General features: G+C 32.4%; 2 protein-coding genes across 2 annotated transcripts; one reads left to right on the top strand and one right to left on the bottom strand.

Moving 5' to 3' along the window:
* Positions 1-13,174: 13,174 nt before the first annotated feature.
* On the bottom strand, positions 13,175-18,477 carry LOC132602845 (protein SUPPRESSOR OF MAX2 1-like). Its single transcript, XM_060315637.1, has 4 exons — positions 17,865-18,477; positions 16,058-17,009; positions 15,211-15,502; positions 13,175-15,077 (listed from the first exon to the last, which is right to left on the bottom strand). Exons 1-4 carry the CDS (start codon positions 18,136-18,138, stop codon positions 13,506-13,508), a joined length of 3,090 nt encoding a protein of 1,029 aa, XP_060171620.1. The 5' UTR covers positions 18,139-18,477; the 3' UTR covers positions 13,175-13,505.
* Positions 18,478-59,635: 41,158 nt separating this feature from the next.
* On the top strand, positions 59,636-62,040 carry LOC132602841 (uncharacterized). Its single transcript, XM_060315627.1, has 3 exons — positions 59,636-59,961; positions 60,346-61,010; positions 61,798-62,040. Exons 1-3 carry the CDS (start codon positions 59,704-59,706, stop codon positions 61,922-61,924), a joined length of 1,050 nt encoding a protein of 349 aa, XP_060171610.1. The 5' UTR covers positions 59,636-59,703; the 3' UTR covers positions 61,925-62,040.
* The last annotated feature ends 4,265 nt before the right edge of the window (positions 62,041-66,305 follow it).

Raw genomic sequence — 66,305 nt, 5'->3', positions numbered from 1 at the left:
CACCTTTTCTTCTTCTTCTAGAAAATTATTATTTGTCTTTTTAGTTCAAACTTTCCATTTAATTTGACTTTCTAAAGTTTTTATAAAACGCGTTTTTATATACTTTTACCAAAAAGTCATGTTTTGTTATCAATCACTATTATGTGCATGAATGAGATAAGATAAGAATGCGTCCAACTGTTTTGCTTTCTTTTGTTTTAAGTAAATATAATTAGGTGCACTAAGCTTCCGTTATCTTTGAATTCAAAAAAGGGTCGGGTCACATTGAATCTATTTAAAAAAAATCGCCGGTCATCCCTTTTGGAGATAATTGTTTAGTAATGATTATATTTTTTTTTTCTTGCAAAAGAGATTTTTTTAATCAAATTGAAAAGATATGAGAAAACATTAGATTACGGTCTAAAGTTTTGTAAGTTATTGCAACCGTGAGATGAAAATGTAATGTTTCGTCTATAAGGTTGAATAGTATATGAGCATACATTTAACCCGAGCCTAATGTAGAAGGGTAATTTTCCAAAGCTATACTTGTACAACTTTTAAAAATAGGAACAAAATTTAAATGGTGATCCAAAAAATATCTGTAAAAATCAACCGAATGTATTGTACATAGTCTTACCTTACATTTTACGAGAGATCGTTATCGCAGTAGATTCTGATAACACAACGATATCTTATTTTTGCATCAAAACTCTCTTCATTTGTACTTCTATACTTTAAGTATGGTGATTAAATAAATTATTGATGTGAAATTTTGGACTGTGTTTATTCCTAATTTTGATAGTGAATTAGGTTAGGGAAGTTGGATTTTTTTCGGATAGACTAATATTTATAAAATATGAACATGACAATGTGGGGCAGTTTCATAGTTGTTGCAATAAGATAGAGGATCTAATTTGGGATCAATCATTTTGACAGGATGACTGTATAAATGAATTAGTGTTCGTACAGAGGCAGGTTAGAATTTTAAATTTATGAATTTTATATTTTAAAAAAGATAAATTATTGAGTTCTAAACAAATTATTTACACATATTTAAGTGAATTTTTTAAACATAAATATAGATCTTGATCAAAGCTATTGAATTATGTTGAACTCATAAGCAAACTGTAGCTCCGCCCCTAATTCATAGATATCAATTAGTTCTAGCAGTCGTTCAATCTTTATGTTGATCAGCTATCGATCAAAGCAGAGCTAGAATTTTTTCACTAAAGGAAGTCAAAATATAAAAGAATATACATACATATATATATATATATATATATTGACAGTTTGGTTCCATATATAAAGTCGTAAATTACTATTACTTAAAGATAATTATAAGTAATTATTTTAATGATATGGTTGATAACTAAAATAAAAATTGATAGATAATTTGTTATAATATGTTAAATTGTACTGATGATATAATTTTTTTTTTTTTACAATATCAATATATACACCTTAAATTCTTTTAAATAATGTTAAATCAAACCTGAAGAATATAATCCACAAAACTGCTTGAAGTAATGAAACAACTAAGAAAATACAAATGGCATTCTTCCAACCACTAGCAAGAAATCTAACAACAATATTTATTTATTAAGCTAAAAAATAAGAATTTCAGAGCTGATAAACACAGATGAAATAGTGGGGTTGGTAATTAGGTAAAAGAGTGAAAAAGTATATATTAAAGAAAGTAGAGTGGTTGAGAGAGTAGTTTGTCTTTATATTAAAAAGGTTGATTTGACACAAGCAATAGGACAAATAATATTGTAATAGCTTTAGCTTTTTACAAGTAGTTGCAGCATATATAAAGTTGTAATGTAAAGGCAATATTTAAACTCCTTTTTCTGATCCAAAATAAAATATTCTTCTTTCAGACAAACATGGGAGCTTTCTTGCCAAAGAATATCCTGAAGATATACATGTATTTGTTGATAAATTATTTGACATAATTTACAGTAGCCCCTTAAAGTATATACAAATTTCAATTCCTCTCTTTTAGCCTGAATAATGCTACAATCACCCTTTTTTGAGTTTCTTGAACTTTGTGATGCTTCAGCTTGACGTTGTGGAAGTCATCAATTCGAGCTTAATTATCCCTAAATTCAATCTAATTTTTTCTAGTTTGATTTGCTCCTCGCTAATGAATAAGAGGCTCGTGGGTAGAATAGGCCAAGATGACTATTTATGGGAGCGAACTCTTGTCTTCTAATAAAGGAAATAAGAATTAATTTTTTTGTACTCCTTCTGAGTCCAAAACAAATGTTGTTTAAGCTTTTGACACATTCTTTAAGAAAATCATTAGCAATAATCATAAGAATTATACAACCAAGTTATACTTTATATCTCTTTAAATTATTCATTATCTCTCCTCAATTTTTTTTAAAATATTTTGATAATTGGAGGAAGAGTAGATATGGTAAATAATAATTTATAACTTCTTAATTTTCTAAAATGATATTTATCTGGATCAAATTAATTTGGAGAACAACACTCACTTTCTACCAGAGAATGTTTGTTTTTTTGTCTCTTTTAAACTTTTTCTCTGTGGAGGACTACGAAGTAGGGAAGAAAATATAGTGGCCATACTAAAGGCTACTTGCATGGAGTGGGTGGAGAAAGGCTAGTGGATCCAACAAGTTCATTTTGGGCCTATTGCTTAAGGGTTGTTCAATTTAAAAACGAATTATGCAAGTATTAATAATGTATAATTTTTTATTGAATATTTAGTTTAATACATTACAAATTAGCATATAATATCATTAAAAATATGTGTTTACTTTTTAAAGCAAAAGAAAAGTTTATTTACTAGTATAAGGATTAATTTTGTCATTGAATATTTTCAATTCATGTATAATATTCACATATAATACATTACAAATTAGCATATAATATCATTAAAACTGTGTGTTTACTTTTTAAAGTAAAATAAAAGTGTATTTACTATTATGAGGATTAATTTTGTCATTGAATATTTTCAATTCATGTATAATATTCACATATTCTTATGCTATATCATATCCCACATAAAAATTATGTGTTCTCTCTAGAAGTATTCACAATCTATAAATTGATTTCATATATAGGTACCCCTCCATCACTTTCAAAAGTTGCTTTCAAGAACCAAATTAAATGCGCATGTATATTTAATAGAAGAAGCTACCCTATTGAATTAAAGAAAAACTATATATATGCAGACTAGCAATTAATTGGCAGAAAACTAAAATTTCCATTTGACAATGTATGCTTTCTGCATTTTGCATAGTGGTTTTTTCAGCAAAACACCAAAACTACAAGTAGCTATCTTTTTGACTTCTTTGGAACATTCCATTAATTTTTTGTACATAATTACTTCACAATTTTTGTGCACTCTATATGAGCCTTTGACTAAGTGAAAAAACCAAGTCTTATCCTTTCCCCCATGCAATGAATCAATTTAAAGTCTTAGCAAAAAGAAAATCAATAATTGAAGTCGTTCAACAAAATATCACCATCATGCATGAACACAAACTTACATAGCCTACACAGTCATTATTGCTAAGTAATTAAGAATGACCTAACTAATTGTCATATTTGTAGCTCACAATGAACGCTGAATGAAATAGATAGTCTTTATTACCGAGGAATATGGTGGATGAATATGATTGGAAGAATATAACACATACGAAACATTAACTTTGGTGACTTTATGAGGTCTAACCTTCAACACGCCATTAATTAATGTATACGCGTTTAGCTCCTCATGCTTACTGCATGCTTTCTATAGAGAGTAAGGAGGGGAGGCGCCCCGGGGGGTGGTGGGTGGAGAGGCATGGAAGAATATTAGCCCACAACATAAAATTGAGTTTTATTCCCTCTTTGGCCCTTCCCCATGTGGTCGGCCTTCTTATCAATCTTTCGCAAGGTTCGTTCACGGAAAGTGAGTCTGGCCTACGATGCCGGAAGGAGTGGTATGGGCAACAAGTGAATAATTTTTGTATTACGTTTTAACCAGAGTCCCGATTCGAGCGCCTATAATTTGAAATGGAGAAAATTCATGGCAAGGAGTGCTAGCTTCCTTTTTTAACGAGCCTAACACGGCACAAATTTGAATTAATCGAGTCAATGAATGCCGGATACCGAATGTCAAACCAAAAAGAAAGAAATATGTAGTTCAGTTTTTCATCTTTCTCTTATTTTTCAATAATCACTTTAGATGAGTCTGAATATAACTTTTTTCCCTTCGAGAAGGTTCTTTCTACTTTAAGATGATAGACTTAATGGCAATTGGACTTTTGCTAAACAAAATACTGCATGGTTTTTAATGCTATTGGCCAATATTGCCTTGGTGGTGTTGTGGTAGGGACAAACGTGAAACCACTTAGTTAATTTAAAGGTGAAAAAAAGGAAGCAATCAATAAATGAGAACACTTGCATGGTCTTATAGTCAATCCTCAGTAGGCCGACTAATAAAGAAGGAAATTATTAGTATGTCTATGTCAAGTCTTTCACCACATTCTTCACGAATAAACCAAATACACGTTACACTAAAAACAAATAGTGGGAATCAGCTGCGAAATCCATCAATACTATATCGCTAAGTAGTACGTAATTAACATAATTTTATATATATATATATATATATATATATATATATATATAATTTGTCCTTAGATAAAATTAGTGATAAAGTTTTTTTTCATTTCTCACCCTGTGTCTAGCACCGCGCATGGGGTCCCAACTAAATCTGAATTAGCTTCGAAAAGTTCCACATAGGGAATAAAACGCTCCCTAACAAAGATAACTCTATATTCAGGACCCGAACTCGAGACCTCTAGTTAAGGATGAAAGAATATTCACTACTAATCCACCATAACTCTTATTGATTAGCGATGAAGTTTTCCTGTTTAGTGACATAAGTTTTCCGGCGATGATTCTCTTTTTAGTGATTGTCATTACCGTTAAAGTGACCTTCATCTTTCTTAATAAAGAACGTATAAATAAGTTATTTATTCTTACGAAATTTAACAACATTCAAACTAACTTGTATGACAGAATATTGATTTTGGTTTGAAGCAAAAGGTCCATCTAACTAATTAAAAGTATGCTAAATGTAGGCTAGCTGGTGAAGTTCTGGATTACAAGACCGAGAATCTATTGTATCCACATTCTTAAGCACATGCATGTAACTAAAACTAATAATTGAGTTCTTGCTTTAGCCAACCTTAACTAAAACTTATCTATTTCTTCTCTTTACTCTTTAGGTAGCTAATTAATTATTGATCTTGTGGGAGACTGTCTATTTGTTACGGTCCAAATTCATAATAGGTATTTGTCACTTGAGCTATAAGCACTATTCCTTTGAAAGATTTGTCAATTTAGAAGCTTGTCAGACATTCTTATTTATCTGATATCATCAACATGCTGCACTAAGTCAGTCCATACGTGATGTGATATTATCCGTTTTGAGTCAAGACTATTTCCAGAAGATCTCACACCATTAAAAGTATTACTACATCTTATATGTAGTTTCTTATCCTTTTCTGCTACTAATGTATATGACTTTGTACACACACTCGACCACACCTTCAATAATGAGCGTCGAAATGATAGGATTTTAACATTCTTTTCTTTTGTTATTTTAGTACTATTATCTGATATTCAAAATTGACTAACCCAATATATTCAAATGCGCATCACATCAGATTTACTAAAGAAGAAAGCGCTTTGTACCAGTAATTTTTTCATTCCAACGCGTTTTCTTTTCAATTACACAAACTACACAAAATGGAGAGGGGCAATATATAGCAACACTTTTGTCATCTTACTTATTTGTTTTTCTTTTTTCATTTTCTCATTGGTCTTTATTAAAGGTGTGTCGTGTGTGGATGAGAGTACAAAGAGGTGAGTCCTTAATGTCTACATTCAAAGAAAAAAGGTCCTTTGTGGAGTGCAATTTTGCTATTAATTCGGCGTAGGATAGTGGGGTTATGGATATGGGAGAGATTCATTACACTTATACATTAATTGGAGTACTCTAATTAATGTATAGTGATAGTTTTGTTTTGTTGTTTTTTGAGCCAAACAATTGTGGTCTCCAAATTGAAGCTTCTAGTAATGCATTAAAGAGGTTGGTTGTCTGTTTCTTGCAATGGTGGATCCCTTTTATATTTATACTCTTTTTTTCTTCACAAATTGTTTATGTGGATTCTATTCTTCTAGAGTACAACATTTCCTAGAGAGAAAAAATTAGTTATTTTTGGTTCCTAATTCAATGTTCGACATCCGCTTTGGGCTCTCGGCTAATTCGAATTCACTCTGTGTAAGGTCATTAAAGGCGAAATGCTTTCCATTAGAATTTTTTTCATTCCCAAAGATCGAACCTGAGACCTATGATTAAAGATTAAGGAATCCGATCCATCCAACATAATCCCTGATGGTCAATTTACATGAATATAATAGGTCAACATAGGGGCCAATGTAGTGTAGAATTTATAGGTTCATCCGAATCAAGTAGTTTTAGCTTAGACTTTGTATATATGTTAAAAGTTAAACAAAAGATTTTGAATCCAGTAAATGAAATCAATTATGATAGAATTTCGCACTTAAATTAATCAAGTTCAATTCCTGGATTACCTCCGGATAATACTGTTCCCCAATTTTCAATTTTCAGAATTAGCCCTAGCTAGGGGGAGATAGGCCCGAAGGTGTTCATCTGAATCTCCTTCATCGAAAATTTACACAGCATTATATAATGTCAATATTATTTTTATGTATATAGAGTAGATGTTGAATTTCTTTTGTCTTCTTTTGTCTACTTTTTAATATTTTAAATCCTTCAATTGAAAATTCTAATGCCTCCATTATCGTCTAACATATTAAAAATATGTTTTTTTTTTTAATCTTTTGCCCCTCTCAATTTTTAGTGGATGCCTCTCTAAGTTAACTCTGTGAGGACACTTCCTTATTTGACATGAGAAGTACGAGTTTCAAATATTGGATGGAAAAAAAAAAAAAAAAAGTCAATCACCTAAAGAGTACAAAGAAAAAGGAGAGAAAAAAAAAATGAGATAGCAGCTTTTTTCAAGAAAGTTGCTCGACTCCCTGTCCATATTTTAAATGTACTTTTAAGGTTAAAAAGGATTTTGAATATGAATTTTTGTATATGGATTTTTACAAACAAACAAAAAAGGAAGGAAAAAGGAATGCTAGGTGTCTCCATAAACATTTTCTCAACTACAACTAAACCATATTAACCCAAAGCCTAATTTTATAGTGTAAACGAAAACCAAATCAAATTAAACACAAAAGAGGTGTAATCAAATCAAATGCAATGACAACACCTCGATCTAAAATAAATATTTAGGATCAATCATATATATAAATCATCATTAACCATATCGTTCATATAAACTTATCGTAAACTTATACAAAGTAAAAAATTAAAAATACAAAAAGCAATTTTTCATACTTTCTGAATAGTATATAAATCTCTCACATGACTAAAATAATTCATAAGTAAGTAACATAGGATGTTAAGTAAATATCGTACGAACAAAACTATTAGTACCAAAATATTGTAACCGGTGATGGTTGTAAAGTTTTTGCCAAGAAAGTTATATATATATATATATATATATATATATATATATATATATATATATATATATATATATATATATATATATATATATATATAGATTGATAGATAGATGGATATATAAGGATAAAGGGTCAATTGGTCCCTGCATTATGCGAAATGGAATTGATTTGTCCTTCGTTAATAGTTGCGGTCAAATATGTCCTCACCGCTAGTAGTTGGGGTCAAATTTACCTCTGAACTATGTGAAATGGAGCAAATTTACTCTTATTTTTGAACGGCAGAAGTTTAGCATTCACGTGTCACGCAATTAAGGATTAATTTTTTTAGACGGAAGGTAAATCTGAACCTTTCGCATATTTGAGAAGCAAATAACAGTATAATTTTTTTTTTCAATATAATTTGCGGACAAATTAAAGGAGGTTCGGATAAATCTCAGATTATAACTCTTTCAGAACAAATTCTCTAGCAACTTTATCAAAGGTCACTATGAAAAAACTAAATTCTATTGCTACAGAAAGTTCTTTGTAGTTTCCTTTGAAATTGTTAGAATGTCAACAATAATCAATTCAAGTTTCTAGCAATTCCTATCACTTTCTTCATGAATTTAAGACTCAGCCGGCCAAAGTACGTAAAAAATAAATGGTCCATAACACAGCTGTGAGCTGACTAAGAAAAGTCTTTACTATATTAATTACTTATAACACACATTAAAACCTACCTTCTTAAATTTGGCATATACTTGTCTTATGTCACTGTGCCAAAAAGTGACAATTAATTGGCTGGTATGTGTAATCAAGAAGTTATGTTTTGCCAACTCACAAGCAGATTCATAATTTAAAATTTGTAAGTTCTGAATTATAGAACAACGATTTCAAGTACTAGTAGTAATTGATTCTAAATTTAACTTGAAGCCTACCTTCTCTATACATTGATAGACATGATAGTACGAGTATGAAGTCGTTTTTGTTAGAGAATGCTAGCTATAATATTTAGTAGGAGACTTTTCAGCGTGTATTTAAATTTAATTGGCCCGATAAGTGTACTGAACACCGGGTGAACCAAAAAAAAAAATATTAATAGTGTAGAAATTCTTAACACCGTTTATATAACTTAAATCCATATATTATAGATGTGTGTTTGTGTATTTTAAACCTTATATTTATTTAATTTAAAGCCTATGACTATTAAAGCCATAAGTTGCATCATTCGTGACGAATGTATAACCCCCATTCCTCGGTGGTCAAAACAATATAAGATTAAAAGAAGTAACAATAATGAGAGACGGCCAATCTTTCTAGTTTAATTAAAAAACAAAATAAAGTTGTTCATCATCATAATCATCATGTATATTGTATAACGACTTATCTTTAAAAAACTCGACAGTAAAAGGCAGGCTTTGTTGCTTTGCGAGATAATCTCTGTATTCTAAGAACTAATACTCCCTCCGTTACATATTACTTGTTCACTTTTTAAAAAAAAGTTAAACTATATAAATTTTGATCAACATTTTGAGATATATTTTTTTATCATATTATATGAGAAGAATTGCAACTTGTAATACTTTTCGTGTATTTTTAATATCTAAATTATAATTTTTAAATATTAAATTGATTTAATTTAATTTAGAAAATTAATCAATTTGACTCTTGAAAAACGAAACAGGACAACTCATACGAACAGAGGGAGTAGTTACCACCCAATGTTCTTTTTAAAAAAATTCTAAGACACCATCACTTTATATACTTGGTGTGCGTAGTAAAAATGCTTTATAAAAGAGATTATACAGGTAGATACAGTCATATTTTATACCATTTGATATTTGGAACTTCCACATGTCCTATTGATTTTGATTCGCATCGCGCCGCACAAGGTCCATTTAAAAAGAAATTGTTTCGCGCTCCCTGTTAGAATTTTTTTAATTCACTAAGGTCAAATCTGAAATTTCTGATTAAGGATAGAGGAATTTCAACAATCACACCATATTCTTTGGCGGTAAAGTTATACTCTTTGAGGAAATGTGAACCAAAAACTAATGAGAACTTATTCTTGTATATTGACCAACCAAAGTACATGTCTGAAAAATATGCAAAATATCCCGGCCTTAATTATTACTTTTTTTTTCTTTTGTTTAATCAGGGACGGAGCTACAATTATGCTTATATGTTCGTTAAAATTTAGTAATTTCTTATCAAATCCTATATTTATGATATGTATAAACAATTTATTCAAAACCGATAACTCATTAAATTACGTCTAAAATTCAAAATCTTAGTTTCGCCTCTGGCTCTAACCCTTTCTTCAAAACCATCTTCTCCTTGAATGTTCACATCATAAATGATGATATTATCAAAGATTTGCCATTTGTTGTATCCCAAGGGACAACTGATCTCAAGAGAGTATCATTTTGAATGTTGCAAAAGGCACTTTTCTAATTTTTAGGTTTTTGCTATTTATAGAACTAAATAAAAAAGGAGAAGAATAGAAGAATACGCTTTATATGTATGTACCAAAGAACTAAAATAGCGTATAATTATTTGCTAACACATAAAGTGTGTGTATACATACAAATATATGTGTTCTTAGAGCTTGTGAATTTTGCTAACTATGAGAAATAAAGCAAAAAAATAACCTTAATAATTGTTATATACAGTGGCGGAGCCAAGAATTTGACGAAGGGTGTGGAAAATTAGATATATATATATACTCATAATAGATAACATTTAATCTATGTACACCGGGTAATTTTCCGGCGAAAGGTGTGCACCTGACCACCCTTCGCCTAAGGTGGCTCCGCCCATGGTTATATAGCTGGTCAATTAGATATGTGATATAATTATTCGATTAATTCAAACTGATGCTATATTAAGAAAAAAACACTTCTTATCAAGATTTTTTCATTCTAAAGCTACAGGAGGGAACCTTTATTTTAGGACTAATTTTGATATTCTCGTCAAAAAGAAGAAGAAAAGAAAGTATATATGGTGATTGTTACACTGAGTAGAATCTTTGAAAAAGCAGTTGTGTTCACACAATAGATATTTTTGGTAATGAAAAAAGTTCTTAATAACTTATATACATTTGCAATACAATCAATAATACATGAAGTATCCTGCGTTCACTTGAGGTTCAGAGTGGTATCGCACATCAGAGAGATGTAAAATCATGAGTATAATTACGTTTTCATGAGACCTAATAACTTTTGCCCGAACAATATATTAAAATCAATCACTTATATATTAAATCACTAAGTATCTATAAACATTATTATAATATGTTAACCTGAGGTTGTTGTACGAACTTATAAACTTCAAATTATAGATCGTTCTCTGAATGTTGGCAATCTAACATATACATTAACGGTTGATTCCACGTGTCGAATCATGATCTATAAATCATAAAATAAAAAAATTGGCATTTGATCCAATAATGTCCCGTTAGATAGGAACAAATTTGATTAACTCTCGAATAAAATATTAAAACGGAGAAATCCATTAGATAATGAATTGGTGGTACAGTTGCTCCAAATCTCTCTTTCCACTAAATACTAATAATCGTCTATTCCATAATAAATTAAAATCTGATAATGTAAGATATGTTTTAACTATATATGTCGACAAGAGAAAGATAGAAAAAGAAAAATATGTCGACACACGTTTTTTTTTTTTTTTTTTAAACCCAAAAAAAAACATAGTCACTTTTTTTTTTCCAACAAACATAGTCATTATTGAAGTAGAGTTAAAGTATGATATATTTGCATGGTCCACAATCATTTATTCACTGGTTTGGTCCTTAGTCCTTACTTACAAATTACAATAACAGCTTTTTAGAGGGGTGACGACACGTAACACATGCATGAACGTGTCTTGTGTACCAATTGCAGGCTCTTTCATTAATAATTAGGAGTAATTAATAGCCCATCGGCCCAATTTATGCTTTACTATTTAATCAGGCAAGGAATTTAAGAAAACAAATTGAAATTTATAATAAAAATATAAAATTAAATCGTTTCAAAATATAAAAAAATTAATATTTTTTTTGGGTCAGACTAAAAAAAAATGTGTTACATAAATGAAGACGGAGAGAACAATTAAAAATAATACATTTTGCCCCTCACATTAGTTGTTTTTTTTTTTTTTCTTTTCAACCTCAGAGACCATCAAACCAAAAAGTTCATTAATGACCGTCTGATCTCTGCTACACATATAACTTTGACCTGTCTTTCAGAATTTTGCTTTTACTCCCTCTACAAAGTTTTTGTTTTTATTTTTATTTTTTATTTTTTATTTTTGTGACTATGAGTGGAAATGAAGATACTAACTCCGGTCAATCTGTTTAGCCATTTGCACACCATTAAAAAATATTAAATTTTAGATAAAAATAGATAATTTAATTAAAATATCTGTAATTTAAATAGATATTAAAATTTGATCACTTAACACTTAATAAGAATAAATATAAAAGATAAATTAATTCTTTTTTTATTTGATATTTTGGACAATAAAATGAAGTAGCAGTCCTTAGGAATACCCACAGGAGAGATTAATTTTCTTATTTTCACAGCCTATGTAGGAGCTTTCTCTTTAAGGAACTCTAGTCAGCATATTATCATAAAAAAGCATTTATTTTTTTCTAACTCTTATTAATAGTGAATTTTTATAAGTAGAGTTTAGTAGGAGGATTTCATTACTCTTTATGGTTGGATCCAATCAATGGCGGAATCAGAATTTTCGCTATCCCCCTATTTGGATGGTGGTTTCCCGTGGTTCATTAATGTATGATTTTCTATGAAATCATATTTATTTCCATTGTTCTTAAAATTATGTAGTATGGTGTTTTAAACCCGTGATTCATCCCATGGTTGTATAACCATAAAAAGTCCCAATTTTTATAACCACAAATTTGGTGGTTTTTTCATGATTACGTATTTCATTTCTCCATTATACCTCACTCTCCACCATCCACCCCACCCCACCCCACCCCCACGCTATCACTCACTTGCACCCCCATCCTGCCACTCACCCCCCCCCCCACCCACCCCAAATACCCCACTCCTTTACTACCTACCCCCACAACCCCAACCACCACCCACTACCCCTCACCACCGCCCAACCCCACCCAACAACAACTCAGCCTCACCCTCACCCTCACCCTACCACCTACTACCCCCACCCTCATCCCACAATCACCCACTTCATTGTGTTCATTAATACAGTACAATACAATACAACACTATACTGTACCATACCATATTGTACATTAATGAACCACAGGAAACAACCATCCAAACAGAGGGTAAGGGGGTTCAAAATATGAAAAAATAAACACACGAAGAAGCCAACTGAGGTTCAAATTCTCCTGAACGGAGATATCATCAGGACTAAATTTCAAATTTAGTAATAATCGAGGAACCAAAAGTGCTATTAACCCTAAACTATAAAGAAACTAATTTGATTGAAATTTGGTTACTTCCTACTATAGGTTTAGTACAATAAAATAAAGTGAACCCGCACAAAGATTTAATGGTTGACCCAATCTCCACTTTTGATTGATCCTTTTACTAGAATAGTTGACTTTGTCCAGAAACAACTCCACATGTTAAAATGTTTAGACTTTATCCAGAGAACCTTAGAAATATTCAAAGTATGAAAAAAATGTATACAAAGTTGTTCTTACAGAGGAAAATGGAGAATTTCCTAAGGAGGAATTGCTCCATCTTATTAATCATGGCTCTCATAATAATAAATACTATCTAGTACAACATTTACTATAACAACCAAACTATTAAAAAAACAAAAAAAATATTGCAAAAAAAGGGTCTTGAGACCTTTCAAGGTCCCTCTAATCTATCCATTCTTTCGGTAATTCTTTTTGCTTCTTTACCCCCATAAAGTCTTCCTATTTACAAATATACCCAAGAGGAATGAGGAAAATAACACTTTCACTACTGCCCATCTGCCACTATTGTGACTTTGCTAGGTAGACATTCTCCATTGTTATGGCTATTGGAGTCTGTATGCAGTTGTTCAAGCTGAAGCCGAACGATAACATTCTCATTCTCATTGGAAGACGATAACCGGGGCTGGATTTTCTCGAAACTCGGACCTAAAACTTTCTCCACCCACTGTTCTAAGCTTGTCCGACCACGCCATAATCCACCTAGGATCCGGTCTACTATATCGTCTTCAACTTCGATCAAGACCTTGTCATCATCGACGACCATTGAGAGTTTCTTGCTGATTGTTTTCTTGATCTCACGTCGAGCAAACAGAAATTCAATTGGCTTGAATGGTATGGTGTCATCCACGGAACTCACAAGTTCGTGAGGAACTGATGTAACTGAAAATCGCCTAGGCTCATCTCCGTGCTCAACGGTTAGATCACTTGAATTGTGGGATCCATCAGTTCTATAATCCTCGAAATCTGCTGCTTCGTTAAGATCAAAAGACAGTCCTAGATTCAATTCTTTTCTAGGTCTGTCTTCATCATGCAACCAACTCGCTCTTCGCTTAACACCCCTTTCACCTATTGTTAACCTTAACTGCCAATCGGAACTAGCTAGTGAAACTAGTTTGTTTTCTTCCATCAAGTACTCATTCCTGTAGCTCTCGGGGCTCATTGTCGACCAATTTCCAGTAAGAATGAAAATAACATTGCCAAGACTAATCTCACGTCCATGCGAATCCGTAAGCCTACCTCTATCCATGGCTCGTTTGATGTTCAACCGAACTATCGAATTTGCTTCATCGATATCCTCGAGCATAATAACTGAAAGCGGATTCCTCCTAACAGCCTCGGCTATCCGGTCTACAGCTGTTTTTCCACGGAAGCCGAGATCTGACTCTTCGTCATCTCGTCGTGAACCAAGGCATATCATTATTGGACTATTTCCGCAAAATTGCTCTGCAAGAACCGATGCCATTTTTCTCTTTGCGTATCTGTCGGGACCCGTGAATAAAAGCCAGATGTCGCCTTTCGGTGCGCCACCACGTGGTTTTCCGTTACCCAATCTGCATCTCGACACAGCAGAAGCCACGGACGAGGATGCATCTTGTTGCCACCATGCTTTTTCCATTAGACCTTTGAGAAGCCTTTTGAATGTATCAGCATCTAGTGCACTGGCAAATTTGTCAGGCACAGAAGAAATGCAGCTGAGGAAATCCTTCGCTTGATCTTCCAGAGTTTTCTCAGCTGGTTTTTGCCCAAGAACTAAGTCGGTCCTTACCGGGCTGCCTGGCGGGCTAGCGGGCTTTTCCTGAGGTTGGCTAGCCATTTGGGTTGTGTTCAGTTGCAGGCTAACTCCAAGGCTTCGGTTCGGAACAAGCTTGGGTTGTAAAGGTTGACGCAAAAGCAGGTTTGGATTCGGATTATATAAGCCTGGCATAGAGAGAACGGGTGGTCCCGTTCTATGAGGACCAACATTGGACTGGAAATTCGGATGAAGTTGCAAGCACGTATCATTCCACTTCTTTTGTAGTTCTTGAGTCTTTTGCTGCAAAAGACCTTGATCCTCCTTCTGCAAAGACATAAAAAGACAGAATGATTCATCCGCTTGTACGCAATTCCAGTCACTCAAGTGTACCGATTAATCAAGTACTCCCAAAAAGGAAAAAGTGGCGCATAAATAGGGACGGAGGAATAAAACATACCTGAGACAGAGCAGTTGCTTTACTATCACTCTTCAGCTTGGCACTTTGCAACCATTGAGGCAACTGAGGTTTTGGAGATTCTGATTTATTAGCTTCAGATGATGAATTTTCAAATTCAGATGCAAGTTTTGCCAACTCCTGTTCATACTTCTCCTTGCACTGGGGGCAACACGACGTCCTCAATCTTGGATTTAAATTCTCCGGTCCACGCCTCGGTAGTAGCGCAGGCACGGGGCCAGTAAAGCTCTTTAGAGTATCCAAGGAACTTCCAAGAATTCTTTCATTTCCAAGCCTAAAAGGTTCATAGGGAGTACCGAATCAATACATAGTACTAAAAACTTAATTGGAAGAAAAAAGGTGGAAACTTTAGCCTATTTTAAATGAAGAAAAAGAATTTTGCTATCATTCTTGATAAGTTGTGTATGTTTTTAAAATAACTATTTGACAGTGCATAAACAAGCATAATAATCCCAGAAATAGGAATGCAAAGATCCTAGAACATCCAATCCAAACAAATTCTAGCGCAAAATCAAGTTGTTTCTACAAAGAAACCATAATTCCAAGAATAATTCCAGAAAGAGCATATATACTGCAATTCAAAGATTCAATTTTTATCCAGAATTGTTTCAATTCAGTGACTCAAAAATATTCCAATAAGATCAATATTCAATTACTGCAATTCAAAGATTCAACTTTATCCAAAAATGTTCAATTCAGTGAGACTCAAAAGTATTCCCACAAGATAAATATTCAAGATTCAATTACCAAAACAGGATTACTACAATTCAAAGATTCAACATTTATCCATAACTCAATATTCAATTTTAAAATGCAAATCAAATAATACCTTGGAAATATTCCAGGATGTGGAGATCTTGAAGCAATAGGAACAGCTTGAAGATCCCAATCATTTTCCATAGTAGAATGATATACTTGACACCTCAAATAAGTCTCACATGTTGCTGTACCAATCAACCATAACCTATTACTAGTATTATCATCTCGAAATCGCGCTATTAATTTCCCCATTTCCGCCACTGCTAATTTCCCAATTTCCGATACCATTGGTGGTTGTTGCTGTTCAACAAGCCATTTCAAATCACCTAAATCAAGAATCACTCCACCAGTACTACTAATCTTACTCTCAATAACCCCTCCTAATTCCTTAATCTTGTTTGGTATCTCATTTTTATCCGATAAAAACGAAATTTCCTTCTCCATATGAACAACTTGTACATTCTTTAAAACCCCTTCACCAAGTTCCCCTTTTTCTATCTTCCCAAGCAGCTCCTTAACCACACTTTCTGGTTCACCTTCACCTACTAAAATTGGATTCCTTTTCTTGCTTCTCAACAAAATTTCCATCACCCTTTGCACGTCTTCACTCTTTTGAATTGCCAAATTACCAAACTGTCCTCCTCCTTGCAACTTCGGATTCAAATACATATTCCGATTTACCTGACCTGGCACCGGATTTGATATTATCCTTGGCCCACCACTCATCGAAGCAAATGTCGATAAACTGACATTATTACTTTGATGTGTCATTTGATGTGACGACGACGAGGTTTGTGTTAACGATTGTTCAATTGTCGCTTTAACAGCTGGGCTAGAAAAACTAGCTTCACGCATAACACGACTAACACTCGGGTCATCAAGAATCGATATGATTAACTGTTCTAACTCAACTTTCACAGCTAATAAAGGTTGTTGTTGCTGTTCAGGACATCCTCTTCTTTGATGTGCTTGTGCTCGCTTTAAAGCCGCCATTAAAGCATTCGATATCGGAGGTTCAGTACCTGAAAGCAAAACATTTTATTCATAAACTAATAAATCTTTGAAGAGTGTGCTCTACAATTATCCAAAAAATAGCTAGCAGTATCCCTATTCATAACAGTACGAAAGCTACTTTAACTCAAAACAAAACAACAGTAACACTTGTAACTATGTAATTTTCTAACTATAAATCCTAACTAGACATGTCGAGCGTGCAGATAGGAAGTGGAATACAAGAAATCCACATCAAGTTTGATTTTCTATAAAAATTTCAAACTGGTGAGTTTTGTGGAAATCAGAAAATACAAGAAAACATTTTCCTATATAATTCTGACTATAAATCCTAACTAGACATGCCGGGTGGAATACAAGAAATCCACATTTCAGTTTTTTTTTTTTTTTTTTTTTTTTAAGAAATTAAAATTTTCAAATAGGGTGAGTTTTAAAAAATACCAAATCCTAACCACTTTTAATTTCCTACATCTTTAAATTAATTACCACTTTTCTTCCACATATGGAAGTGAAATACAAGAAATACACATTAAGTTTGGTTTTCTGAAGATGTTAGTAAAAAATAAAAAAAATAAAAAAATCAAACTGGGTGAGTCTATTTTGGGGATATCATAATATAAAAGCTCAAAATCGAATTAAAATACCACCAAATCCTAACAAATTCCGGCTTTACTTTCGAATACCTTAGGCCGGCAGATTAAGGCCTCAGATTAAAATTTAGCTTTAGACCACTAATTTATTCCGGCTTTACTTTCCAATACCTTAGGCCGGCAGATTAAGGCCTCAGATTAAAATTTAGCTTTAGACCACTAATTTTATGAAGATCGAACCAAGACATCGCCAAATCGTAACAAATTCCCAAGTACCTTGAGGCATATTTTGTGCAGTAGGTAATCTTTCTAAAGCAACAGAAAAGCAAAGTTCAAGTGCTCGACACTGAAGTGGATGAGATGAATTTGGGTGGGAACGAATACAAGCTTGTCGAAGATATCCAGAAGGTGAAGATAGCAAAGTAGCTGCCACGTGTAACGGTGTTGTTTGTCCATGATTTCTTCTACTTGCTTCAGATATTGAATGGTTTAATACTGTTGACGCTTCTGGTGTTAGCGTTTGTTGAATCGTGCTCAATCCTGCCCTCATAATGAACACCCAGTTTGAAAAAAGAGAGCAGAGTTTAATCAATTTGTGCACATAAGACAGTGGGGGTGTGAAGTCGTAACAAGGTAGCCGTAGATGAACCAATTTGTAGCAAACGAGAGATTTCAGAATTTGAACAATTTGGGTTAAAAAGATGTATAGAAAAAGGCAAAGGTTTGAAACAATTTGGGTAGAAGATGAATGGAAAGATGATCAAAAAGTGGAGAGAGTTTTTTTTTTTATGCTTCACAAAATTGTTGATTTTTTTGTTTTTCTCTTTCTATCTCTACATACAGCTAAGTGTTTGTGTTTGTGTTTGTGTTTGTGTTTTCTCTTTCTATAAAAGAGATGGTGATGATGAAGATGATAAAAGCAAATGAACACATGCACACCGTCTTTTTTTTTTTTTTTTTTTTTTTGTTCATTAAATACCACAACCTCTTTTTTGTTCTCTCTTCCAAAAATATCGTCTTTATTTTTATCTACATTTCTACGCGCTAAAATATTTACACAATTAAGTAATTTAACAAATTATTTACATAATTATTTTTTCTCTCCATTTTAATTGACGTTTTAGCTCTTGTCATGTTCATTAACAGCAACAAGAACAACAACAACAACAACAACATACCCAGTGAATCCCACTAATGTGGGTCTGGGGAGAGTAGAGTGTACGTAGACATTACCCCACCTTAGGTAGGGAGGCTGTTTTCGGAAGACCCTCGGCTCAAGAAAATAATAAATATAAGGTATAGTTTATGAAGTTACTCCTATTTATAGGGATCTAGTAGCTCAGTTGGTTGGCTACTGAACTTTCACTTTGTTGGTGCTGGTTCGAATCCCCACGTTGTAATCCCCTTCCCCTACCACCTATGTAATAAAAAAATATCAAAAAAAATCCTATTTAATAAAAATAAATTGAATTTCCACTTAAATATTGTGCACATTTCTGTAATGTTAAGGGTATAGTTAGAATTAATTGTCAATTTTAGTGTTGAATTATTTTAGAATAAACTTTTTGAGCTAAAACGATAGTTAAAATGAGAAGGTAGGAGTATAAGTTACATTAATATGTTTATTGATAATAAATTAAAAAAGAAATTAGTATAATGTAACAATTAACATAAATTTATGATAATTTTTATAAATATAATTTCTTTTTAAAAGAAATATGTGATGAAGAATTGTTGATTGCAAGGAAACAGAAAAAAAAAAACAAAGGAGGCAAATTCTTGGTTTATGAGGCAAAGAAAAAGAGGGCATGGCATTTTTTGTTTTTATTGTAATGTTTCTGTCTTGAGTTATTATACAGGTGGGGGTGGGGGTTACTTAGGTGGGTAGGTTAAGAGGGGTGGGTGGTTAGGGGCAAGGGAATTTATGGAAGAAAGGGAGGTAAGTGAAAGTACTTTCAGTTGCAAAGATTTCTGGAAAATGCTCTGTGGAAAAGAGGGGAAAAAACAAAATTGCCCTACTTTTTGTGTCATCTTCTTCTTTTATTTTTTTAATCAAAGTAATAAAAATGGTTTCACCTTTCCATTATTTCTTTCACTAAACTAATCAACAAAGCAATCTTATGTCATTGTATGTTGTTTTTCAAAAGGTGATGGGGGAAGAGGGAGAGAAAGAAGCAAAATATTAATTTTTCGTGTTAGTCATATACATTTTTTTTCTTTGAGATTTAAATTATATATTGATAATCTTAAAAGATTGTTTGTCATATTAATACGAAAAGAAATGCATACTTTTCATTTAGGTTTTTATATTAAATTAATTTCCCAATTTAATTTTGAAAACTAATTAACTAATTCTCGAAAATTAAAAAATACTACATGAACAAAAGTAGTAAGTGATTTATTTTCATTTGTTCAGATTTTAATAGATAAAATTATTCGATACTGATTAGATACTAGTAGTTATTCGTAAAATTAGTCGAGCTATATGTAAACTGACCGAAGTTGTTATAAAACAAAAAAGGGTGAGAGAGTGAAGTAAGAAATAAAATACGGAAAAGGGTCAAAATTACTCCTGAACTTTAAAAAATAGTTCATTCATACCCTTCGTTATACTTTAGGGCCAATTATACCCTTACAGTTATATTATGGGGTCAATTATACCCTTATGACTAACGGCTGCCACGTGGCATCATCCCAACCCTTCAAAATTATTTTACCCTCAAATAATTTTTTACCCACTAAAATAACTCAACAATTTTTTTTCTAGCAAAAATAATGCGAAATTATTTTTATTTTTTTTCCTGGAAAAAGTATCCGTATTAATTTTGCTCGAAAAAAAAAATCGGGTCGGGTTGAGTTATTTTAGTGGGTAAAAAATTATTTGAGGGTAAAATAATTTTGAAGGGTTGGGATGATGTCACGTGACAGCCGTTAGTCATAAGGGTATAATTGGCACTAAAGTATAACAAAGGGTATGAATAAACTATTTTTCAAAGTTTAGGAATAATTTTGACCCTTTTCCGAATAAAATAACACTAACTAAAAGTTGAACCTTTTTAAAGAGTGAGATGAGGAGATTCATGAGTAGCTAAAGATTACTTTTTTATTAGGCCTTTTTATTATCTCTGAAAAGCTTCTTTTTTCTTCTATCTTTTCATTCACTATGACTAATTGACTGCCTTTTTAGTTCCTTCATTTGTTTTGCAACTTGTTGTTTCTCTACTTTTGATTGATACACAAGTTTCCCAATCTACTTTTCTAGCACGTGTATCTACTTCCCCTTTTGCATAGTGATTCTTTTTATATGTGCTTATTTAATATCCTATTTTCTTTTCTTTCATTTAATTTATGTGTCTTAGTTTAATTAGGTTTGACATTTAAAAAAGTAAATAAGACCTTTATATTTTGTGATTGTTAAACTAAAGATGTTTGTAACGCACAAAAATGTCTTCTGAATCTTGTGATCTTAAGGACCCTTTTGGCCATGAGAACTTTTCAATTTTTTTCAATTTTTTTTCAAATTTTTTTCTACTTTATTTGAGAATCAGCGCTTGGCTATGAACATTCTAAATACAGCTTGAAGTTTTATTTGTAATTTGGAAAACACCTAAAATCTTATTTTCACTTTTTTTTACTTTCACTATATTCAAATAACCAAATATTCTTTGCAAAAACTATAATCAAACACAATTGCATCTTCAACTTCAACTCCAACTTCAAAATTCCATAAAAAATGAAAAACATTTGGTTTACATGGCCAAACGCCTACTAAATATGTCAGGTAGGTTGTTGGATTTAACGAGTTACTATTAAATACTATAAAAAGTGATATTCTTTTTTAAAATAGACTAAAAAATAAAGTAAAACAAATATTTCATTTTACCTTTAATCAAATGCTCTTATATCATTGAAATACCATAACATATCTAAGATTACAGATTTTCAAAATATATATTGATATGTAACAAAGTCTTTTTTTCTTCTTCCTTTGAATTTGTGCCAATCAAATATTATCATATAAAATAAAATTGGATGAAATATCAAGAGGTCGTTTGGTTCAAAATCAAATTATTCTAGAATTATAAATGAAATTTAGTCCTAGCATACGATAATCAAAATTATCTAATGACACCTTTTATATTAGATACATAATTTTATAACTATCGTATAAAATTTATTCTGATTTTACATAGTACCCTCAATTTAATACAAAATAAATTTATCACCAATATTTTATATCGGGATAATACTCTCTTAAGCCAAGCGTCCATCGAGAACAGCCTAACTACCTTCACAAGATAGGAGTAAGACTGCATACACACCATCCTCCCCGGACTCCATTTGTCAAATTATATTGCATATGTTATTACTATTTTATATGGGGATAACCTACTTAATTCCTTGGACCAAATGCCCCCCTAAAGAAAGAGTCGACACCATTTTTGAGAGAGTGAGATACACGAATGGGATAGAAGCGTGATGATAAGGTTGGAAATTTGAGTAAGTTGTGTTAGCCTTTAAACCAATTTTCTGCTTTTCACACGCAACTGCTGCAAAAAGGTGTCGCACGGGCTATTCATACTTAATATTATAAAAACCCTTCTTTTTCACCTTTTATCTTTTACACTCTCCCAACCACCCTATGGGACCACCTCTCTTTTTCTGAAAAAAGAATCAAGAATTGCCTTTATGCTAAAGGTTAATATTTTCAAATTTTGTTCATGTATTATATTATTTGAATTAAGCATTTTTACACTGAGGGACATGCCCGTAGAGGGGAAAGCGTGGAGGTAGAGGATTAGGGTAAAGTGTTAGTGGATAGTTGAGCGTTTTCTCTCTTCGCAGTGGTGCTTATCTGTTCCCTAACCCTTTACTCGTAATAGTGTTATTATGCTAATTACCTCATTTTTCTATTCTTTGATATTGGTGTGTCTGTTACTTTGGTTGCTATTATCAGTACTTTTCTTTCTTCAGCATTTTCTCCGTAGCTTTTATCTCTTGCATTTCTTTAAACCCTATTTTGGATAACAATTTTCTTGAACTGAGGGTTTATCAGAAACAATCTCTCTACCATACAAAGGTAAGAGGCCCTCTCAGACCCCACTTGTGAGATTATACTGTCTATGTTGTTGTCGTTAATCTTCCAGTGTATATTAGGAGTGTTGCTAAACAAAAGTAATGTTGTATTTTTTTTGTTGACTCCAACAAAATTCAATTTGAGCGTATATTTAAATTATCATCTGAATTTGAACGTGTAAATTTATACACTTTTTTTTTTTCAAAAGAGTGAACATATATGTTCACTTACTGAGGTTAGAACTCTACTAATGCAAATACAAGAGAATTTGCTAACGACAAGATATTTTTTTCTGCAGCCATTCGGGAGTATTTAGATTGTAAGGTGATCTTTGTCGTAACATGAGATTCCGCGTGCACCATGCTATTCGGATTAAAGCCTAAGTTAGTGAAGCTTTCGGTTACTGGATTTTTGTCATTGAGAGTGCACAGTTTGGGATGATTAAACCAAAAGTGCAAAGAATAGTAAAATTGAATACCTTTGAATAGTACTTCGAACAAATTTAAACCCTGCCCTCTATCATATGAATCATAACAATAGATTTAAAAAATGCACATCAATAAAATCATATATAGCTGAGAAAACTTCGCTTGATGAACTGCTTTTGTATATGTATTAGGTCATAAGTAGTATGTAGTATTTCTTTTTATTTACTTAAGAAAAATAATAAAGGAATTATAATTATTACAACGTAATACATAAATGGAAATGGTCCCCTGAGTTATTTTTTTCCCATTCAGGTATTTCCTGACTTAAAAAGGTCTTTATTGACATTAAAACAGGAACGTTCCTTGTTTCCCCTGAAAATAGTAAGTCAAAAATTGAAAAAAAAAAAAAAAAGAGATAGTAAATTGCTATAGTACAATAAATTCCATTTCACGTCATAATATATGTTAGTTATTATATATCAATGGGTAAAATAAATACTAATGTAAGAATTTCAAATCTTTTTTTTTCCAAGGGAAAAAAGTAGTTGCTCGAAAGACGAATGTGTTCAGTTAATAAGTATCTACTCAACATATTTTCTATTTTATTCAATCTATTCTAGACTGCCATTTCTAGTAAACAAAATTAATTAAGTAGCTAATTAGCTCGTTAAGCTTGCCTAATTATTTGGGCACTATAAGCAACAATTATTTCTTGGTAAGGAGCTTTCAAGTACCTTTAATGTTCCTAACTAACTTTCATTTAATTTAAATCTTAAATAAAGTTAAGTCCGTGATTATCACTAGTACATTTGACTTTTTAGTACTCATTAACTATAATGTAGGCATTTTTAGAACTATATTGCCTCGAATATGGAGTAACAATACAGGTTTAACATAACACATGTGTAATTAAGTGGCAGAAAAATTGATAATTATGGCAAATTTGTGAATATTCACAAGCAAAGGGAGGGAGCAAAAGCGTACCTTTCAATTAATTAAAAGATAAATGTGCATAGTCAAATATTACAAAGACTATAATTAAAATTTATCAATAAATAAGATACCAAAACACTATTACCCATCATATTACATACTTATGGAGATATGGCCTTGAATGTATGGTTCAATATTTACCAGAGATAATGTCATAAATATGTTGCAAGTTAATAATTCTTTGGAGGTTAATACAAACAATAACGATTTAATTAATCATGTTAATAGAATGAACCAAAATAAATTAATGGTTTCTATGTTAGCTAGATACCTACAACCACTTTTTTATCTCCTCACATAACTTATTATTTTATTTAAATTATTATTCCAATAAAAACAAACAAAGGAATTTTATTGAAATTTGAGATTGAATTAATTAATGAGATAAAATCACTAGAGGATCATGGATAATCCAATATCATTGGGAAAGTTGTAAACTTAAGCATGAGAACAAAGGAATTTTCATTAAAAGTAGAAACCATTTGGTTGATTCTCATGTACCCTTTTAATAAAACTTTTTAACCATTTTTCTTTTCTCCTTTTTTCTTTTTCAGCTAACTTTTTCTTTGTGTAAACTAAAAGCATCAATTTGAAAAGTAACCATTAAAGCGTGATGAGATGGATAAATGAGAATTTTTTATTCTTAATTAGAAATTTCGAGTTCGAGATCTGAAAATACAGAGGTTATTTGGTAGAATTCATAATAGCCATTTTTAGCTTTTTATAATTGAGAAAATAGCAATTGTCATGAAATTTATCGCTAAAATTTAAAACTTTGCGACAATAGCTATTTTTCAAAGACAATGTCGAAAAGTAATTAGCGGGTGTTAGACCAACATTTAGATTTATTCCCTTTTCTAGAAAAATCTGCAAATATAGCCTTCAACGATTAATCTTTTAGACAATGTTAGACTATTCAAGCATAATATTTGTTCATAACAATTTTATAGATAAAATATCATATTGTCGCTTGCAAAGAACTATAAATTTTAGAATGCATTTTAACTTTTTCACATAAAATTTTCAACTTATTCAAAAGAATCTTAGACGAGCGATTTTTTTTTTTTTACTAAATAATTATCTCAAAGAGGGATAACCCACAAAAAAATTCACTTCCATTCATCTTTAGTAGTCCTGGCCAAAAATTATCCACCCGAATGTTTACGCCAAGTCAATGAATGCATGACATGTATTTGAATATATATAATTATCAATTAATTATAATTAATTAATGTATAAATTCACTTTACAAATCATGATAAATTGCATTGATTTGGTATAAGCATATGATGTTAATAAATTTTTACCGTCATATAAATAAACATAAATTAGTCAGGTCACGTATAACACATATCGGTTATAAAAAAATAAATTTGAAAAGGAGGGCTTAAACCATTTGGTTGATTCTCATGTACCCTTTAATAAAACTTTTTAAGCTTTTTCTTTTTTCAGCTAACTTTTTCTTTGTGTAAACTAAAAGCATCAATTTGGAAAGTAACCATTAAAGCGTGATGAGATGGATAAATGATAATTCTTTATTTTTAATTAGAAATTTGGAGTTTGAGATCTGAAAATGGAGAGATTATTTAGTAGAATTCATAATAGCCATTTTTAGCTTTTTATAATTGAGAAAATAGCAATTGTCATGAAATTTATCGCTAAAATTTAAAACTCTGTGACAATAGCTATTTTTCAAAGATAGTGTCGAAAAGTAATTAACGGGTGTTAGGCCAACATTTAGATTTATTCCCTTTCTAGAAAAATCAGCAAATATAGACTATTCAGGCATAATATTTGCTCATATATTCAATTTTATAGATAAAATATCGTATTGTCGCTTGCAAAGAACTATAGATTTTAGAATGTATTTTAACTTTTTCACATAAAATTTTCAACTTATTCAAAAGAATTTTAGACGGGCGATTTTTTTTTTTTTTTTGTTAACTAATTAATTATCTCAAAGAGGGATAACCCACAAAAAACTTCACTTCCATCCATCTTTAATAGGTAGTGGCCAAAACTTATCCACCCGAATGTTTACACCAAGTTAATGGAAGCATGATATGTATTTGAGTATATACAATTATCACTTAATTATGATTAATTAATATATAAATTCACTTTATTAATACACCTAATTATGAAAAATTGCATTAATTTAATGTAAACATCCGATGTTAATAAATTTTTACCATCATATAAAATGAACATAAATTAGTCAGGTCACATATAACACATATCGGTTTAAAATTTTGAAAATGAGGGTTCTAGGTAAAACAAAGGTGTGTGGGGCATATGTTAACGTTCTAGCAGTAAATTGTACCCTCAAATGATACAAATTGTAAGCTTTTTTGGGATTCTTAACTTTCTACATAACTTTTTCTGTAAAAGAATAAAATAAAAAATATCTTTTTATTAAATTAGAGGATGACTACTTTTTGTGAAGTCTTCACGAACAAAAATCATCATCATATTCCCCTTTTTGTAACGCACGCTTTCACTTGCCTTTTACGCGTTTTTCGAACTTACATTACCTTTTTTGCTAACTTTTCTACCGTCCCAAAAAAATAAAATAAAATAAAAAGAAGCAAAAATTATTTACTTTTTCGTGGTGTTGATAATAATTTTTGTTCACTTTATTATCCATGCAATCCAAAGTTTTAGATATTGTTGTTAATTAAACTAAGAGATTATTACAACGTGAGGTTCTAGGCAAATTTCGCATTTTTGTTAAAATAAGGGAGAGATTAGGATATGTAAGTTATGGTTAAAGTTTTTAAACTACTATAAGGAGTCATTTTGTTTGAGGATTAAGTTATCTTGGGATATAATCCTGGAATTATAATTTTTGGCTTAATTTATTTCACCTAGGAGGTGGAATAAAATAACACCTAATTTGATGGGATAGGGTAAAATGTCCAGAATTAAGTTTGCGATTAATTTATACTTTATTTGATTAAAGGCGAGATAAATTTATATTTTCAACCAAAAAAATTATGGATTTAATACCAAACTTATTATTGGAATATCCACCTTATTCCATTAATTAAACTACCCCTAAGTGCTCAACAACTTTTAGTTTGAAAATTACTACTAAGACTAAATGCTCAATTTTATTAATATAAGTAATAGTATTTGCTTGGCTTAAAAACCAATGAATTATGGGTGTTTGAAGCACCTATAATCCATACCTTACGTATGTCAATGTATATAATGAAACAAGCATTAAATCCCAGTGATGTGTGTTTAAAGACGTGTGGGTCTAGGCCTGCCAATTTAATTAGTGTGTTGGGATGTTATAACTGATATTAGAGCCACTTTACGTGCAACCTTGGACTTATATATATGATGGAACAAACCCTACTGTTCAACCGAGCTTAAGAGAATTTCACACCTTTGAGAAAATGATGGGGGCAAATCTCCGCAAAAACGTTGAATCCCTAAAGGAAGAGTGCATATGACATCCTAGGCAAATTCTATGTCGACAAAACATGGAAGAGATGCTGATTGCCGATTGCATGTATAAGGAAACAAATCTTAAATGCTAATGACGTGTTGTTTTAAAATTGTGATGGCCTAGGATCAAAACGATAATATCACTAGTACGTTGGACTGTTAGATAAAAGAAATTTGAAGGTACTAAATAATTCAAATTTTAAAATGATATACTAGTATATTTCCTTTTGAATTCAATTTATTCAAAATTACTTTTAGAAATACATGGCAAATTCAGAACATATGTAGGTTTTGTTATTAAAAAACAGCTTCGAGGGTGAGTAAGCTGTCAAAAGTCTTATCTCCTATCAATGTTAGTCTCGTGGCATCACCAAAAGTTTAATTTTGGTCCACTTTAAAAGTACATTAGTTTATCTTTTAAACATAACAAATTATAAACTTATAAGAAAAAGCATCGTATTATTAGATGTTGATAATTGTCTATCTTAGATTTGTTCATGTTAACCGAATCCTAAACTATAAGCGGCCTTTTGGTTATTTGGATTAAGAAAATAATACTTGTATAATATTCAATATTATTATATATTGTGCTTGGTTGGCATTTTATTTTTGATATAACTACTACCAATATATAATTTTATACCTCAAGAACGATATTACTTTGTACCAAGTACAACACAGAATAATTTAAATCGAGATTAACTTTACGGGAATAAGTATCTTAAATGCCAAAAAGAGTGTATGTACTAAATTATTCCGGTGATTATTAATTATTGTATTACAATCTACATTAATATAATCCCCGCAAAACTTGTTAACAAACTGAACACGACTCTTAATCTATAATCATCTATAGATAGAATTAAAACTAGTATTTTTTTTAAATGATAAGTAAATTAATTTATAAACTACAAGGTTTTAAACTATCAACAGGGCTCTATTATTATTTTGTAAATTGATATTGGACGTGTAGTAGGAACTTATGTAAGTTTTATATCGTCTGGGGAGCATCTTTTTATTTTAGATACCAAAAGGAAAAGATAAAAACGAATATGCTGAGTTTAAAGATTGAATCAACATACATGAATAATTTTATTTACAATATTTATATATTTAGTGAGCTGGTCAATGCTGACCTTGTAAAGATCAGACTCAATCAACTTTTGTTACAGAATGAAGGACAAAATATTAAATTAGTTTGGTATGATTATTAATGAATGGAATAGTGATAGTGCTTCTCGTTAATGGTCCAAATGTAGTCCAATTGGACAATTAATATTGACAATAATTTATTCTAGTTGAGGAGTATCTCTCAATTAGGGTTGTTCACGGTTTTGGTTAAAACCAAAACAAAACCAAAAATTTAACCAAATCGAATAAAAAAACCAACATTTGGTTTGGTTTGGTTTGATTTGGTTTTAAATTTTAATAACCGATAATATTTGGTTTGGTTATGGTTATATTAAAAAATAACCGAACCAAACCGATAAATTATATACATAAATTTTATAATTATTTATATATATAATATTAGTTTTTCATAAATAATTATAAATATTTTATACCTTTTAATCATTAATTTTATTTTTGATCTACTTATTTCACATGATTGTTTAAGGCCCATATTTTTAAGAATATGTCCAAGCCCATGTCTTTAAAGTCTTTTAACTCTTTAAGTGTTAAGCGTAAACCTACTAACAGAAGCTCACGTTAGAGTCTAATGTCTTTAACTTAAATTTTTAGCCTTTCTTTGTCAGCCATTTGATTTTAGGTTGTTTTTTTTTTCTTTTCGAATTTAACCCTTTTTTTTTTGTCTGAATGGGTCCTAAACTTCTAATATTTTTCATATGAAAAGGACAGAGGTTGTAGATTTGGAGGTTCCTATAGAAGATACTTCAGTAACATCAGCATTTGCTGCAACTCAAGCACATGGTAATGCCCTAATACTTCTTCCGTGGGTAATCCTCCTAAAAAGCAGAAAAGAACAACTCCTTGTAGTTGAGACCCTAGCCTTTGGGATAATGATAGAAAAACATCTGAAGTTTTGGATCATTATACAAAGTTTTTTTAATAAAATGGGAGAATTGAGGGCAAAATGCAAGTACTGCCCCAAAGTTTGAGATCATTACACAAAGTTTTTTTATTTCATATATTTTCGTTTTAATTTTAGGTAGTCTTTATGTTTAATTAATATGTATGTTTATAACAATAACTAAAAGCTCCTATGCTCTACTTTATTTCTAGGCATGTGTATTAAGATGACAAAAATTGTGCAGCCACTACTTAGTTAGTTTTTAGCTCTATATGTAATAGTTTAGCAACTTTGGGTAACTTGAATATGACACTATCACTAATACTGAAAATATTTCTATGGTGTATGTTCCACCTTAAACGATAAATAAAAGTTATCGTTTGAACAAAAAAAAAAGACATGTCTTTTTCAACTTTTTAATGTTTTACTGATAAGTCTCATGGCTGTTAGTCATAAACCGAAAAATCCAACCAAACCGAACCAAACCGACAATAACCAAACCGGTGGTTATTATTTTATTTGGTTTGGTTATGGTTTTAGACATTTAAAAACCGACTAAATTGGTTTGGTTATGGTTTTAATCAATAACCGATCCAAACCGAACCATGAACACCCCTACTCTCAATTCTATATGATGACAGCATTCAAGATTTTTATTTTCTTTACATCATATTAGAGAATTTCAAACAGAAGTTTATGCATACCTTAGTCTTGTAAGGACAAGGGTATATTTGACATAATTCTTTTTTTTTTTTTACCTCTTTCCTTTATAAAATGTCAAATGTGTTGAAAGCTTTCGTTATTGCTAGTGAATAATGACATATTTAGATCAATCTTGTAATCAGCCGTCAGGATATATTTGACCTCAATTATTAACGGATGTAAATTTAGACTATTTCACAAAGTTCAACGGAAAATTTGAACCTTTTTTGTAAGTGAATCAAATTCTAAGGTGTAGATGTGTTTTATTTGTGACACGTACCAAATACATGCAAGACGCATGTTATGCACAACCAGTTTTAGAGCTACAATACGCGTAGTAACAACATATTAGGCTTAGTTTTGGCACGACAAGGTGTGAACTGGATCACCCTGGGAAGGGAAGTCAAATTTTTGATGTAGATGGATCAGTCCCACCCGTTAATTGATGAAAATTCAAACAATATTTGATGATATGTATACCTTACAAGTTGAGTTGGCATTTGGAAGTTCAAAAGTGTTGCTTTCAAAGAATTCTAAATTGTCGAAACACAATGAGCAAAAGTGCCAATTCCATTTACTATTTCATATGGATTTGAAATTAGAACTCAAAAAGTTCACTGTTATCTTTTCTAGCTGTAATTGGGAAATTGGCATCTTTCTAGAAAACATTGACTTGTATATACATTAGATGGTTAAAAATAACAATGGGCTACATATGTTACTTCCCTACTAAATAGTTGCAATTTGCTTAAAATAAATTACCAAAATTATGATGTCTTTTCTCGATATACAATACGAGTCTAAGATGAATTTAAATGAAGTGACCAAATTAGTGATTATTTCTATAGCCGACCCAACAAATTTTGTTGGTTTCTTTTAAAGTTATTGGAAGTTGAAATCCATCTTAGTCACTTGTAAAGCATACGGTAAATAGCTTTAAAATTGTTTTTAGTTTTATTATTGATATTTGAAGTTGAGAGTTGATACTTGAACGCCATTTCTAATAAATTTACTTTTGTTTGAATATACCTACACCTAAATCATGATGCCATAATATTTCTTTTACACATCAACCCTAACTTAAGACTTTTTAAACCATCCATAGATCTTTTCTAATCATTCATGGTCCAAAGAAAAGAAAAAAGAATCAAATTACACCATAATATAAGAATTTTAATTCCATGTTAGGTCCTATCAATAATGGAAGGTACATGATTGTCAAAAAGACCCTTTTTCTTCCTCATAGCAAAGTTTGCTTTATAAATATAGCCAAATTGGACCCCATTTTGTAAAAAGATTTTTTTTTTTCTAGTCATTCGTTTGTCCTATAAAAAAATAATAAAGACATGAGGTCCTTTTTATTCCTTCAAGTTCAAAATTGCCATTGATAGGATTATGATCAAGAAGAAAAGCTACTCTCAAAGGCTAATTGATGGAGTATTATGAGACAATAGGGCCCATAACTCTTTTCACTAGTGCAAGTTAAGGCCCACTGTCAACTTTATACACACATGAAGAAGAATAACATATGGTAATCATGTCATCAAGGTCAAACTTTAAGCAAACATACAACAACTAACTTACTCACACACACCTTGAAGGTAATTGATAACTTCTAACACCCCATACCCCACCCCAAAAAGTTTTTTGCAGCTTCTTGTGTTCAAAGCAAAAGTAGACTTTGAAGCTTCCACTCCTTCCTTTTTACCGTTTTACTTTTAGGAGTGTGTGTATATATAAATATATATATTGATAGTTAGAAGCGAAATCAGAATTTTTAGTATATGATTTAGTGGATCATAATCTTTTTTACTATTTGATTTTGGATAGATTATTTATAAATATTAACTATCTTTTTAAACATAAACACAGAATTTCAGCTAAAGTGATTGGTTCTGTCTAATCCGTACCTATGGCGATGGCTCCGCTATATCGATAGTGTAAAGAATTTACACCATCAGTGTAAATACATAGGTCGTAACATATTACCTGCGTTAACTTTTCAGGTTACTAATTTCACTAATCACGAATAGTTACATGTGATTATCTTTAAGGTGATTCTAATAGTTTAAATATAATTTTAGACCATGGGTGTATAGATATTAGATGGTAAAAACTTATTCATACTCGGCATTTATACTAAACTAATAAATTCATGACATGCATTTGCACATAAATAATCTTGGCACTTAACCGTAGTTAACAAGCATCATCACGTCAGTAATTCACTTAACTGTACGAAACTCCTAATGCGGATAAGTATTTACCGAATTAAGACTCTTCCTTTCATTTTAATTTGAAAAATGGGGTAAGTGGACTTACTTTTTGATGAGAGAAATTAGGAAAAAGATGCACCAATCAAGCGATGGACTATTGCTTTTCACAACTAGAAATAGTTGTGTCATCATTGTTGAAAAGAAAGAATCTAATGGGGGAAAAGTTGGATTTGTGATGTGTGTTTGAAATGAAATTTTATTTTTTTCTTCTGAATAATTCTTGGCAGGAAAGTCTTTAATTATCCTTTTCCATAATATTGCTTTTGGGCTTCAAGTAGTCTCTCTTTTCACTTTGCCCCTCATATTTCATCTTTTTGTTTTCTTCTTCCATCTAGAAATTATTTGTTTTACTTTCACTTTCTGTTCTGTTAATATTTTCTATACTTTGTAAGTTTGTCTTTCTTATTTTTTTAGGTCAAAAAGTAAATTATTAGAGTTCAGCTGTGTATCCTAATCTGCAAAAAAGTCGATGTTATAAAAAATTTGGCCAACTTTTGTGCTAAGAAATTTGCATGCTTATCTTATCTCATAAAGTAGCTAATTAGTCTTAGTAATTATGCCGTTTCTTGAATAATGAAATTTTATAACGTTAATCCTTTTCTTCAACACTCTCAAAGCTCTTAGTACACCTTAAAAGACACCTTTTGTATATATTCTTTTGAGTTAGTATAAACTCAAGAGTAATTATTCAAAGTGATAGGCGATGAGAACTTATAGGTCGAATTATAAAAGTAAGGAATTATTAATTGAGAAAGAACTTCAGAAGTCCCATTTTAAATGGTATATACTTGTGCCTTCGAGCATTTCTTCGTTATTGTGGTTTTAATTTTCATTCCCTCGATTGATTTCTAGCTAGTATTTTTTTCTTTATTTCTCTGTCCAAAGAAAATAAAAAGTGAAGAATATTAGGAGGTTTTTTTTTCTTCTTTTTTTTCTTTTTGGTTTTCTCAGTGTTCGAAATTTGCTTTGATGTCCTTGATCAATCTACATTCGCGCCTCATAAAGTCCACTAAAAGTAAAGTTCTCCCTCTAGGACTTCTTTTAATTATCAAGGCTCTAACCCGAGATCTCAAATTAAGAGTGGAGAGACGTCCTATCTACCCCGCCACCGTCCTGGTTAGTAAAGATTTGTTTTTTCTATTCCAAGAACTAAATCGACTTGTTCCACCAAAAGGGAAGCTTATATGTGCTAAACTATCATAATGCAAGGACCAAAAATTGACATTAACATAAATTCGAGGACCAAAGGTATGCAAATAGAAGATTATTTTAACCGTTATATTAATATATATAGTTCTTCAAGTAAAAATTTCAGTTGAAGGGAAGAAAACCAAAAATAGAAAAAGAAAAGGAAAAAAATTACATACTTTCGAAAACGGGAAAGATAAAGTACATGTTAGTTTGGTAATATTTCACCAAACTTCATCATGCATAGCCCCTTAACCTAAAGAAATGAAACTTCAAAAACAATTTTCTTTCTATTGGAGGGGGCTTTTCAGTTTTACCAGAGTGATAAATACTCCTTCGTCCTTAATCAGAGGTATCGGGTCGAGTCCTAGTAAGTGTTGTACTACCAATGAGGAACTTCTAGTACGAATCCAAGTTACACGGATTCTAATGCAGATACCGAACACTGGAAGAAAGACAAAAAAAAGAAGAAGGAACTTTTAAGTTATGGAGATTCAACACTGCCCTATAAAACAAAATTTAATTTGACTCATCTAACAATTTATTATTGTCTTTTCCTATGATATATACTTGTTAGGAGGAGAAATAGTTTCAGCTTTAGGCATAAACAATTCTTTTTGAATTCAACTAAGTGACCTATTGTGATGGAATACGTAACTCTAAATGAAAAGTGCCTTTTTTTCCAAAGTTGAACACTCTTTCTGCAACATTTGATCATGCAAGCCAAAAACTGCTGTTAATAAACATGATTTAGAGCCCGTTTGGATTGGCTTATAAGTTGCTTATAAGCTGTTTTCAGTTTTTTTGAGTGTTTGACTGGTCAGCTTAAAGTCATTTTGTGCTTAAAATAAGCTCAAAAAAATAATTGGATCCATTTGACTTAGCTTATCTAAAACAGTTTATAAGCTGAAAACAACTTATAAGCCAAAAAAAAAAAAAAGTTAGACTACCCCAACTTATTTTTTTTAGCTTATAAGCTGTTTGCAGCTTATAGGCATAAGCCCATCCAAACAGACTCTTATTTTCCATACCGACTTATGGTCAAGATTATAAGAAACCTCTAATAGTTACATAGAACAAATTCTAATTTATTAAAAATAAATTAATATAACTAAAAGGTTGTGATAGAGTGATAAGTACTCCTTCATCCTTAGTCATAACCTCGTAGTCATAGATCTTGGGTATCGCCTTTAGCAGAAAGCACATAATTTCTTCCCAAAGTGGACTACTATACGCGAATTCAGGTTAATTAGGGCCCCAAAACGAATACTAGTTACTGAATAAGAAGCGAAAAAAAGATTAAGAAAATGAATATTAAGATAAGGGTGTAGGGGGTCATTTCTTTTATTTTATGTACCTTAATATTGGAGTTGGAAATATTTGTCTTGACACAAAGTGGACATCAAACACCAGATGAGAAGCAAAATTGATTTAAGAAAACGAGTATTAAGATAAGGGTGGAGGGGGTCATTTCTTTTGTCTTAATATGTATCTAAATATTGGAGTTGGGAAAATTAGTCTTGACTTTGGTGTTGATTATTTAGCATGTTGGTATTAAGCTTGTCCACATTATCAACCTCAAGTTTAGATAAAATAAGAGGGTGGTGATAAACTGACAACTGTCGTATAAAATTAGTCGAGTAGGATATTCTTATAGTAGACATGATCAGTAAAAATTCATATAGTCTACGATAATTGCTTAAAATTGTGGCGTAACTATTATTATTTGGTGCTGATTATTGGGTTGAATGTGAATTGTCAATCTTCCGCAAAGAAACAAAAAAAGGATGAAGTGAGTTAGAATGTAATAACTTCTATAGTTCAGCTGTAATTTTTTCAATAATTTTTCTTCCATTATGTCAACATCTCATACTACTCATTTTAATGACCATATAATCCCATGAAATATGGTCTCTTGCTTTAGCTTGACAAGTAAATTATTCACCAATTGGAAAAACCATAGTGAAGCTTTTGTTGTTGATGATGAAGCCAACCCCCTCCCCACCCACAAACAAAAAAGAAAGAAAAGAAAAAAACTCAATTCATGTACTAAGTGACAATGAAGAGATGCCAAAAACCCTTTTGTTTGATAGAACATGGCATCTTTTTTCCTTTTTAAACTTTTGAAGTTCAACAAGGAATCCTTAATTACTAACAATAGCAAATCACACAGGAAATAGGCAAAGAAAAAAAGCTACTTTTTCTCCACTATTGGTGTGGAAATAATTATGGTTTTGTTTAAGCACTAATCAACTAAACTTTACACACAAGCATGCAATACAACTTTATATATTATATATAAGAAAATAATTGAGAAAAAGTGGTGTTTGTTTCCAAGAATCACACTTATCCTTTTGGATAGATATGTAAAAGGAAGACAAAGCCTACGTAAGACACTTAAAACTTACATTACTTAGTGCATTATAATAGTGATTATAGGGGTTCAATTAAATCATAAAGTCATTCTCCAAATTGTGCTTTATTGAAAAGGTTAGAGGTATGGTGGCACCGTTATTAGGCACTAGGATATGACTAGATGGATGTACTGCATACTCTATTTGTCTCAATTTATGTAATGATATTTGATTAAGCACAAAATTTAAATTCTTTAGGAAATTTATATTCTTAAATATGCCATAAAATTAAATTATTTTTAAATATCGAAAGACTATTTTGTAACAAACTAATTATACGAATATGATAGTGCCACATCAAATGAAAGGGATATTTATGTCGTCTCCTCGTCATTGTATAAAGAAATTTGTTGCTCAAGTTCTCTGAATTCAATCTTAAAAGGATATTAGCATTCCATTTCCATTTAAAATTTTATATTTGGGTTCAATCTTATTGTGTTTGCTTACAGAAATTTGATCCCTCGACAAGTTTATTGGGTTTGGTTGTCACTAAGTAAAATGTGTGCGTGTGTGTGTTTTTGGGGGGAGGGGTGGTGTTGGATATGTATAGAGATGCCGATTTTAGGACCCCAATTCAAGGCATACTCGAAATTTTTAAATTTTTATAAGATTAACCGCTTTAAAACAACAACTTTAGACGTGCGAGTCTGAAGTTTTAAACGTACGCGTCTGAAGTTTAGCTTGCCAAAACCTAATTTCAGAAAATTTGGAAGCAGGCAAACTCCTACATACGTGCTTGATTTCGAAATCTTTGTCTGAAATTGTAAGATTATTGGCATGTGAAAATTAGGATGACTGAACTTCAGACATTTATGCTCGTGCATGAACTTCAGGCATTTCATGCATGGAGTGGCTGAGCTCCTCAAGTGAAAAGCCAATTCTCTTGGCAGTATGCATGAGCTTCCAAGGTCTATGAGATTGTCAATTTGTTTTGACCAATATGAAGTTGCATGCTTGCTATCCTCTTAACTTTTTCTTTTAAAAAAAAAATCCTTGGAACAGTTTTTACCGAGTCCTAAACTTACTACTCCATTGCATAAGAAGATGAATTGCATGTTTATGATCTTTCAAGAGGATTGCTTGGTATGCTTTCATTTTTAACAAATTGTCAAACAATATGCCTTCTACTGCCAAACTTGAAAGCTAACAAAAGTCTAGACAATTGTAACGATCGATAAAGATCCTTAACTGGATACGAATGCAATTTTTTTTTTCTTTGAAAAGTGGTTGTGTCTTAATGCCTAAAATTGGGCTAATATATGGGCCTTTTGCAATGGGCTTGAAAAATTCAATATACCATATTTCAAGTTAATTTCTCTATTTATCGTCTAGATGATTTCACCATTCGTATACCTCTCAAGTCTCAAGCAGTCTCTTCCTCAATTTGAAAGTACGAAAGAAAGAAAAAGTGATCGAAGCCCAAACTTCAGTTGTGTGGATTTGTCCTTCCGATGGGCTGGTCTTTAGTTTTTGTCCTTCAAAATTGTAACTTATGCCTAACGGGGCATAAGTTCTTAAAGGGCGCTGGACATAACTTATTGGATATTATGCTGCGAAACTATAAATTTATGCCCCGCGAAAAAGTTATTTGCCTTGAGGGACAAATATTAAAGACCAAAACAAAATAGGAACAAAGTGCAAATAGCCCTTTGTCGAGGTTTTGGATCAGAAAGGCCCAAGCTCTTTAAGGCTCATAAACCAACAAAACCCAATAAATCTATTTTGTTAACTTTGGGCCTTGCTTAAAATGGACAGAAATCTGATTGCATGATTTCCCCTTCAAATGGGCTGGTCTTTAAATCAAAATAGAACTTATGCCTAGTGGGGCATGAGTTCTTTAAGGGCGCAGGACCATTTTTTTGCACGGATTGCCCTTCTTTTGGGGTGATCTTTAAATTTTGCCCCTCATATTTGTGTTCTTTAAGTTTTGGGGGGAGTGTATGCCGGATCCAGCATACAATTCTTAAGGAAAAACTAAAGTTATGCCGGAGGGGGCAGACTTTGCTTTGAGACATATATTTTATTTTTTTTACTTTTCAAGGCAAACTTTTAATTATGCCTTAAGGAAAAATTCCGCCTTATGGGGCATACTTTTAATTATGCCTTAACTAAAAGTGTGCCCCATAAAATATAACTAAAAGTATGCCCCATAAGGCGGAACTTTTCATTAAGGCAACACTAAAAGTTTGCCTTAAGGAAAAATTCTGCCTTATGAGGCATACTTTTGGTTATGCCTTAATTAAAAGTCTGCCCCATAAAGCATAGTTCCTTATAGAAAAGTTTTGTCCCATAAGGCATAACTAAAACTATGCCTTGAGGAAAAGTTATGCCCCTTCCGGCATAACTTTAGTTTTTCCTTAAGGACTTTATGCTGGATCCGGCATACAATCCTTAAGGAAAAACTAAAGTTATGCCGAAGGGGGGCAGACTTTGCTTTGAGACATAAATTTTATTTTTTTTACTTTTCAAGACAAACTTTTAATTATGTCTTAAGGAAAAGTTCCGCCTTATGGAGCATACTTTTAGTTATGCCTTAACTAAAAGTGTGCCCCATAAGGCGGAACTTTTCATTAAGGCAACACTAAAAGTTTGCTTTAAGGAAAAATTCTGCCTTATGAGGCATACTTTTGGTTATGCCTTAATTAAAAGTCTGCCCCATAAGGCATAGTTCCTTATGGAAAAGTTTTGCCCCATAAGGCATAACTAAAACTATGCCTTGAGGAAAAGTTATGCCCCCTCCGGCATAACTTTAGTTTTTCCTTAGGGACTTTATGCCGGATCCGGCATGCACTCCCTCCAGCTAGGCCTTGTGATTTTTTTTTTATTTTATGCCTGAGCGGGGGTTCGAACCCAGAACCTCAGGTATCCAAGCTAAGGACAAAACTTAAAGACCACAAATATGAGGGGCAAAATTTAAAGACCGCAAATATGAGGGGCAAAATTTAAAGACCGCCCCAAAAGAAGGGCAATTCTGCGAATTGCCCGCGCAGGACACACATAATTTATGAATTTTATGATGTGAAAATATAAACTTACGTCCCGCGAAAAAGTTATTTGTTATGAGGGCAAAAATGGAAATGACCCTTGATTTTATTCATTTACTTTGGTAGAGCACAATCGGGGCAATTTGCAGGATTGACCTTCTCTGGGGGTGGTCTTTAATTTTTACCCCTCAAAATGTGGTCTTTAAATTTTGCCCTTCAAGCAGAAATTCTGCCTTGCGATTTTTTTTTAACTGAGTTGGGATTCGAACCCACAACCTCAGGGTGTTAGGCGAAAGGAAAAACTTAAAGACCACCAATTTGAGGGGCAAAAATAATAGACCACCCCAAATGAAAGGCAATCCGCGCAAAAAAATCAAGACACAATTGTTCTACTTTTCTCTTGACTCTTGACCCAAAATGTAGAACTCATTACTAACTTTAAAGTCAGATATATCTGGCCCAAGTGGACATGGGCCTATTGCTCTGTCCATATGCTATGACGGAATTTCATGAATGCCAGAAAAAAAAAATCTTGGCTTAGGTATTATTGATGAAATCTTAATCTGTTTTGTTCTCAAAAACCCTAATCAAATCTCTAATCTTTTGAAAAGTCTGGTTTATTATATTCTTAAAATCGATGGCTTAGTTAAGTTCTGATTGTACTTATGGTGCGTAGTTCTGTACTATTAGTTCTAACTAAAGGTCATCGGTCTTTAGTCTAATGATACAAGCGCACACGTAGTGTGTGAATCAAACACATGCATGTTACGATACGAGTTTTTATCTTATCACAAACAAAATTGTGGTGTTTAAGTGTAGCAGAATGGAGAGGAGAACTCTTTATCCACCAAATTATGAACCATCCACCATCTATCTCCTCGGATTTCTTGATTGTAATAAAATAAATATTTAAATTTAATTAAAGAAATTCCAAAATCTTTATCATGTGAATCTAAAACAAGAAGGAAATGGAAAGAAATGTGGGATAAAGCTATGAAGGAGACTCAATAAATAAATAATAAAAACAACCTTTTGCTTGTGTTTGCTTTTATCACAAAGAACAATAATCCAAAGTGTTGTATACAACTTGGTTGAATTGTCATATTATTTTCTAGGTCTAATGGGAGTCCAAAATCTTCCTTAGCATCTATTTTTCAATTAATCATCATGTGCTTGCCAAGCTTTAAGACAAAAACGATAATTGGTGCATTTTGTTCTTTTTTCCTTTTGTTTTAAAATAATATTTATCTTTGTTGTATGCGCTACCATTACATCTATCATATAATATCGATTCTTAAGAAGTCATAATTAAATATAGCTACTTTTCTTCAGGGTATTATTGTATTTACAAATCAAGCATCATTTATTGTTTGTATTGTTGAAATTATCTTATAATATTTGACTTTATTTAATTATTGATCGCATATACTTTGCATAGTTAATGGAATTAGATATTGACCAAAAATCATTTCATGCATGTATAGCAACATTTTGTATTGAAGTTATATTACCGCTGCACTCTTCACTTTTAACAATTATGTCATTGACGCATGAAACGCTCGTTAAAAATTCTCTGATTGTATACTTTTTATTTTATCCTTAACGAAAACACGTGTATTTATTATCATAATTTTTTTAATTCCTCTTTAATTAGTTGAAAATCCTAACTCCACTATATATATATATATATATATATATATATATATAGAGAGAGAGAGAGAGAGATAGACAGAGAGAGAGAGAGAGAGGGAGAGTTGTCTAGCTAGTTAACTTATTACTATGTTTATCATGAGATGTTGTGTTGAATATATTAAGAATGAATTATATGAAGACCTATAAATTTCTGAACTTTAAAACTAATGATTTCCGCGTTACTCTGTCTGTCTCAAAATAAATGTCACCTTAAGAAAGAAAATTGTCTCAAAATAAGTGTCAATTTAGAAATTCAAGACAGAATTTGGCAAGTATTTTCAATTATACCCTTAACATTAAAGTAGTTCTATTTAATATTGTTCAATTCTCCAAAAACATCTAATAAATAGGGGTTGTTTAGTAAACTCCATATTTGTATTTATTAATTTCTTAATGAGCTTAATTTTTGCTAATGTAACAATTATTTTGAGACGTAGGGAGTATTAAGTAACTAACGAGACTAAAAGCCTCAAATCCTCCATTCTTGTTCTTAAGCTCTTATCTCTTGACTAATTATTCAATACTTAAGCTTAATTGAGCTATTAAAGTCATTAAGAAACTCAACAAAATTCCACATCTTATTTTCTATCTTTTTCTCATTCAAGCACCCTGATTTTATAAACTTTGAGTTCTAGGTTAACAACAAAAACAACAACAACAAAAAAAATACTTAGTATAATTTCATAAGTGGGATCTAGGGCTCCCTCGACTCAAAAGAAAAAAAATCGAAGCATGTTTGCAAGAATAATATGACAACACAATAGCAAGATACAAAGCAACTAAAACAAGATACCAAGACAAGCTATAAAAAAAATAGGTGAATTTGGCATGGTATATCAACTCCTATATAGAATTGGCAAAAAATGACAATCTTTTTAAATGTTGGCATTAAGTGGCCAAAATCAACGTTTTGGGCTTTTTATTTTGTATCACATGACCCATAAACTTCTCCTATTTTTTAGCCTCTTCATAATATTTTGTTTCAATCTCTTAGCAATTTTCCACGTTTTAGGTGTATGCATCAGCATGACCCATTAATCCCTTAAAAAAAGTTTCAAATCTTCCAAACTCCCTCTCTGTCTTCCTAAAATTTCTCTCTAATAAATTATGAAAAATTAACTCCCAAAATCTCTTGATTTATAATATAACGAAGCATTGAATTTGAACATTTAGACAAAATGTATCTCATATTGTTTTTTGCAATAATCAGCATACAATAAACTGTGTACATATGTCATAGGTATATTATGATATATGTAAAATATGTATACATATTATACATATGTCTACATGTAACATGTATACATCACATGTATACATATGTATAGTATATTTATACATATTATTAGTAGTGGAAAGTCATTTTCAACCTTTATATATTGTAATAAAATATACGGATTTGACACAGTACAAACATTTTAAAACCAAATTAGCAAAATTAAGAGAAGAAAATTGTTCATAATGATTTCCATTATAATTGAATCTCTCTCACGTGAAATAACAAAAAAAAAATTAGAGTATTTTAAACTATTACTTACCCCAAATAAAAAAGGACATCATGAATAATTGGATCCCTAATTTTAGGGATTTTCTGTAACCGAAGAAGAAAGAAAGATTAAATCCCTAATTTTAAGGATACAATAACTTGATAAAAGAAATATATTCTCCCTATTTTTGCTCAGGCAAAATATACGGATGAAATTTTGGCTACATAGTGCCAATTTTTTTTAGGCTTAAAATTTGCTGTCACTTTTGGGTTAAAAGTTAAAGAATGCCAATTCCATGTAAGACTTGTACGTATGTGTCAATTTGGCAAGATACTGAGTTCTAGGTTCTTGTCCAAGTATATATTTATTCATGTTCCTTATTTGGTACTCCCTCCGGTCCACTTTACTTGTCGTCCTTATTAAAAATATATTTTTTAAAATAGTTTGTCATATTAGAAAATCAAGATATAATTAGTTATTAGTTTTCACTTTTTATCCTTACAAAATAAATATTGAGAGAGATTAATGTGGTAAGTGGTGATAAAACAGAAGAAAAAAAAAGAAAGAGATTAATGTGGTGAAAAAGAGAGTAATATTAAATTGAGATTAAAGAATAAATGAAAATAATTTAAGCAAATTACCTTTTTAATTAACATTTTCTTAAGACACGTGTAAAAAAGTATGACAAATTAAATGGACCAAAGAGAGTATAACAGGAGTAAATTCTTAATTTTGTCCTTGAATGGGAAAAACGTGTCTATTGACAATCCATTATTGGATGTACCAACATAAAATTAAAGTACTTATTCTGTCACCATGTGACTCTACCATTTGGCAATAGATTTTAGGTTGTCCGTTTAATTTTGGGACCATTTGGACCACTCATACCTTTTATGTCTTTTTGTCATTTTCCTTTTTTGCCCAAATATAAAAGATTTATACATTTCTTTTGGAAAAAAATTAAAAATCATTCTTGGTAAATTTTTTGCCGCCCTTTTAAGAAAAAAGTAAAATTCAAATATGGTAAGAAAATCAAGGTAAACTCTAGAGAAGATTTGTCGAAGAAGCCACTGTCAAAACTTATTTAGCAAAAAGGCCACTGCATTTCTTTTTCATTTATTTTTCCATTTTAGGGTTTAGAAAAGGAAGCTCGGGGCTTATTTGATAATTTGAAAGAGTTTAGGGATTTATTAAAATATACTTAAGTCTCTTCTCTTCTCCTTATAATACACTTCAGTCCCTCTCTCTTCTCCTAAAATATGCATCTCTCTCTCTCTCTCTCTCTCTCTATCTATCTATCTCTCCAGTGACGCACATATTTCCACTCTCTTCTCTATGAAGATCTCAATCTCTCCAGTCGATTTTTCTTCTCTCCAAGCTCCAAAGCTCTCCAATTGTCGCCCCTTAAGTCAATTAATTTTGCATCAATGTCAACTCATTTTGAGCTTCATATTGCCTATATAAATGTTTTTTTTTTGTTTGTTTGGGAACTTGATAAACCCTATTGTTAATAAAGTTCCTTAATTATTTGTATGTAGATCACAAAAAATAGTAAAAAGGAGAGGAGCAAAGTCCTTAAGTATAATGACCCACCATGCCACTCTACAGAAGAAAATGACGAGAAAGATTCAGGCTCTACCACCATGCAATTACTGTTGGGTTTAGAAGTGGTGAATAGGGAATGGAAGAATTCAAAATGGAGGGAAACACCAAATTCAAAAAAGGAGGGAAATGAAGAGTTACTTTAAAAACGAACTTTGTCCCACATTGGTTGGGGAAAGCAACACTAATGTGCTTATATAGAGAAGAACTTCTTCAAGCTCATAAAGACTTGAGAAAAAGATCTTCTCTCGCACCGTCGTTGTCGCTCGGCTCAACTTCAGATTTGGATTTGGATTTAATTAAATTTGAATATGGTCAAATGATCTGATTGATTGATAATTTTTTTAAGTTTCAAATCTAACCGTTTTCCTTTTTGATTTTGCGAAATTATTTAAACTTTTAATTTTTGCGGAATTATTTAAACTTCTAGTTCTGAAAAGTTGCAAGTTTTCATTTGCACTTTTTCACTTTACTCTACCCAATGGCTATATAAATCTGACTAGTCCATTAGATTTTCCTCATGAAAATTCTGATCATCTTCTTCTTTCTTTTTTGCACTTCAAATATTTTCTGTGTGTGATTTCTGTCGTCTGTTGCATTCTTCATTCATCAGGGTTTGAGGTACCGCCGTACTTGTGAGTTAATTCGTTCTATCTTGGGAGGATATATTACATAACCTCGCGTACATTGAGGGGAGTAATTTCCTTAAGGACACACTGTGAATTTTGTGGGCTCGAATTTATTTTCCTTTCTTTCCAGATTCTATTTTAGATTGTTTCCTCTCTTTCCAGATTTTATTTTGGATTATTTTTCGAATACAGATTGACAACAATTACTATCACCGCCGTCAACGCCTTTGACCCGATGTAAGAGGAATGTCATGGAGTGTCTCTTCAGGGGGATTAGAAAGGACATACAACAGATGGAAATACACATCCGCGGTGTTGCACATTCTATGCATGAAATCCTTGAAAGGCTCGTGGAACTGCCCGATGATCTGATCACTCTCCTCTTATCCCCAATAGACTAGTGTTTTTATGTAATATTTTGCAAAATTTTTATTCATGAAAGCAATGGAAGTTTTTGGGTTTCACAAAATGAAAGATTTTTTTTTATGTTTTGCTATACATGAATGAAGAGGTTCTGTTGCTATTATGTTCAGTTGTCTTTACTCTTTGTTAAAAATATCGACGTATCAGTTGCTTTCTGCAGGTGATCCTGGATAGGCTCGAGATCTTATCACCCCTCCTCCAACACCCTAGACCAGTTTGTTTTTCATTTCATTGTATTTTTGTAAAGTTTTCATTTGTGAAAGTATTAGATGAAAGTTTTTGGGTTTTTATATATGATTTTGTTTTTATGTTTTGAATGTTTGTTTGGGGATACAATGAAAAGGGCAGCCCGGTGCACTAAGTTCCCGCTATGCGCCGGGTCCGGGGAAGGGCCGGACCACAAGGGTCTATTGTACGTAGCCTTACCTTGCATTTCTGCAAGAGGCTGTTTCCACGGCTCGAACCTGTGACCTCCTGATCACATGGCAACAACTTTACCAGTTACGCTAAGGCACCCCTTCCTGGGGATACAATGAAATGAAATATAAATATGTTTTAGTACACATCTTTATTGTGTTTTCTTTCGTTTCTCCATTGTCTTTAGATTCTGGCACTATGTTAAGCGATGCAACGTTAAAAATTATAAACCAACATAATCTGTACTAATTCAGAGACTATGAGAAACTATGGACCTTAAGAATCAATAATAAACTTAAAAAAAAAATAAAGACAAATTGTTGGATGGGAAGTCTGACAGGTTATTGAAACCCAAGCCTCAAACCCCAAACCCTAGACCCCAATTTGCACAAATCTAACAGATCGTGAACAAGTATATAATAAACCGGAACATTGTCCATGGACAACTGATATAGTTTCGACTTGACTACATCATTTGTCAATAATCGATCAATTGGTATATAGACTAAGGCCAATATTTGTCTAAAAAGGCAATAACTAAATAAATAAAATTAAAAAAGGGACTTAACACTACTTAAATATTATAATAATGACTTTAATACATCATATAAGAGTCCCAATCAATTAGACACTTGGTCCAAAGAGTTTTAGGATAAGTAATAGTCCTTAAAGCACTAATATTCATTTAAAAAGCAATAAATAAATAAAATACAATAAAAAGGAACTTCCCACTATTTAAATATTATAATAACACTTTAATGCATCATATGAGAGTCCCCATCAATTAGACACATAATCGAAAGATTGAATCGATCATCAGGAAAAAAAAAGTCCAAAAATTAGGATACATTATGGGAAAATCAAACTTCCATCGAAGAGAACAAAATGAAAGGATTTCATAAAAATTTCCATAGAATCGATAATGAAGTTTTCATTCTATACATGCTAGATCATGAATTAGTAGCTACTTTCAATTTCCAAAAAAACAATCCCAATTGTGTCGAACTTTCCAATTATGGAATAGTTACGTAATCTTCATGAATAGGATCAAACCTTATTAAATGGTATTTACATGAGGTTCCCCTTCAAGAAAATACCCAATAGGGCTTAGTTGATCCATGATTTATTTTTCATCTTTCGTTTCCGCTTTTAGGACAAGTGATGGTCCTCAAAGCACTACTATTTAGCTAAAAATGAAATAAATAAAACTAAAATAAAAGACTTACCACTATTTGAACATGACAATAGTACTTTATTATATCATATGTGAGTCTCCATCAATTGGTGACATGATCTAATGAGATTGAGAACAAGAAATGGTTGTACAAAGCATTTTCTTAGAACAAGATTGTGCTTTAAGAATCATTTCTTGTTCTCAAACTAATTGAATAGCAGTGCTATGATAAACATTACATGTCCTATAACTCTTTGGATCACGTGTCTGATTGACGGGGACTCTCATATGATGTATTAAAGTTTATTATAATGTTTAAATAGTGGCAAGTCCTTTTTTTAATTTTATTTATTTATTGCCTTTTTAGATAAATATTAGTGCAAAGATCATTATTTGTCCTAAAACTCTTTGAATCATGTGTCTAATTGATTGGACTCACATATGATATATTAAAATATTATTATAATATTTAATAATGGTAAGTCCCTTTTTTAAATTTTATTTATTGCATTTTTAGACAAATATTGGCCTTAATCTATATATTCCAATTGATCGGTTATTGACAAATGAAGTAGTGAGCCGAAACTACATATGTTGGCTACTAACAATATTCCAATTTATTATATACCTATCCATTGTCTATTAGATTTGTGCAAATTGGAATTTGAGGTCTGGGGTTTGGGGTCCGTTAGAATTATACAAAGTCATCAGGCTTCCCATTCCAACAATCGCCTTTATTTCTTTGATTTATTATTGATCATTAAGGTCCATAATTGCTCATTGTTGATGGTCGATCATCAACTTATAGTTAGCCTATGCTCATTTTTCAAGTGGTCGATTATAGAGCCGTTACACTTAGCATTATTTTGTCTCACTGATCACACATTTTTTCCAACGGTAATAAAATAAAAAAATCTTAAAGTATTACTGTAGTGCTTTGAGGATCATCACTTGTTCTCAAACTCATTAGATCACGTGTCCAATTGATTGGGGCTCTCATATGATATATTAAAGGATTAATTTTATGTTTAAATGGTTTTAAGTCCCCATTATAATTTAATTTATTTATTTATGTTTTTTAATCAAATAGTAGTGCTTTGAGGACCGTTATTCGTTCTCAAACTCATTAGATCATGTGTCCAATTGATAGAAGCTCCCACATGATATATTAAATAATTAGTTTCATGTTTAAATGGTGGAATTAGTTCCCTTATTATGTTAAATTCACGACAGGGACGAAAATTTAGAGAGACAGAATAATAGGAGAAGTCTTTCTAAGGTTCATTCATTATAATAACCTCCTTATATACAAGTAAGGTCTCTCCTTGACCAGTCTAACAAGGTAGCCTTATTCTAAAATAACTAAAATCCTATTTTACCATAATTATAAATTCATCATAAATAACTATTACAATTATACCGAAACGCTGACATGTCCGGACCAACTGGTCTTGTCACATTCGGTCTCAATACCCCACCTCAAGTTGGAGCATGAGGGTCTCGAATGCCCAACTTACCAAGTAAATACTGATGCTGCGATTTGCCTAAAGCCTTTGTAAACACATCGGCCAGTTGCTCATTGGTAGACACATGACTGGAAAGTATGACTCTAGACTACAGTGCGTCCCAAACATAGTGACAGTCGACTTCAATGTGTTTAGTCCATTCATGAAACACCGAATTTTGCGCAATATATAATGCCGCTTGACTATCAGTACATTTTCACCAGAGATTTATGTTCAACACCCAAACTATGCAAAATTCCTTTTAGCCATTTCAACTCACAGACCGTCATTGCCATTGATCGATATTCGCCCTCCGATGACGAACGAGAGACAATGTGCTGTTTCTTGGTCTTTTATGATACGGGTGAATTCCTAAGGGAGATAAACCAATCAGTAAGTGATTTTCGAGTCAACGGATATCTAAACCAGTCCGAATCACATCATTCATACAATTGGATATCACAATCTCTTCTCATCACAATGCCTTGTCCTGGGTTCTTCTTCAAGTAGCGCACCACCTGGAGTGCTGCATTCCAGTGTGCTTCCTTTGGTTGCTACATGAATTGGGGCAGAACATGAAAGCAATACGACAACTCAGGTCTCGTAAAACTGAGGTATATTAGTGTATTGACCAGACGTTGGTATGATTCCGGATCTCCCAATAAGGCTCCCTTGGCTAGCGCTAAACCGCGATTATGTTCCATAGAAATATTGAGTCGTTTAGCTCCCAGCAAACCGACCTCAGAGATTACGTCTAAGGCATATTTCCATTGACAAAGAAATAGTCCAGTTGGTCCTCGTGCAACTTCAACTCCTAGAAATTACTTCAAGGGCCCAAATACTTCATGTGTAAGCATGCACGTAGGTAGTCTTTGAATTGTTCAATGGCACTATGATTGTTGCCGGAGAAAATCAAGTCATCCACATAGACTAAGACGTTAAGTTGCATACCTCCTCGGTGCATTGTGAATAGAGAGTAGTTAGAGTATGACTGTTTGAACCCATATTTTATCAATACACTCGACAATTTCCCAAACCAGCACCGTGGGACTTGTTTCAAATCATACAAAGATTTTTGGAGTCGACACACTTGGTCATAACCATGCACGCAGAATCCCAATGGAAATTTCATGTAAACTTCCTCCGTAAGATCGTCATGCAAGAAGGCAATATAAACATCCATCTGGCTCAACTCCCAATTACACGCAGCCATAACAGCCAGAAAGATCCGAATAGTTACTACGTTAGCAACTGGAGAAAATGTTTCATTGTAGTCAATTCCTTCCTTCTATTTATTTTCGAAAATAACTAAATGAGTTTTATATCACTCAATTGTCCCGTCAGAGTTGTATTTGATCTTGTACACCCATCGACATCTGAGTGCTTTCTTATCTGGTGGAAATGTTTCTAATGTCCATGCTCCATTATCCTCCAATGCTTGGATCTCTTGCTGCATTACTTTTTTCCAATGTTCCTTTTTCATGGCTTCTGAGAAGGTTTTTGGCTCAGTTCCTGTGCTGATCGCTGCCCGGAATTTTTTGTGTTGCACGGAGAAATTATCACAAGATATATAGTGAGTTAAACGATAGGGCGCACCTGAGGTTGCCGAGGATCGGGCAGATGCATTGATGAACTTTCTTTCTGAAATGGTTCAGTGACGTAGTCGCGCAATCGAATCTATTCATGTTTCTAACGTTTACCCCAACCCAATTGTTCCTCCGGTGTTATATCGTTAGCACGAATATCTTCTTTCTGTACTTCCACCCCATTTTCTCTATCTGGACAGGCATCTATCTAGTCCAATTCTGGCTGTTGTGTGGGTTCGTTGTTAGATGTCAGTACTTCATCCATCCAGGTTTCGTTCATTCCTACATTATCAGTCCGATCTTTCTCAAAGTCGTGTTGGTTTCTCTTTTCCTCAGTTTTGTCCGGGGTCACTTCTACGTTGTCAACTAAGTTACCTGATCCTACAACAAAGGGGAACTTAGTCTTATAGAAGTCTATAGCTCTTGAAACTAAATATACATCATTCTTTAAGTCATACAACCTCCAACCTTTTTGTCCATAGGGGTATCTCAAGAATACACACCTAAGACTCCTACTCTCAAACTTGTCCCTCATTCTTCCCTTTGTGTGTGTATAGCACAGTGACCCTAGCACCTTTAAGTGTTCATAATAGGGTGCTTCCCTGTACAAAACATCATAGGGGATTTTCCCATTCAAAATCGAGGATGGTGTTCTATTGATCAAATACACTGCAGTCAAAACTCATCCACCCTAGAACTTTATTATAAGATGACCCTTAAATCTTAATGTGCGTGCCACATTAAGAATGTGACAGCGTTTCCTATCGATTCTTCCATTCTGTTATGGTGTTCCTGTGCAAGATGTTTGAAAAGGAATTCCATATTTGAAGAAGTAGTTCTTTATACATGTGAATTCGTTTCCGTTATCACTTCTAACAATCTTCACCTTCTTACCAAACTGGCTATCTAACAAGGTGAAGAATTTTTTTCAAGATTTGGGACACTTCTTTCTTATCAATTAAGAGAAAATCCACACGGCTCACGAACGATCATCCACAATAGTAAAAACATATGATGCACCACAAGATGAAGGGTTGTATCTGATCCTCATAAATCACAATGAATCATATCAAAAATATCCGAAGCTATATTATCACTTAAAGAAAAAACACTTCTGGTTTGTTTTGCCCTTTGGCATACATCACATTCTTTATCTAATCTAATACTACTCTCTTTTTGTCCTAATGCCGTAATAGGTTTCGTCACTTGTGCTGAAGGATGACTTAACCATTTGTGCCAATGGTCGAACCAATCGACTGCCTCCGTCTTCATAGCTCGTATCCACGACACATTTCGAAAATAGTAAAGTCCACCTTGACGCTCACCCGTTCCAAGCAGCTTCCTTGTGGTGGGGTCCTGTATAGAACACATAATTTTGTTAAAATTTACATCACAATCTAAATGATCAACAAGTTGTGACACAGAAATCAATTTGCATGTTAAATCTGAAACATAATGGACATCATTCAACCAAATCCTATTATTTAGCTTGATTGTTCCTTCTCTCGTGGCCACCGAGCTACTTTCATTCAGATGCCCAACCGGACACTTAGGAATGTCTCGCTGGTCGCTCAGATCCTCTGGATTACCTGTCACATGGTTGGTAGCTCCGGAGTCAGTAATCCAGGATGAGTTTTCGGCCTTACCGTCCATCTTTCCATTTGGGTTTATTCCTTTAGAATTTAGCATGTGGTCTTCCGGATCGCTTCGCTTAATGTCACGCCCCAAATGCCGATAAGTGGTACGGGCACCTACCATATCCCACCTCGGTAGGAGAACCCTTTCCTTAATCAGTTATACAACAATAATTACTAAATAAAGTGAAATTAATGAAGAGTCTAACATATATTTTGAATACTGACCCCCTTTCTTCAGGGGCTGCGTTTCATGCCCGTAGGTACAGATCTTTCTGTTGTACGTATTTATGTATATATGACTATTTCAGAGGTACGGCGGGGCCCTGTCCCGTCATATGGTTCTGTTATGTTGTTAGAGGCCTGTAGACATATATGTGGGTCGTGGGTCGCTATTGTTCGGTTATGTCTGGGGTTTGCATCTAAGCAATCTTATTCGCTATAACGGCCTCAACGACTTGTATGTATATATATGCGTATGTATATGCTTTGATATGATATGTGCGTTATATGTGACCACTTCAGGTTAATATCGATATAAATTAATTTATGTTGGACATGAATAAAATATAGCTAAGTTGATTTAGTAATCAGGTGTGTATGGGTATCCAGCTCGGGCACCAGTCACGGCCCACGGGGTTGGGTCGTGACAAAACCTAATTCTACATACCACCCAAGGAAAATGGTCAGAAATAGTACAAGAGCCACTAATCAACGTGTCTGAATAATACATGAGTCTCAAAACTAGAAATACTGTCTAAGGATCAAAGTAAGACAAGTAGTAAAGAAGGAGTCCCAGGGGTGGCGGACTTGTCCAGTAAGCTCACCCTAGCAAACTTCGCAGATAGCCTCGGGATCAATTTCGAGGTGCAAAAGTGGTATCGATCTCGTACTCTGCACTAAAAAAGAATGCAGCAAAGTAGGGTAAGTACAAACAACAGTACTGGTAGGTATCATAAGCCGACAACAACTAGCTAACATATACACAGGAAGAAACTGAAAGATAGACATGCTCGCAATCAAGTACAAGTAGAAATCACAATCCACTATATCAGTCTAAATATAGAAAGACATATACAGAATCCAAGGTATAAAAGAATGATATGAAGAATGAATACGCAACGCAAGGCAATACAATATAATACAATGAATGCAATGCCCGTACACACATGATATGGCGGTGTAGATCGTCGCCTAGCAGCCATGACCCATGGGGTACTCGGGAAGTCCATGTACCACTCTCACGATTCCGGTAAGGACCTCGGGCCTCGTTTACTCTCACAATCCTGGTAAGAACCATGGGCCTCGTGTACTCTCACGATCTCGGTAAGGACCTCGAGCCTCGTGTACTCTCTTCTTTATCATCACTTCCAATCAAGTCACAACACAACTATATAAGGCTACAAGCCAACAAATCAATCAACAATACGAACCTAGTCCATCCCAACTTCGTACCCGAAAGCGTACATGCTTTCTCCGACAATATCTAATTATACATATGTTTCGCTAATCGAAGTCTAACCAAAAAGGTAAGCCATAACCTACCTCAAAGCCGAACGAGAGCCACAAACAATCAAACTTGAGCTTTATCCTTCCGGAACGCTTCTGAACGATCAAAATATAACGATTAAATATTCTATGTTAATAAATTACAATTCCATCCACAAATAGGATCACAATTCATATATATACACACACACACACACACACACACACACACACACATTTGTAGGACTAGGACTCGAAACCTTCAATTACCCCAAAATCTTAATATAGGATTAACATCTCACTTTTCATGACGCAAATACCACGAGTTTAAAGGTGTACATAGAATCCAATACCCGAATATTCAATTACTTATATCCAATATATATATATATATATATATATATATATATATATATATATATATATATATATATATATATATAAAGAAAATGGAACTTGCTAACCTAATAACTATGATCGAAGATGAAACTATAAGCAATTTTGAGAGCAGTGTTCGCGAAACCAGGGACAATTTTTAAGAACATTATTTATCGATCCTTGAGCCATTATACATGAAACCATAATCATTAGTCATTAATACCTCATAACTACTATGCATTACTTATCCAAAATTATTTCTCCCTCCGTAAAATTTTGAAACCAGTAGAACTCTAAAATTATTACTCCCTCTGCAAAATTTTGAAACTAGTAGAACCCAAGGTAGATAATGAATTCAATCTCCTAAATAGTATTAAAATAATATTTCTCCACAATGGTACCTACATATACGTACTACATGAATTCACTCCCCTAAATAATATTAAAATAATATTTCTCCACAATAGTACACTGCACGTACTTACTACATGAATTCAATCCCCTAAATAATATTAAAATAATATCTTTCCACAATAGTACACTGCATACATGTACTACCCATAATAATTGCAACATTCTACTACTATTTTCTTAATTTTCAGCTAAACGTGTAGCCTACTCATCAACCTAATGATTACTTTTTTTTAAAATATTACTAGTACAACAATTTAATTCCATGGTCACGGGAATGGGGTTGAATAATTTACTTGCAATTGGTTATGTTTTCCCTTGTTGTGCAGAGTTTGTGTGCAATCTTTTATTTTTCAACTGCTCCTAGGCTTTTGTTTTTCTATGCAGTTAATGAATTTAGACTCTATGTAGTAGGTCTTCCACGGAAGGGCCACTATGGAGAAGTTGTGTGGGCCTAATCTGATTATTTATCACAATAACTTCCTTAATTCCGTAACTATTTGTCTACTTTAAAAATTATCCACTCCATCAAATACTATATTTACCAACTTATACCTTATACGGGTATAATATTCCTATGAATAAACTATTCACAGACGATAAATAAATAAATAAATAAATAAATAAATAAATAAATAAATATTCAAATATTTCGCCGTCAATTAAATAACTGAGTCACCCATTACCGCAAGCTATAAACACTAAAATAAGACCACAGAAAGGGTGTTTTAGGAATACTAGGTCTAAAAGTGCTAAACGACCAAATGGGTCGTTGCACTTAAATTGTGAGGTCCTGTCCCGCCTGTGTTCATCTGCCCTATCTCTGTCTAAACTCCTTGCCTGGCAACCACTGGGTTAGCCCGGTAGTTGCCTCTTCCACGTCCGGATCCTGATCCACCCTCTGCTGTTGTTGTCCTCTTCCTCTGATTTTTTCATTTTTTTTAATTTCCTGGCCACCAATCCGGATAGCCAATAAGTTGAAAACATCCGTTAATGACGTGTCCGGATCTCTTACAATGTGTTTGCAGAATGCACTATCGTTTTTCCCTTCACTTTGGTCACGGTGAGGGTTTCTCCCTTGCATGGAGAAAGACATGGTTTCATTCCGGTCCTTCGCTTTTTGTGTGATTCCTCTCACACGCTCTTCTTGTACCAGCTTCGAGTAGACCTTATTTAATGTTGGCAATGGTTCTTGGGCCAATATGTTTGACCTCGCCGTTCCATACATTTCTTCCTCCAATCCCATGAGGAAAAGATGTACTTTTTCTTCTTCTCTTTTGGTTTCTAGGGCCGTCCTTAGATTGCACGTGCACTTTCCACACTTGCAAGTCGGAATCTGGTCATAATTTGCTAATTCCTCCCACGTCGACATTTCAGTATAATTGTAATTATTTATGGTGAATTTGTAATTATGGTAAAATAGGATTTTAGTTCTTTTAGAATAGGGTTACATTGTTAGAGTAGGGCAAGGAGAAACCTTACTTGTATATAAGGAGGTCATTATGATGAATAAAATGTAGAAAGAATTCTCCCATTATTCTGTCTCTCTAAATTTTAGTCCCTATCCTGAATTTAACATATTATAATCTAATTAATTAATTAATTGCTTTTTAGCCAAATAGTCTAGCCTATTTATGACATATTTGACCATAGTCCATTATTAACATGGGGGATAGTTGATGATCGTTGGTGAAGTGGTTGAGCTTTTACAACAATGGAGAAATTAATTAGAGATAGCAATGATAACAATACCTGAGAGTTTTAAGATACCATGGCTGAATTTGAGATGCTTTCCGTCGTTGGGGATGCTTTACCGATGGCAAGCCTGAACTTTTGATCGGAAAAAGGGTTTCGAAAGGGGAGAAATTCAGGAGCTTTGTAGGGAAGAAATTAGTTTTTTTTTTTAAATTTCTAAATCTCGTAATTAAAATGTTAGGGGTGAGACTATTTTATATTTTCAAGACTTTGGGGCTGGGGCGTAAGTTTTTTAAGACTTTGGGGATGGCGACTATTTTATATTTTACAAGACTTTGGTACTATGGTTGACAACTTTTTAACTTGCTTTGCTGATGTCATAAAGGTGGCATTTCATCTAATACTTTAAGACTGGTGGTCTTTTACTCAAGAGATAATGCTTAAAAACAAATATGAACCATCACTTTTTCGTGAGTTTCCCACCTGAACGATTATGTGTGCTCTTCTTCTATCTGAACTATCACCTACTATCAGTTGTTTACTTTTCATACCTGAACGATGGTGATAGTTCAGGTAGGAAAAGAAAACAACTGATAGTTGAGGTGTGATTTTGATAAATAGTTAATGATTGTTCGGATAGAAAATTCGCGCACCTGATCATGGTTCAGGTAGAAAATTCACAGTGATAGTTCAAATGTGTTTTTAATCATTTACTCGAGAAAAATCCTTTCGTTATATCTTTTCTTGTAACTATGTGAAGCATATCACTTGTAATAATATCTAATATACCAAACAAAAACTTATAGTAATATCTACCTTAGCTTTTCTCTCTTCCTACGGTCATCAACTTTTCTGTAACCAGTTATTCTACCCCCCCCCCCCCCCCCCCCCCAAAAAAAAAAAAAAAAAAAACTAATAAATACATTCAGTTCGTATTATTTAGTTGTAAGAATTTTGTTATACTCTTGAAAATCATTTAGTAGCTTAATTATAACGATGAACCATGTTACTTGTTACTCCTGTTTTTGATATAGTTTGATTTGACACAAAGTTTAATAAAGAAGAGAAATATTTTTGAAATCTGTGATCTTAAATATGCTATAATATTTGTGTAGCCATAAAACTTTTGAAACTTGTAATTTTAAATATGTCATAGCATTTGTGCGGTTATAAAACTTCCCATTAAGGAAATAATGTCACAATCCAAGCCCATGACACATATTGTTCATTTTGGCCAAACATACCTCACATATTTGTCCCTCGAATTACATCATCGTAGAGTCCAGAAGTGAACATACCATGTAAGCTTCTAGTATGTCTTATAAATCTATTCATTTTACTCTCACATTCCCACGTGAGATTCACCTAATGTGTGATGTGACCTACTTCTTCTCTATGAACCGCCCTCCGTTACTAGCGTCACATATAAAAATGCGCCATATAAGGAGAAAGCCCAAAAACAAAAAACAAAAAAAACAAAAAAGACAACAGGACATAAACGAATCCAAGTCCCCTCCAGTAGCACTCCAGTAGCACATCTTTACACATGTCCAATTAACTATTTAATGGTTAAGATTCATTTTGCTAACCAACTAATCTTAACCAGGGTTAATAGCTTCTCTCTCGCACTTCCCCTTAGTTGCTTCTCTAAACCTATCCACAATAAAACGAGATGAAATAACTAAAACGTTGTGCAAATCACAAAATTCTCAGAAATTAAAATTTCATAATTAAGTGTAGTCTTCAACATACACATAAATAAAAAGGGTATCTCATAAAAGAAACTATAGAGAAGGAGAGTTTAGGAGGGCAAAAACATAGTCTTTGTTTGACAATAATGGTGAGAACAGAGCAACATAAACTGATTTTGTTGGTTGCACTCAGAGGCATAGGCGTATGTAGCATTCAAAGTGTAGGTTCAATTGAATCCCTAACTTTCAATGCGGAACATAAATTTATTAAAATTATAATAAATAATAGACATAAACTCATAACTTTTAAAATACAATAAATTTAACTAAAAATTTTAAAAGGTTAAACTCATAAAATTTAAATCGGACTTGCGCTAGTGGGTTTAATGGAGAGATCCTCTGGAGAGAGGAAGGCTGCTGCTGGCAGCAACGAGGAAAAGAGTGAAGAAGGAGAACTACTAACTAGAGTTAATATTATTTTTTGGTTAATAAAGTGAATCTCAAACATTAAATAATTATAGGGACACATGTGAGTTTTTAAGATGGGATTGGACCAAATGGACAGATGAGGTACTTGAGAGGAGCCAGTCCCGACATAAACGCGGCGTTAAAAGGTTTAATATCGGCCTTACTTTCTTTGCAGATATGACACAGTCACGTGCAGGCATTATTTGAATTTTGTTAGGTCAAATCTCAAGGCTGACACGTTTTTCTCATTCACTCTTTGCTTATATACCTACCAACAAGTAAGGTGCTGTTTGCTTTGGATTTTAGGAAATACAATTGTCACATAGAGCCTGTTTGGATGGCTCATGCCTATAAGCTATTTGTAGCTTATAAGTTAAAAAAATAAATTAAAATAATTTAATTTAAATTATTTTTAGTTTATAAGTTACTTTAAATAAGTTAGGTCAAATGAGTTCAATTAATTTTTTGAGCTTACTTCAAGCATAAAATAACTTTAAGCTGGCTAGTCAAACACTTAAAAAAACTGAAAACGGCTTATATGCAACTTATATGTCAATCCAAACGGGCTCATAGTAAAAGTTTATAGAATGCATGGTTGAGATTTGAGGAGATTGAATCGGCATATGGATATGAACTTGAAATTGTGATTTGAATTCAATTATTTGGGTAGAAACTGATTTGAAGTTGAAATCGTGTTTGGACATATAATTTAAAATTATGGGTCTTTTTTTGGGAAATTAAAATCACAAATTTGGAATTGAAATTCTACCTTTTAGGTGAATTTGACTTTAAAATCAAAATTTCAAGCTAAAGTTTAATTTATCCAAAATGTCATAAACAAACACAAATTTCAAATTTGAAGTCCAAGTTGCATGTCCGAGCAACTCTTAATTTTCATGTAGGAACCGACATTAGTCAATACTGTCTCCGTCCAATTTCACTGTCACTTTAACTCTATTTATGTCCATTAAAAAAATAATAAATATAATGTACAGTTTATTAAGTTAGCCCTATTTAATAAAGGTGGACTGATTTTTCTTTTTAAATATTATGCATACTTCTTTAATGTTAAGGGTCGATTGCCAATTTAAATTTTGAATTCCTAAAATGATAATTATATTAAAAAAAAATTGAGCTAAACGACACTTAAAATAGGATGGAGTGAGCATAATGTTTTAATTGGATATATGATTCATAGCTTAATTCATCATACACTGGGAGTGGGAGATATGATCGTTTGAAGTTTAGTGTTAGAGTTAGGGGCTCTTGACTAAAAGGACACTTCCCAAACTTAATTAGATAATTAAAGAGTAAATAGTCAAAAACACATTTAAATTATCATTTTTTCATGATTTTTTTACCTGAACTATTAAGTGAGCGAGTTTTTTACCTAAACTATCACTAATTATTTATTAAATCACACTTCAACTATCAGTTGTTTCTTTTTTCTACCTGAACTATCACCATCGTTGTTCACTTTGATAATGTACCATGTTAAAATGACATACAGTAACGCTTAACTGCCTTCAGGAATCCTACTTGTATAATATAAATGATACATGTTGAAGTCGGCTCTATCAATTCTCGTAGAACTTAGAGCAACCAAAATCATGTCCACAGATATTTCAAATACTCGCAATTTAATTTCTCCACATTGACAATATATAGTCTTTTTACACCATCAGGTTAAAATAAGTAACTGTCTATTGTAATCCTAAATTTGGTAATTATTAAGAATATAGTAAATAACCTGCTCAGTAACAAAAGCCATGCCTCAATCCCATGAGAATTCGGATTTCGGCTTACAAAGAAGTCAAAAATAAGGAATTAGCTATGAGTTCATTGCTAATCTATTGCTAAATTAGTTGTAACTAATAGGATTGTATTGTTATCCGTAGTTGATCCATCGTTAAATAGGACTAGCAACGGACTTCTGCGTTTAAGCTAAAGAAATTGCTAAATAACCTGTAGCTAATAGGATTTTTTTTTATTACCTGTCTCTAACCTGTCATTAAATAGGATTAGAAATGAATTTTTTATATTCAACACAGAAGTTATCCGTAGCTAATTCTTGTTTTTATTAGAAATGAATTTTTTATATTCAGCACAGAAGTTTTTTTTTTTTGTAGTGGATCAATCCTCGTAGATCATGATGCTTCATATTTAATCGGCTATAATCCGTTGAAATAATACTAGTATTACTGATAACCTAAAAACTATTCACATCACACTCTATATAATGTGCTTGAGCTCTCACTCCATTTGCTTCAATCAACTCAAGTAGCATGAAGAAACCTCCCTTTTTTCTTCTTCTCATTTTGCTACTTGAAATAATTTCTGTTGAATCCCAAAGTCCAGCACTCTTGAAATATGTGCTTCAATGGCCACCTACTTTCTGTATTAAACTGAATTATCAGGAAGAAGGTAGGTGCAAAGAACCAATTCCTGAACATGAATTCACACTCCATGGCCTTATGCCTGCAGATGAAGAAGGAAATAGCATTGAATGCGACCCCGGCGAAGACCCAAATTGGGATGAACTGGTATATATACACACTTACCTTTCACTCTCGAGAGTTTACATTTTATGCACGAACGATGCAGAAAAATATTTACATAATATAACATACTGCTTTTGGTTCCTCAGTTAACGTAGAGGTCCAGAGATCTTGTTATGTAGATATTTTTTTTTATCACACTGCAGTTTAGACCAATCGAAGTTACAGTACGTAATTGTAACATTCTGGCCACTGCTTAGACAATACACACTCGTATATAGATTTTAAGTCATACATGTTGATGATGCAAAAGTATGCGTTAATCACTTTAGTAATGCAGTTTTAATGTGTTATAGTAGGTCAGTTATCATAAAGATATTATAACCTGCAATGACCTGATTATGCAAATATTTTTTTATGACGCTGCAGTTTGAACCAATTGAAGATGAACTTGTAACATTCTGGCCATCACTTAGAGAAGACTGGAACGAAAGGGACTTATGGGCGCACGAGTGGCGCGCCCATGGAGCATGTGGAGGAACAACACCACAAGAATACTTTGACAAAGCAATAGAGATCAACTACATGCCTGAACAAGGCAACTTGTTCAATTACTTTGAAACAAGTGGGATTATTGCAAGTGATAGCTTGGCTTATCCGAAAGAATATATTGTGGAGGCTGTCCAAAAGGTGTTCAATGAGCGTACTCTAATTCGTCGTCGTCCTCCTGTTCGTCCTCCTCCTCGTCCTCGTTCTCCTCCACCTCCTCGTCCTCGTTCTCCTCCACCTCCTCGTTCTCCCCCACCTCCTCCTCGTAGTCCGCCTCCTCCTCCTCCTAGCCCTCCTCCACCTAGTCCGCCGCCTCCTTCTCCAAGTCCGCCTCCACCTAGTCCACCTCCTCCTTCTCCACCCCTTAATATTTACCTCACATGTATTCCAATTAATCCAGAAAACACTACTCACGTTTACTTGAATGAGGTTACCTTGTGCACTAATCTGGATGGCACTGAATACATTTCATGTCCTTCAGAAGCTGCTCCAACAAGCTGCCCTGATGAAGCTCTGATTATGCTCCCTCATCCACAAGCTCAAGGGTAAGGATTTAATTAGGCTGGATATTTAATTACTTCCTTCATTTCAATTAGGTTTATATAGTTTTGATTTGGCCCACGGGTTAAGAAAGAAAAGTAAAATTTTGGAACTTCTTGTCTTACTTCTGAAAAATTGTGAATTTACGAAGGATGTTCACAGTGGGAAATTTGGGATTCCTCGGAAACATTTCCGCAAGCCAATATCCGCCGAAAAATTCCGTTGTGTATTTGCGCTTTTTAGTAGTGTCTTAAATTTTTCATAACAATATTTGTGTCGCTATAAGTTTTTGAAACTTGTTATCTTAAACAGGTCAAAACAAGTATATTTGTGGCTATATAAACTTCGCATTAAGAAATATATAAATTTGTCATTATTTTTAAACAAAAAAATAATAAAAAAATTAGTGTCAAATAAAATGTCATTAAGAAATATATAAATTTGTCATTCTTTTTAAACAAACAAATAATAAAAAATTAGTGTCAAATAAAATGGAATAGAAGGAGTACATCTAATCAATGAATGCAAGAGCTCACTTTAATTATTACTTAACTATGTATATACATGCACGGATGTCTATATTACTTAACTAAGATTAAGCAATACGCATTAGATCTCACTTTAATTATTAAGCAACTATGTACTAAGATTAAATTGTTTGATCGGATATAACACTGAATTCAGGTAAATGTTTCCGATTTAACTTGATACTAAAGTTTTATTATATAACCTGACTATATAATTTTTTTTTTACATTTATCAGTGATATTACCTTTATACATTTCTTTGTAGGCCTGAGGATCCACCTGAGGATCCGCCTGAGGATCCGCCTGAGGATCCACCTGAGGATATCTGGAAGACACGGATGGAACGCATCCTACGTTTGAACAATCTACGGCTGAAATTAATGCTGGCTTAGAATAATAATAATTTATTATTATTAAGAAAGAGAGAATGGAAGATGTTGTGTTAAAATAATGCATAACTATATGAAGTGTTATCTTGAATAAAAAATTTATTCTATTCTCCTTTTAACATTGGTTTGCAACGTAATCAAGCCAGATTTTCGCAAAAGAGTCATGTTTGTTTAGTAAATAAAATGTATAAATTTATATGTAGGATGGCGATTACAATAAATACGGTCAAATATTTTCAAAATATATTTGAAGTTTAACGATAACATAAAGAAATAATACAAGGGAAAATGTCAAAATTTACCCATATACTAACCGAAATTGAATAACTTTGCTATCCCTTAAACATCTGGTCTAGTCGTATTCTTGCCGTTTGAAGAAGTCCAACGTGAAACATGCACACTCTCACTTATCCAAATTCTTCTTGAAAAAAGTCCATTAGGGGCCATGGCCAAAATTAAGACTTTTTCCTAACAGCAGGGTTACATTAGATCAAAAGTTTAATGGAAGGCAACATTACTCGATTTAAGATAGTATATGAGCAAATTTAATCGCTAGCCTTAATAACAAAAAAGGAGTTGTCTTATTTTGAAAAAAATTAACATAACATACCCAATATAATGACAAATCTTTGAGAACATTTTCATCAAAATATTATGAGATATAAGGGTATTGTAACATTATTGAAACTATGGAAAATGGTCAAAATTATCCTTAAATTATTCAAAATAAACCATTTTATTCTTCGTTAAATTTTGATAACAAAAATGTCCTCGCAGTTAGATTTTTGGACCACAGTACTTATGTATTGAATATTACATAAATTTGTTTAATAATAAGTTGGATCGAAGTCCTATTTGAATTTAAGAGAATATAACATAGCGTTTCAGGTTCAAATCCCAGTAGAAACAAAAATACTAAGTGATTTCTTCCCATGTGTTTCAGCCTTGGTGGATAGAGTTACCTAGTATTTGTTGCTGGTGGGAGGTGACATGTATCCGGCAAAATTAGTCATGGTGCGCACAAGCTGGCCCGGACACTATGGTTATAAAAAAAACATAGCGTGGCCCAACAAAATTGCAAATCAGCCAATAACAGTCTTTTTTTTATATTTTCAACAGAAAACACCGGGTTCAGCAAACCATTAAATCAAAGTTTAATTTTGACATGATGGTTATTATCATTTAACTCACTATTTTAGAGCTTTCTTTCATTTGTATTTATATATAAACGCAAAAGGGTCAAGAAAATCATCTGAACGATTGAAAATAGAATAAAAATACCATATGTTTGGTTTTCGGTCCAAATACACCTTTGAACTATTAAAAATGGATAGATGATCACTTTATTTGCTTCATTAATCAGCACACATCACGGTCACAACCGAGACATTATACATCTTTCTATTACTCAGCAAATTTTCTTCCAAAGCTTCACATACATATTAAAAAAAAATCATACCTTAGTGTAATACGGAAAGTTAAAAACCTCAATGAGGATTTTAAATTAATTTGTAAATATATAATTTTTATTTTAAAAAAATTAGAAAATTTATGTCATAATTCATAACAAGTTGTGTATAATACTATGGACACCGCCACATAAAATGAAAGAAATGGCTGCTTTTTAATCTACCGTGCAAGCGATATTATATAATTATATTGTTTTTTAGGTTATTGATTTAATTTAGTATGAGTCAATAACAAATTCTTTTCTACTCATTTGATAAATAAAAAAGAATATCGTCGGTACATAGAATTTAAACCGTTTCTTTCTTATATACCATTTGTAAAACAATTTGATAATGTGAGATTAGATAATGTGAGAGCTCATTACTTAGAAGGGTACTCAACTATCCAAAAATCTAACAAAGTCATGTTTCTTTTATTTGTAACAGAAAAGTCACTTAACTATGTTTATATCACTCAGAAGGTCACTCAACCGATCAAATATCTATTTTACCCTCTATATTATCAACTTTTGTTGTATTTTACTTTTTAAAATATTTTCTTTTTTTTATCTATACTATGGACTTACCTATAGAACAATAAATATTATTTATAAAGTAAAAGAATGAAAAATTATTTAAAATATAGATAATTTTGGAATAATTTGCCTAATACAACTTTCAATCCCTAGCTAACACTGTTTTCGCTAGGAAACTTTTACATTTACATTTACATTTACAATATATAGGGAAAAGGGGCAAATATACCCCTCAACTATAGGATATGGAGCAAATATACCCTCCGTTAAAAAAGGAGGATTTATGCCCTCGCCGTTAATGAAAAGGGGCATATATACCCCTCAACTATATGATATGGAGCAAATATACCCCTCGTTACAAAATTGGTGTATATATACCCCTGCCATTATAAAATGGTGCAAATATACCCCTGTCGTTTTAAAATGGTGCAAATATACCCTTTTCACTGACGAATTTTTTTTAAAAAATATTTAGGTTATTTTTTAATTACAAAATATCACGTGACTTTAAAAAAAGTCTACCCATTTTTTTGTGTAGACATATTTTTCTAAGGCCACATAGTAATTTTTTTTTGATAGGTGGGGTCTGTTCGTTTAAAAAAAATATCTCCGTGACTTTAAAAAAATAAGTCTACCCATTTTTTTAAAAAAATAAGTCTACCCTTTTCACTGACGGATTTAAAAAAAAAATATTTAGGTTATTTTTTAATTAAAAAATATCACGTGACTTTAAAAAAAAAGTCTACCCATTTGTTTGTGTAGACATACTTTTCTAAGGCCACATAGTAATTTTTTTTATAGGTGGGGTCTGTTCGTTTAAAAAAATATCTCCGTTACTTTAAAAAAAATAAGTCTACCCATTTTAAAAAAAAAATAAGTCTACCCTTTTCACTGACGGATTTTAAAAAAAAAATATTTAGGTTATTTTTTAATTAAAAAATATCACGTGACTTTAAAAAAAAGTCTATCCGTTTTTTTGCGTAGACATACTTTTCTAAGGCCACATAGTAATTTTTTTTATAGGTGGGGTCTGTTCATTTAAAAAAAATATCTCCGTGACTTTTAAAAAAATAAATCAACCCTTTTCACTGACGGATTTAAAAAAAAATATTTAGGTTATTTTTTAATTAAAAAATATCACCTGACTTTAAAAAAAATCTACCCATTTTTTTGCGTAGACATACTTTTCTAAGGCCATATAGTAATTTTTTTTTGATGGGTAAGGTCTGGTTCTTTTAAAAAAATGAGTAGACTTTTTTTTTTTAAAGTCACGGAGATATTTTTTTAAACGAACAGACCCACCTATCAAAAGAAAAAATTACTATGTGACCTTAGAAAAATATGTCTACACAAAAAAATGGGTAAACTTTTTTTTAAAGTCACGTGATATTTTTTAATTAAAAAATAACCTAAATTTTAAAAAAAAAAATCGTCGGTGAAAAAGGTATATTTGCACCATTTTAAAACGACAGGGGTATATTTGCACCATTTTAAAACGACAGGGGTATATTTGCACCAATTTTGTAACGAGGGGTATATTTGCTCCATATCTTATAGTTGAGGGGTATATATGCCCCTTTTCATTAACGGCGAGGGCATAAATCCTCCTTTTTTTTAACGGAGGGTATATTTGCTCCATATCCTATAGTTGAGGGGTATATTTGCCCCTTTGCCCCAATATATATAAGTGCCATGGGGTACGAACACAGCTTTCAGTAGCTCTACCATGAGCTTCACAATTTGTACACGCAATGAATGCTTGTATCCTAAGCTATATAACTTGTACACTTTATCTAACTATTTTTATATCCCGCGTAGACATATGTCATAGTACTTAATATTTATTCCCTTCTCTTGTATAGACGTATGCACTTAAATTTTAATTCTCCAACACATTTATTTTCTTCGTGCACTTTTACTTAGACGTATGCAGTTCAATTTTAATTCTCGTACACAAATTTAGTTTCTCCGTGCACTTTTACTTGTTCACTTTTGACTTTTCACGTTCTTGCTGAATATTTATTCTCTTCTCATGTATACATGTATGCACTTCAATTTTAATTTTCCGACACATATTTATTTCCCCCGTGTACTTTTACTTGTGCACTTTTGACTTCTCATGTTATTTAAGAATTAATAAATGAGGGAGTACCATGGGGGGTACGAACACAGCTCCCAATAGCTGTACCATTAGCTTCACAATTTGTACATGCAATGAATGCTTGTATCCTAAGCTATATAACTTGTACACTTTATCCAACTATTTTTATATCCCGCGTAGACATATGTCATAGTACTTATATTTATTCCCTTCTCATGTATAGACGTATGCACTTAAATTTTAATTATCCAACACATTTATTTTCTTCGTGCACCTTTACTTAGACGTATGCAGTTCAA

Source organism: Lycium barbarum, chromosome 7 (genome assembly GCF_019175385.1).
Source record: "Lycium barbarum isolate Lr01 chromosome 7, ASM1917538v2, whole genome shotgun sequence".
In the NCBI taxonomy this organism is placed as follows: Eukaryota; Viridiplantae; Streptophyta; class Magnoliopsida; order Solanales; family Solanaceae; genus Lycium; species Lycium barbarum.
This window is presented reverse-complemented; position numbering and strand designations above follow the sequence as displayed.

Coding starts and splice junctions, on each gene's coding strand:
- LOC132602845 (XM_060315637.1), bottom strand. CDS start 18,138: ATGAGGGCAGGATTGAGCACGATTCAACAAACGCTAACACCAGAAGCG. Junction 17,010..17,864: donor TGCACAAAATATGCCTCAAG/GTACTTGGGAAT, acceptor TTTTGCTTTCAG/GTACTGAACCTCCGATATCG. Junction 15,078..15,210: donor AAGCAACTGCTCTGTCTCAG/GTATGTTTTATT, acceptor ATGTCTTTGCAG/AAGGAGGATCAAGGTCTTTT.
- LOC132602841 (XM_060315627.1), top strand. CDS start 59,704: ATGAAGAAACCTCCCTTTTTTCTTCTTCTCATTTTGCTACTTGAAATA. Junction 59,962..60,345: donor ACCCAAATTGGGATGAACTG/GTATATATACAC, acceptor ATGACGCTGCAG/TTTGAACCAATTGAAGATGA. Junction 61,011..61,797: donor CCTCATCCACAAGCTCAAGG/GTAAGGATTTAA, acceptor ATTTCTTTGTAG/GCCTGAGGATCCACCTGAGG.